Raw genomic sequence first — 72,089 nt, forward strand, 5'->3', positions numbered from 1 at the left:
GTAAAAACTAAATTTCAAACAGAACTGCAACTGCAAGAAAACCTAGGCAATGTGACCTTTAGCCAATACTTTTGGAAAAGATCGGAATGGAAGTTGAGTCAAGCCTCTCCACAGGACTGCCACAGAATTCCTCTATGAGATGGCAAAACACAAGAAATTCTCAAAATCATATGGTACTAGGGGCACCTGGGTGGAGCAGCTGGTTAAGCATCTAACTTCCGCGCACGTCATGATCTCACGGTTGGTGGGTTCGAGCCCCACTTCAGGCTCCAGAGACTCTCTTTCCCTCTCTCCATCCCTCTCTCTCTGCCCCTTGCTCACTTATGCTCTCTCTCTCTCTCAAAAATCAACCAATCAATCAATAAATCATATGGTACTAGCAAAAATGTAGAAACATAGGGCAAAGGGACAAAAACCCGAATCCAGAAAGACACTCATTAATATATGAACTTCGTTGATATGAACATACTTAGTAAAAGATAAATATGGAGGAGTGCCTCGGTGGCTCAGTCGGTAAAGCGTCCAACTTTGGCTCAGGTCATGATCTAATGGTTCATAGGTTCAGGCCCCATGTCAGGCTCTGTGCTGACAGCTCAGAGCCTGGAGCCTGCTTCAGATTCTGTGTCTCCCTCTTTCTCTGCCCCTCTCCCGCTCCTGCTCTCTCTCTCTCTGAAAAATAATTAAACATTGGGGCCCCTGGGTGGCTCAGTCGGTTAAGCATCTGACTCCGGCTCAGGTCATGCTCTCATGGTTGGTGACTTTGAGCCCCATGTCAGGCCCTGTGCTGACAGTTCAGAGCCTGGAGTCTGCTTTGGACTCTGTGTCTCCCTCTCTCTGCTTCTCTCTCTCTCTCTCTCAAAAATAAATAAACATTAAAGATTTTTTTAATAAATAAATAAATAAATAGTAAAAAAATTTTTTAAAGATAAATATGGCATTTCAAGGTGGTGGAGAAAATATAAGATATTCAATTAAATGAGAGTTGAGACAACTGGTTAATCATTTACACAACTATAAAGCTACATCCTTCTGACACCACACAGAAAGAAAAAAATCCAGATGGAGTATAAAGAGCTAAATGTTAAAAAGTAAAACTATATTGCACTACTAGGCCTTTATCCAAGCGATATTGGTGTGCTGTTTCGAAGGGAGACATGCACCCCCATGTTTATAGCAGCACTATCAACAATAGCCGAAGTATGGAAAGAGCCCAAATGTCCATCTATGGATGAATGGATAAAGAAGATGTGGTAAATATAGACAATGGAATACTACTCAGCAATGAAAAAGAATGAAATCTTGCCATTTGCAACTACGTGGATGGAACTGGAGGGTATTATGCTAAGTGAAATCAGTCAGTCAGAGAAAGACATATCACATGACTTCACTCATATGAGGACTTGAAGAGACAAAACAGATGAACATAATGGAAGGGAAACAAAATAATATAAAAACAGGGAGGGGGACAAAACAGAAGAGACTCATAAATATGGAGAACAAACTGAGGGTTACTGGAGGGGTTGTGGGAAGGGGGATGGGCTAAATGGGTAAGGGGCACTAAGGAATCCACTCCTGAAATCATTGTTGCACTATATGCTAACTAATTTGGATGTAAATTTTTTAAAAATTAAAAATTAAATTTAAAAAAAAAGAAGAAGAAAAGTAAAACTATAAAAGTGTCAGAATAAATTATAAAATAATATTTGTATTGTCTTGGAATGGAAAAGCCCTTGTGAGCAAGCTACAAACTCAGAAATCATAAAAGGATAAGAAGCCTGACACTTCTGACTCCATACCATTTAAAACTTCTACATCCCAAAGCTGACCATATTAAATTAAGATGAGCAACATCTTAATAGTTGCAATGTGCACAAGATTAATAACCAGAATGCATCAGAAGTATGTACAAATCAGATAAGAGAAGCTAAACAAGTGAAGGGAAATTTTACAAAGGATATATGGAGGCAATTCCAAAAAAAAAAATTGAAGTCAATAAATATATTAAAAGACATTCAACTTCACTAGTAGTAAGGGAATGCAAATTTTAAAAATGACACACCATATCCATCTGTAAACTGACAAAAATTCAAAAGATTGAAAATATTCAATTTTCAAGGATGTCTACTTTTACTACTCTATTAAATATTTTACTGGAGGGTTTGGCCTGTGTGACACAGCAAAAACAATGTAACATAAGAAAACTGGAAATAAAGAAATAAAACTCTCTACAAGGCAAGTCTCAAAAATTTACAAAAATGCTAATAGAATATAAGCGGGTTTAGCAAAGCTGCAAAATACAAGCTCAATATACAAAAGTCAATTTCATGTCTATAAATTAGCAGTGAAAAAATTGAAAACTGAAATCTTAAATAAAAAGTTTCCATTTAAAATAGCATCAAAAATCATAAAATATTTACGGATAGATCTAACAACACATGTGCCCAATCTGTATGCTAAAACTATAAAACGATGAGATAGATCAACAAAGACCTAAATGAATAAACATATGTACGGTTTTCATAGATGGGGAGACTCCACATTGCTAAACTATTAATTCTTTCCAATATGACCTATCAATTAAATGCAATCCCAATAAAAATTCCAGCCTACTTCTTTTTGTAGAAATTGACTAGCTGGATATTTATATTTACACAAAAAAGCAAAGGACTTAGAATAGCCAAAATAATTTTGGAGAAACAAAGCTGGAGGATTTACACTAATTTATTTCAAGACATCCTATAAAACTACAAATCAAGAGAGTATGGTGTTGGCATAATGAAAGACATATAGATTAACAGAACAAAGTCCAGAAGTAAGCTTATACGTATATGGTCAAATGATTTCTGACAAAGGTATCAAGATAATACAATGAAGAAAGGATAGTCTTTTCAATTAATGGTGATGGAACGTTTGGTTCTCCATATGTAAAAGTATAAACCTTAACATACACCATGTACAAGAAATTTACTCAAAATGTATCATACACCTAAACGTAAAACCTAAAACCATAAAACTTCTATAAGAAAACATAGAAAAAATTATTTGCAATCTTGGGTTACACAAAGATTTCTTAGGTATTACACAAAAAACACAAGCTGTATAAGGGAAAAAACAATAAACTGGACCTCATCAAAATTAAGAACTAGTGTTTGTTGAAAGACATTATTAAGTAAATGAAAACACAAACCACAAACTGGAAGAAAATATTCACAAAACGCATATGTGACAAAAGTCTTGTACTCAAAATATATAAAGAACGCTTTCAATTCAATAATGAAAAAAAAACCAATTTTTTTAAAGTGGGCAAATTGTTTAAATGGGTGCTTCACCAAAGAAGAGATACCAGTGTTAGATAAATACCCAAAATAATGCTAAACATCATTAAAAATTAGAGAACCACAAACTGAGGCCACAGTGAGATTCTACTACATACCTACTAGAAAAGCTAAGATTTAAAAAAAAGAAAAAGAAAGAAAAACACCTGACAATACCAAGTATTATTACAGATGTGGAGTAATTAGAACTCTCAAACTTTGCTGGTGATAATGCAAAATGGCATAGTCACTTTGGAAAACATTCTCACATTTCTTTTAAAGTTAACCATATATGCATACTACCCAGCAACCCCACTTCTAGATATTTAATGAAGGGAAATGAAAATATATGTCCACAGAAAGAACTATATGTGAATGTTTATATAGTAGCTTTGTCCATAATTGTCAAAAAACTAGAAACAACTTAAATGATCAGTTGATAAATGGATAAACAAATTATTCCATATCCATACAATGTAATGCTACCTTGCAATAAAAGATTGAACTACTCATGTACAACACTGATGAATCTCAAAAGCATTATGCTAAGTGAAAGAAGCCATTACCTACTATAATTTATATCACATTACAGAAAAGGCAAAACTATAAATCACATCAATGGCTGCCAGAGGCTGAGAGTTGGGGGAAGAAGTTGACTACAAAGGGACACGAAGAAACTGTTGGGAGTGATGAAAACGTTCCATATCTTGGTTGTGGTCTTGGTTACACTATTTTGTATGACTTCGACAAAGACCATTGATTGCACACCTAAAAAGGGTGAATTTACTACCTGTAAATCTGACCTAAAAAAATCTATCTGTACAATACAACTTTTTTAATTCTATGCTTTGAAAGGAAAAATTTTTTAAATATGTTTCTGTGCTCTTTTTTCCCCCCTTCCTTGTATGTGAATGTCTTCCAATTCAACAAGAGACTGAGGATTGTTTCAGCAAAAATACAAAATGAAAAAATGATTCAGTGTTAGGCAGGGGATTTATAAATGAGAAAGTTTTTGTCCATAGCAGAAAGAGAGGAAAGAAGGGAGTGAGGGAAGAGAAGGAAAGGACAAAGTCTTGAAAGCCAAAATATATTGAGAATGAATATCATTATTCCAAAGATTCCCTTATAAACCAAGGCTTGGCCAGCTGAACCTAAAAATTTCAAAATCCAAACATACAGAAAATTCAACAGTTAATACCCACCTAAGGAGGAAGTGAGAACATTTTTGACTGAGAGAAGAGGAGGAGGAGGAAAGAAGAAAAGGACACAATATCAGATGCCCTTGGGGTCAGAAGAGCGGAAGGGAGGGTCATAAGGAATTCCCAGGGAGATCCTATTTCCTTGGCTCAGCCAGGGGACTGCGAAAGCCTCAGAGGAGCCTCACATTCATCCGAACATTGCATCCAGAAGAGCCCAGAAAAAAATGGCTGAAAGCAGCCACTCTGGCTTGCAATCTGTAGAAGGGTGTGGAGAATGCAGTGTGGTGTTCCTGAACCCCCCAGAAAGGGTTATGAAAAGATTCCCCGAAAATGTAACTAGTGAGCATCAATCGGTATTTGTGGCACTTGGAGGTAACACAATGAAAAACAGACTTTCCACTTTTTACTCTATACTTCTACATTGTTTGAATGCTTTATTACAGAGAATATATGTGTGTTATCACTTGTATAATTAAAACTAAATTTTAATTTTTCTTAATTTTACATTTTAAAAGAAAATCAGTAAATACGGGAAAACATAAATGATGAGATTAAAATCATACATGATCTGGGGCGCCTGGGTGGCTCAGTCGGTTGAGCGGCCAACTTCGGCTCAGGTCATGATTTTGCGGTCCGTGAGTTCGAGCCCCACGTCGGGCTCTGTGCTGACAGCTCGGAGCCTGGAGCCTGTTTCAGATTCTGTGTCTCCCTCTCTCTGACCCTCCCCTGTTCATGCTCTGTCTCTCTCTGTCTCAAAAATAAATAAACGTTAAAAAAAAATCATACATGATCTCAGCTTCCAGAAATAATCATTGTTCACATCTGATTTTTAGTGTTCCAGTGTCATCTAGAAATATACATTTAAAAAAATTTTTTTATGTTTATTTTTATTTTTGAGAGAGAGAGAGACACAAAGTGCGAGTGGGGGATGGGCAGAGAGAGAGAAGGAGACACAGAATCTGAAGCAGGCTCCAGGCTCTGAGCTGTCAGCACAGAGCCCAACACGGGGCTCAAACTCAGGGACTGTGACATCATGACCTGAGCCAACGTTGGAGGTTTAACTGACTGAGCCACCCAGACGCCCCTAGAAATATATTTTTATATAAAATTAGAATTGTACCATAATATTGTTTTGTAACCTATTTTCCTTAACTACATAATATATCATGAACCACATAATTGGAATCATGATAATTATGAATGTCATTTTTTAGTACAAACTTGCAATAAAATCTTGAACACCCTGTACTTTTTTCATACAATGCTACAATATGAAAGCGTTTCCCCATTAAATAGCCCTTGAAATAGCTGTATTTCATATTTCACTGTATTTCTATATCATAATTTATTTAACTAACTTCCTGTTGTTATAGTTTAAGGATGTTTTTTGGGAAAATACAGCAACTAAGAGCAATGCTGAAGATAAATCCTCTCATATACCCATAACTATTTCCTATGGATAAATTCCTGTAAGTGGAATTATTCAGTTAGATAGAACCAGGAAAAATCTTAAGACGATTTGATACATACCCTCGAGTTCCTTTCCAGAAAGTTGGAACCAATTTCTACCTACATTAGTATGAAAAATCTCACTTTGCATTTTACACTGAGAATGTGAACTCAATAAACTTCTCCTGCAGGAACCAGAGAAAACACAATCCAGGCACAATGTTTTACAATATTTTAATGGATATTAGACAGGTGGCCACCTAGCCACCAGTCTAGCATGTAGTGTTTTAAAGCTGACATCGCAAGCACCTGATAAGCATCATCTCATATAATCTTCTCAATTCTATGAGATAGGTACTATTAGGACACCCTCACGACAGATGAAGGAATTTAGACATAGAAAGGATAAAAGTCTCAGGGATAGCAAGTGATGTGACCAAAGTATTTTACAGGCCCTTAAATTGTCTCTTTCAAATGACCAAACTTCTGGCACTCTTCAAATGACTGTGTACATCTGCTTGTTTCCCTGGCTGGAATGTAAGCCCCCAAGGCGATGCCCGCGTGTTCATTCTTCCACAGCTCACCTCTCCACCTTCCTTTCCCTTCACTGGCCAATGGACTTCCCTGCTGGGACCACCACAAGCAAAACCTTGGTAAGTTTTCAAGCTGACCAACGGAATCCTAACTCTTGTCATTAACTACTATAAAAGGGGCGCCTGGGTGGCGCAGTCGGTTAAGCGTCCGACTTCAGCCAGGTCACGATCTCACGGTCCGTGAGTTCGAGCCCCGCGTCGGGCTCTGGGCTGATGGCTCAGAGCCTGGAGCCTGCTTCCGATTCTGTGTCTCCCTCTCTCTCTGACCCTCCCCCGTTCATGCTCTGTCTCTCTCTGTCTCAAAAATAAATAAAAACATTAAAAAAATTAAAAAAAAAAAAAAAAAAACTACTATAAAAAAAAGAAAATTAGAAGTCACCTACTCCAACCCAGATCCTATAGCCCACTCTATCAGCAAAATGGCCGCTGACCATCAATGGGCAAATAGAGGCATACCACTTCTTTTTCACCACCCCTTTCTGTGGGCATCCTGGGTGGAGAAACCTGCCAGTTGGCACAGTTTTATATCATAGGTCCTAAGACTTTCTAAAGGGTCAGCTAGCCTCACCAGTTCCCTCTGTATCTTGGTTACACTCACCCCAAACACCAGCCTCCAGGTCAGCAGGCACTTGATACTGCCCAGTGATAGGGACAGTGATATTATTAAGTGATCGGACTTCTAAATCTGAGAAACATCACCTGGTCCTATATTACCCTGCTTTTAAAATGCAACATTAATGTGTTAAGGTCAATGCTAGGTATCCATTTACTGGCCTTTAAATTGGAAGTCTGAAAGGAAGTTACAGTTTGAAAATAAATTGAGTTGTTTTTATAGATATTTTACTCCCTTTGAGTAGAAAACAATGCAAAAAGATCATTTAAAAAAGGCCATTATTTTTTTTTCTCAAGCTTTAAAGTTTAGAAACATTTTCAGTCTGAGTCATAATTAGTAGCATTAAAATACAGGCACGATATATGGCATACATTTTATGTGAGCACCATTAGAGTTCATGGTAAGCCACCTATAAATGCTTTATCCCATCATCTCTGCAAAATTACTATGTATTGATCCATACATCATCCAGTACAGCAGGCAAACACAAGAACTAAAAGGAAAAAATACTGAGGTGGAATAATAGCACCTAATATATGTTTTTACTGATTAAACCACAAAAGTTATTTGAGCCCCTATCTCCACTGGTGTTGAATGGGAACACTTCTTCCCTACTCCTGACTCCTGCTGCATTGAGGAAGTTCAACTAGTTTATCACCCTTGGCATCTCTCCACAGCTCACTCACCCCTGAGGGGAAGTGGAGTGACACAGCTGAGCCCAAACACCTTATCTATCATTTTCTTTGGGAATGAAATGCCCACAGGGTGTGGGAATATATCCTTGTTTTCTACGACCCAAGTCTTCCCTAGAAAGTTTCTCATGGCAGGGAGGCGGGAGGGGGGGGTTGGGGGGCTCAGTCCTGCGTTGCCAGTGACTAGAGGGGTCAGTCACCTTAATTCTTTTTTTTTTTCTATTTTTTTTAGTGTTTATTGATTTTTTGAGAGAAAGACAGAGCATGAGTGGGGGAAGAGCAGAGAAAGAGGGAGACACAGAATCCAAAGCAGGCTCCAGGCTCCGAGCTGTCAGCACAGAGCCCAATACGGGGCTTGAACTCATGGACCATGAGATCATGACCTGAGCTGAAGTCAGACACTTAACTGACTGAGCCACCCAGACACCCCAGTCACCTTATTTCTTGGGATCAAATTTAGGAAATCCATTTGACTCTTAAGAAAGTCATCCTCAACCCAGTGTTTATCCTAAAAAAGATGGCATTTGACCTCTCATTTGCTACTGTTTAACTTTTATCTTAATTTGTTATAAACCCAGAAAGGAGGCTATACTTTGGTGCATTGTCAATGACCGCAACATCTCATGGGCTGGGAAATGAAAATTCCCACACTAAAAATTAAACAAAAGTATGGAGTTGGGGAAGACAAATACTCATGCAGAGAGGCTTTTGGTAGGGCCAGGAAATATAGTTGTGAGCCTTGAACTTCAGTGGGTAGGCAAGGCATTTTTATCTTCGTGGTTTGATGCAGTTTATATTAAACCAGCTTTAGCTGCTGTGGCCCAGGCCAGTGGATGGAAGGCTCTAAGCTGGAAGCATGCTTTGTTGACCTTGATGGGTGACTATTGCTTGTAGTGGCTTTGTCCACAGGCTAAAGACTGTTTCTCCAGAGGCAAATCATCTCAGATTCTGTAACGGTGTTTTAAGTACCCTTTAGCATGGCATTTCTTACAGAGCAGGGCCATGTTTGAGAAAGGTTTCATGCAGCCACAACCGTGAACTAACATAAAATACAACTTGATGCCAGTAATGCCTAGGGACTTTAAAAATGAACAAAAACATATGTGTAGTTCCATTTGTATCTAGATTACACTGATGCAAAATGCTAGTCTCCCAGTATAGCAGCCGCCAAGGATATTCAGAATGCATTCATTAAGCACCTATCATGAATCAGGCCCTCTACGAGGACCAAGGAATAAAGAGATGAGCAGTACAGAGCTCCCTGAGCTCATGGTGCAAGGCATCTTCCAAAAGTCATTACAACACAAGATGCTAAGTGCCATGATCAAAGCAGGTGTGGAGTGTTGCAAAGCATGAGAAGTTCCCCCATGCCAACTTAGCGGAGAGAGCCTGCTCAGAAAGCTTCCACAGAGAAGTGACGTGATACCTGAGTCTTCATGGATTGGAGAAAGATGTTTGGCAAAAGAATGACAGAGAAGGAAGGAATATTCAGAAAGAAGGAGTTACCTTTTCTCAGAAAAGATGAATTCAGGGTATTATAAGTAATCTAGCTAGAGGGAAGGGAAGCCCCAAAAGGTCAAGAAAGAAGGAGTTTCAAGTAGGAGAAATAAACAGAGAACAAGAACATAATGGTGAAGGATTTTAGCCAAAAAGTGACAAAATTAAACACACATTTTAGAGGACTCTTGCTGCAGAGAGAGGCAAAGTAAGAGTACCCAAAAGTACCTAGGCCAAGAGTATCTAATGGATTGGGTAAACAAAGAGGAAAGGACTGATCTGAGAACCATATTGATTTTGGAGTTGACAGAAATTGGTAGACAATTGTGGCGTACATGGGGCTTAGAAGGGGGATGGAGGAGGCAGCTGAAGGAAAAGAAAATGTTGATAATGATCCCCAAGTTTCTGATTTCAGAAACTCTGGCCTGAAAGTGCCACTATCACAGGAGCTAGAGCAGGGCCCACTGCGCCCCCTGGAGTTTAAAATACTCAGTGCATGGGGCTGGGACTAAAGAGACATTGGAGCCAACAAGCTAATAATAGTATTACTAGTAGTTCATGAAATAACTTGTATATCTAGCTGCTACAGTCTGAATGTTTGTTCCCCCCTCAAAATTCATAAGTTGAAATACCAACCCCCAAGGTGATGATATTAAGATGTGGGGCCTTTGGGACGTTAGCTCGTTAGGAATTAGCGACCACATAGAAGAGGCCCCAGAGAGATCCCTTCCACCATGTGGAAGCAAACCTTCACCAGACATTGACTCTGCCAGTGCCATAATCTCCAGATTTTCCAGGCTCCAGCACTATGAGAAAGAAATGGTTTTTGCTTATAAGCCACCCATTCGGTGGCATTTTGTTACAGCAGCCTGAACAGACAAAGACACTAACAGTTACTGAGTGTTTACTATATGCCAGGCTTTGTGCTTAGAGAAGTAAAAGAACGTGCCTAGGATTAAACAGCAAGAAATTGTAACATTGGTCCCAAACCATGTTATTCTAAACTCTTTGCTTTTAGTCATTTTGCTCTATCATGCCCAACCAGTTCTGAGGCTAGGGCACCAAAGTAAATCATTGTGCTTTGTCTTCCCTGATCAAGGCCCTCACTGAGGATGCTGGCCACTCCATCAGTCTGATTAACACTGTGGGAAGATTTACGATGAAACTGCAGCTGAGAGAGAAAAAAACAAAAACATAAAAACAACCTAAGAAGGAAGTAGTAATTTGCACTTCGCCTGAGAAACTCTTATGCTTGACCTATAAATCAACATACTCCAGCTCCAAAAATGGGACACCGTGGAGAAAAGCTTCAAAGAGAAAGGCAGAAATGAAGTTTAGTGTCTTTAGGAGGAAGGATAAAGATGTTTGCTGGTTAGGCTGCCACTCTGAATCCTTACAGAAAGGAGAAAAAGTGTTTACTCAGTGAGATTTTAACTTTAAAATGGGAAAAAGGAAACAGGAAACTTTTCATTCATGTTTTTCAATTACTGGTGAGCTCTGGCAGCCACTCTGAGAAAATCATTTTCCACCCAGGTGGCTTTATCAGCTTAAATGATCCCCTTATTAATCAGAATTTCAAAAGGCAGTAAAAGCCAGTTCAAAATAATGGGATTATCTTTGGAGTTGGTGCTAAGTGCTTAAACTGTAGCCTTCTGACGCGTCCCCCTTTTCTTTTGAATATTTACTTTGAGATGCAACTGCCAAATGTCTAAATTACGTCAGGAAATCTGATGTGACAATGTCCAGCTAGCCACAAATTGTTGAGAGCTCTGCTCTTGGTCCAAGATGGTCTCTTGATCTCTTGCCCAGATGACAGTAATCACTTCTAAATTGGTCTCCCAGCTCTCAACCATAAAGCCCTACAGTCTTTTCCCCACAAAGCAGCCTGTTCGTTCTCACTGCCGCACGGTATCCCACTGTGTGGGTTTATCTTGATTTATTTATTTCTTCTCCTGCTGATGGGCATTTGGGTGGTTGACTCATCACAACTACCCAATTCATCTTTTTGATAAGCATACAGACATAGTTTAGTTAGTGGATTCCTGGGAATGGATTTGCCGGGTCATGGGTATGTATATGTTCATTTTCGGTAGATGCTGAAAATAGTTTTCTAACGTGCTAATCAACATTGTGGTTTTGTTTTGCTTTACCTTTCTCCGTATTCTATTCAGCCTTTTACAGATCTTGTTTTCCCCTTACATTTTCTTTCAATGTTTAGCAATAAATAAAAATTTTAAAAATTCTATTCTGAAAAAGTAAAGATTCTTCATAATTGAGGATATTCAAAAGAGTATGTTCCAAACTCCTAAGGCATTTCCATGAGGCAAATTGTTCTGAGTGATGGTGCATTGCTGGCAAAATGGGCAGCCACATACCACATCATTTTGTAGCAAACACATGAAACAGTCCTGGAATGTTTATTGATACAATCAGTCATATGACAGTAATAGCTTATGAGTAATTTGAGATTATCTTTGCCATTGCTTCACCCTGTTAGCAAAAATAACTGACCATGTTCATTATCCTAAAGCATCTAAAACCTCTGTTCTCATTCATGTCCGGGTCTATTTATGTTTCAAAATGACACAGGTTTAAGTAAGATTTACTTTGATTATATGGATTTGAACCCTTTCTCTCTTTGCCCCTGCTGTCTTTGTCCTGATCAGTTTGGATCTTCCTCCTACTCTTTCCTCTTCAGTGGAGGCTTTGTCTTTGAGAGGTATTCTTATTTAATTGTTTCAAGAGTTCCTAAGTCCCAGACCCCAGACTAGCCACCATCAGACCTTCCCACAGTCTATTTACACTCATCCATGAATTAGAGCCTATGAAGTATACTTCCAGCTTGCCCTGGCAAACACTGGCATCATGAAGCAAAAGGAACTTGGGTCACTGGATGAGTCAGGGTACCAATAGGAAACGCTGGTACACTCAGAAGAGAAGAGAGTTAAAGTACAAAACAAATGAACATAGGGTGGGAAAAAAAGAGAGAAGAAAACCAAGAAACAGACCCTTAACTATATAGAACAAACTGATGGTTACCAGAGGGGAGGTGGGGGGGTGGGTGTTAAACAGGTGATGGGTACTAAGGAGGGCACTTATTGTGATGAGCACCGAGTATTGTATAGAAGTGCTGAATCACTAAATTGTACACCTGAAACAAATATTACACTGTATGTTAACTAAGTGGAATTTAAATAAAAATTAGAAAAAAAAAATAAAGGACTATAGATATGAGCAGACAAAGTTAAGGGATCTAACAAAGGATAGTGAATCCCCTGGGACTAGCAACAATGAAAAGTTGTTTTTACACTCAGGTCTGAAAGGATAGGTCAGCAAATGTGGCACTTGGTGAGAGCTGTAGTCACAGGAGTGGAGGGGGAGGGGCCACAGGAAAGGAATGAGCCATGGCTGAAAGAGCAAAGACCCTGACCTCTCTCCTTGCTGTCCAGTGACCCTGACCTCTCTCCTTGCTGTCCAGTGTCCCATTGGTGCCTCTCATTGACAGAACCCACTGGAAGCCACAGGACAAGGGAATTTGTGTGATGGAGACTATAGGAGCACAGAGCAGAGTGGGGAAGGCAGCAAATGGGTGTGCGGTGGGGCAAACATAAATTATCTAGCAGCATCTTTGAATCACCCCCTGAAAGAGGGCTGTCCAAGACAGCAGTCTGACTAATAGGACATACATTCATCTCAAATGTGTGTTAAGTATTAATTCGTTAAACCCCTGAGATTTAGGGATTGTTCGGTCCACAGTTAACCTACCCTAACTAATGTATCTGGTTTATTTGCATTTCACATTATGTCTTTTGTACTTAAATTGTTTTCCCAAAACTATCAGGGGAAATGTGTAATAATCCTCTAAAAATGTAAATGAGTAAATTTCACAAAGATTTTTTTATATAAATTGTTAATAATTCTACCTTGAGATTATGAATAACTACTCTGCCTTTAGATGTTCCGAACAGCTGCTTCCCAATGACAGCTCAAAAGGGAAGAAATTGCAGGAGGGTTAAAACACAGCATTTCTTCAAAAAATAAGACTATATGAAGGAGAAAATACCATGGGAAAATAGTAAAATGAATACCATTGAAAAATTCTTTTTAAGACTGCTCACTCCCATTTCAACTCACCTCCTTCCTCTTAGCCCTGCTTTCCCTTCTCTTCCCAGTGAAGTGCTTGTTGGTCTCAAACTGGCCCCTACCCACCAGGTTTCCCTAACAGCCTCTTTCCACCTCCTCCATCCCTGCTATGCTCCAGGCCTCCTCAGTTTACATGGAAACATCACCCCTGGGCCTTTCTAGGTTACTGGTTAACTATCTTAATAACTTTATTCATCCATCCATTCATTTAAAAAAAATCATTGGGCACCACTTAAATGCAAGTTATATTCTGTGATGTTAAGACTATAAAGATTACTTATATACATATAAGGGGTCCCTTAATAAGTTATAATGCAGCAACAGAGAAAAGATATGGAAGCAGATAACCCTAGTATGAGGCAGAGAATGGTCAATGACACAAAAGAGGCATAGATAAAGTCCTACAGGACTTTAGAAAAAAGGAAAGGGAAGGTGGCACCTACCATGCCCCACCACTAGGCTAGGGAGAATGCACACATTAGTTTATCTTTCTTGCTTATGGCTAATTCCTTCTTGTCCTTAAGGAAGGTATTCAAGTGTCACCTCCTTGACCTCCATGCTCCCACAATCACAGCTTGATCACATCATAGGATCATTGTCAGTTTATTATCTTTCATCTCAAATGACGGCAATTACCTGTACGTAGGGGACAAGCCTTGTCTTTGTGCATCTTCTATGCCTCCCTCTGAATCTGATGCACACCATCCCTTCAGGGATGGATGGATGGATGGATAGATGGATGGAGTACTATTAGCACATTAGAGGAAAAAGGAAATAAGGTAATTCTAGGAATTTCAGGCATCCAGTTGGATTGTGTTACAAGGATGTGGGTAGGAAGGTGGCAGGTGACAAACGTTGAAAATAGAAAATGGAAAACAGTTCGTAAGGTCTCAAATATTTGGCTAAGGCAGCTGGACTCATGCTGCAGAGAACTGAGGAAACACTGGGAGCTGATGAGCAGGGAAGAGCTGAGATCAGATTTGTGTTTTAAGGAAATTAATCTGGCTGTTGGAGTATCTTTCCCTTTTTGATAATATATTCACTTTCTATCAAGAATTTTCTTTGCCTTAACCCAAACAAATCAATCTTACATTGTGGGTTTGAGCAGCTCTGATAAACATTTGTTTTTCCAAAAGAGCTCAAACCTGCATATGTCTAGGTCAGCCTCTAATAAAGTGTTGTTTTCTACTTTTTTTTTCTTTCAATTAGTCTTTATGCTACTCCCCAAGCCAGCAACTGCATTATTTTGATGCAACACCCCGAAATTAATTCTGAACTATTCCCCAAGACCCAGCATGTGGGTACCAGAAAATGCTCACCCCCAGCAGGGAGCGTCACGAATGACTTCTATGTGAGATTCTCTTATGAGACAACATTTGCTGACAGAGATTCTAGTAATTTTTTTTTTTTACTAGAAATCATTTTAAAATGACACGTTTGAATGAAATCTTGCCATTTGCAACGACGTGGGTGGAACTAGAGAGTATTATGCTAAGCAAAATAAGTCAGTCAGAGAAAGATAACATACAATTTCACTCATATGTTGAATTTAAGAAACAAGGGTGCCTGGGTGGCCCAGTCAGTTGAGTGTCAGGCGCTTGATTTCGGCTCAGGTCATAATTTAATGGTTTGTGAGATTGAGCCCCCAGTCTGTGCTGACAGCATGGAGTCTGCTTGGGATTCTCTCTGGCCCTTGCTCTCTGGCCCTTCTGCACTCATGCTCGCTCTCTCTCTCTCTCTCTCTCTCTGAGTGAATGAATAAACATTAATAAAAAGAAGCAAAACGAATGATCATAGGCGGGGGCGGGAGGTGAAGAGAGAGGAAAACCAAGAAACAGACTCTTAATTATAGAGAACAAACTGACTCTTACCAGCGAGGAAGTGGGTGGGGGGATGGGTGAAATAGGTGAAGGGGATTAAGGAGTGGACTCGTTGTGATGAGCGCTGGGTGTTGGATGCCTGTGTTGAATCACTAAACTTATACACCTGAAACTAATATTACACCATATGTTAGCTAAATGTAATTTAAATTAAATGAAATAAACAACCCATTCGCCCAAGGAGAAAAATTATCTTTTAACGCAGTAAGGACCATTTTAATACTTGATAAGTAATTGAATAGATCAATATTAAAAATTAGACCATCATCTTTGACAACACATGTTATTCAATTTATCTGCCATAAGCCAGTCTTTATGACAATGTATGTGTACCAAGTCAACAAGTGATAACTTCAGGTCATTTTAGATGAAAGTTGTATCTTAAAATTATAAAATTTTACAAGTAAACATTAAAGTTAAGCATGCAAGTTCAGTTGATACTTTGTTTTAATAATATTTATTCTCTCTACTTTCCCAAACCTATTGCTGATCAGAAAAATAAATAATTGCAAGGAATACAAGTCCAATAAGACAGTATTACTGAGCCATCTGGTATGAAAGGAGATAGTGAAGTCTTCGATATTGCCCAGGTGGACTTCTGGAATTACCTTTTTAGATATATATTCAGCAGTCAACATTTCAGGAAAAATTACTTTGAGATTGAAATATTTTGAATATAAAAGTAAGGCAAATCACTAGACTTGAGTCATCTTTCAGCATTTTTTAAAATTCCAAAATGGATCACTGCGAAGACTCAAGCTGCATGCATTATTGAGCAAGAAATTGACTCGGATTCTCATTTTCATATTATTTGATACCTTGACAAACAACCCTCTCTTTTCCAAAGTCCATTCCTGGATCAAGTATAGGGACAAAGAAAGCAATCTCCCATGCGTCACGCCGTGATATAGGCTCTTCTCTCAGAGTCCTAGGGCCATGATGCAAAGCACTGTACAAGTTTTGGAAGATGGGTGGGTGAATAGATGCCGGCCCAGAAAGCACTGGGATACCATTAGCCCTCCAAGAAATGAGCTCACTTTGGGGCTTTGCTGAACCGTGGTGTAAACTTCCTATTTAAATTACAGGAAGCTTATCCTCTTCATCTGGTCTGGAATTATCTTTCTTTAAAAAGTAATAAATTCCTGACAGACCTGTCCTGCTAAACTAGTCATCATGGTTTCACTTTCTGCTCCAAAGCCTGTATGAATCTCTCTGCCTAGTTTGGCTAATTGATATTTACAAGACTTCATAACTTCTCTTGAAAAGAGAGTTTCTGATCCTACTGGTTTCCTAGAGTCAAGTATGCACACAGCTATTTGGTTTATCAGCATTTCTACAAATTCTGTTTTCCACACATTTAATTCATATGCACATAAATATATGTAGATCACTTTTAAGTTTCATAACTGGAAGAAGATTCGAAATATTTTTATAATATTTTAGTTAACTCTGGATGACCAGAGAGTAAATATCTATCATTTAATTTATTCTAAAAAATCTTGCATTCTATAGGAACTCAAATATTTTACTACTATTATCTAGGAAAATCTGGAGGAAGTAGGCCTTGCTTACCCTCTGGAAGAAACTTGTCTATTACCATTATGAATTCAAGAAGGACCTGAGCTTTGTTCACATCTCAGTTCCTCCAATATCATCTGTATGCTGCAGAGTCCTTCGAAACATAAATTCTCTTACCAAATGCCCTGCTCCAAGGGAGAGTTTATGAGCGATAATTCTTACCTCAGTTAGAGAAAAGCTATCAATAGATGCATTAACAAGATGTCTTTGTTGGTCCCCACAAGGTGACTTTGTTTAATGTAAATTTCTAGATCAGACACCCATGATATAAAAAAGAATATATTCATGAGCCAATTTTTTACCCATTATTTTAGATTACTTGTACCCTCTGCTATACACTCCTTATACGCAAGTATTGAGATGTCTGAATGTAGTGGTTTACAGTTTCAGGAGTAACAGGTATTCTAATTCATGCTCAATGGTATCTTACAGTATGAGATTTCATATCTCATGCTAGGACCATACTACCAGAGCCCAAGTCCTCAATATTTCCCCAGAGCATCAGGCAGCTGCTGCAGGAGAACCTGAGAGGGAACATTGAACCATGTCACCATTGCAGCTTTGAAAGACACGTGTAACTCACAACCCTAGTCATCCAGAACACTTGACACTGTGTTCTACTTCTACTGCTCACAGAAGCTAAAGTCAGTTGGATGCTTTTATTTATACTGGGAACTCTTCCACCAACAATTTCATCAGTATTCCTCACTGGCCTCAGCAGAATAATGAAACACTCGGGAGCAAATATACAACCCAACAAACCATAGCTGGATGCCAAGATTGCAAACATTTCCACAGCTACTTTGAACTTGCCTTTGGTGCTCAAGTAAGCAGGGACAAAAAAGATCCAGACGATGAAAAAGACCAGCATCACAAAGGTGATGCATTTTCCTTCATAGTAATTATCTGGCAACTGGAAAGCAACCAAGGTTGTAAGAAAACATAGCAAGGCCAGATAGACATCAATCCCAAACATAGAGCATAAAAATTCTATAGAACCTTCAACACATTCCAAAATGATCTTTATGTTTCGAGATTCCATGTTCTTGCACACTCTTGGAGGCTCCAGTTCTAAGTAGGTTGTGCATATGCCAATCTCAACTAGAACAGAGATTAGCACAACGATTTTTCAATAAAGGGAGTGGATGGATAGGAGTCAGGCTCTGGATTTAGAAATTCTGTAGGCTAAACACAGTGAAATAGTCTTTCCAAGAATACAAGACAGGCAAAGAGAAAATCCCACTGCTAAAGTGACATGGCGGGTCATACAGGACCAGTTGTATGGCTTGCCAATGAAAAGCCTGGAAGACAGCCGTATGATGACAAGAGAAACCTGAATAAGAAAGCGCAGATCCCTGTCATTGGCATTCACAAGTGGAGTATGCCTGCATATCACATACACAATTGTGGCTGCCATGACCACAAGCACCCCAAAGATGGAGAGAATGACAAGCAGGAATCCCAGGGCCTCATTGTAAGCAAGGAATTCCACCTCTCTCAGTATGCACTCACTCTTTTGTGCATTTGACCAATAGTCTTCACCACATTGTTCACACTCCCTTTGACCTAATGAACAAACAGAGGATTATCTGCAAGAAAATTAATTGTCCCCTTTAGCTGTGAATAGCTCGGAGCAGCCAAAGACCCAGGGCAGGACTCACTGAAATCCCTTTATACAGAATATACAAAATCTAAAAAAAAAAAAAAAAAAGAAAGAAAGAAAGAAAGAAGAAAAAAAGCAGCAATACAATGGTCTTAGAGTCTGCAACCAATATTACAAATTGAGAATTATTTTTAGTTGTGGAAATTTGGACTGCCTTCTTGGTTTCAGCCTTTCCTATATGGGCCTTTTCCAGTAAGATGCCTCTTTCCTTCTCTTCCCATTATCCCGTTGAGAAGAGAGGTGTGTATCCTCATAAACCTAAGAACAACCCACAGATGGTTTGCCAGGGATGGGAAAATTAAAGCTACTCAGGTGAAACAATCAAGAGAATTATTGTGAGAAATTTGATTAAAATACAAGTGTTTTCAGTCTTCCATTCAACATTACTGCCACCTACTGAGGGGAATCTTGTCTTTGCTCCTTCAGCTTTCTCCTCCCCACTCTCCAGATGCAGATTCCAGAGAACAGGCAGAGAAGGACTGAGAATAAGAAGGGAAACAAGGGTCCCTGGGTGTCTCACTTGGCTAAGCTTCTGACTTTGACTCAGGTCATGATCCCATGGTTTGTGGGTTTGAGTCCCATGTTGGGCTCTGTACTGACAGCTCAGAGCCTGGAGCCTGCTTCAGATTCTGTGTCTCCCTCTCTCTCTGCCGCTCTCCCTCCCCCACCCTCTCTTTCTCTTTCTCTTTCTCTTTCTCTTTCTCTTTCTCTTTCTCTTTCTCTTTCTCTTTCTCTTTCTCTTTCACACACACACACACACACACACACACACACACAAGTAAATAAGCATTAAAAAAAGTTTTTTTAAAAACAAGGGAAACAAAAACAACAGTGTTGACAAAGCTACATGGGAGTGTGTTACAACATAGGAAAAAGGTATTTGAGATGAATTTATGGTAAATTATCAAATGGATCACTTTAGTGTTCTTTGAAATGTACAGGTGATGATTGGAAATCCCTTTTAACCACTTCTCACTGTTGGATTGGACTTCTCTTGATAAAACTCTTCAGAGAATGAGTCACGTGGGCTCAGGGAGTTGTTCAGGTTACATTGTGCTTATTTTCTATTTGGGGAACTTTTACATTTTTTTAAATTCTTCTTGAAATAAATTGTTATGGAGGGCCTTTGGGCAAAGGACAAGTACAGCTTTTGAGTTATCTTTAAAGATAGAGATAAGCAGAGATAAAAGTATACCTGCTCCAACATGCTTCATAAGGCTACGCACACCAAACCCAGGTAAATTCCTGGTCATGAAGAGCAGAAATTCATCAGGTTGTAGAGAAGAATTCATGGAGCAGTAAAGAATTCATCTGTAAAATTCATCCTACAAACCTTGAGCAATTATGGCCTTAAGTCCACTGTCTTTAGGGATGGAATTCTACATCTCACAGTTCCAAACTAGAGATAATTCAGTAGAATACAGAACTGTAATTCACCTGTTTTTCCAATTATTCACTATTTCTTACATAACTGATGTTTAATGTATTTTATAAATTGAAATAATTTTAAGTACTTTTTATGATTCCATTTATTCACATTTCACATTTCATTTTTAAAATTTTTCTTCTCTTAAATTCTTTCTCTTAAATTCCCAACTGTAGCAGCTTTAGAACTGAAACCCAATATTATGGGTTTTTTTCAAACTACACAGAATATCAAACAGTTTGAAGGATTGTAATGATTTTTGTTATAAGTTGTTTACACCTATTTATAAAGATCACTCCTAAAGCCCTGTTTACCAAAGCATGATTACTCTGATTGCATTTCAGTATCAATGAAAAATATGATCATCTCTACCTGGTTCCCATGACACGTGTCCATCAGCACATGCGATGAGGTCAAAACAGCATATTGGTTCCCCCTGATGAATCCCCTTCCGGATCCCAGGACGACATAGATCAGTACACACCAAATGGAAAAGCTAGCAAAGACAAATACAATCAATGCATGTAACAAAGCCTTTTGTCTCCACTGGGGCACCAGGGGAGGACAGAAAGAGTTTACATCTGGATTTCTAGGGGGTTTGTGATATCTCAGGAAACCCAAGATAGCTAGGCATGGATGACACTCCCCCGCTCACACTCTGTCTCTCTCTCTTAAAAATAAATAAAAACATTAAAAAAATAAAATAAAATCATCGTGAACAATGAACTGATGCCTTTTTGCTCCATTTCTAAGTATCCCTTTCTGTCTTAACCCCTGTAACCTAGCTTCTAACCCACTCATCTCACTAAAATGTTTCTTGCCGTGTCTGCTAGCTTTTCCTCTAGCTAAATTCTGTGGTGTTTTTCTTCAATATTTGGTACTCTTGATCAATCCTTCCTTGAGATTCAGGTGCCCTTGGCTTCCATTGGGCCTTTTATTTACTTTGTCAGCTCTACCTCCTCCACCTTCCTCATCACTGTGGGCATTTTCTTAGGTTTGCTCCTTAATCCTCTGCTTTAATCTCTTCATATAAAGCAGCTCATTCACTCTTTTTTTTCAACCAGCAGCTCTATATAAGGACTCCCAAACCTTGATCTCTGCCAACCTATCCCACCTGACCTCTAATTCCATATCCTAAACTTCCAACGTGTCCCTACTTTTAGTTTCTACCATCACCTCCAAGTCAACATGTCAAAACTATTCCCATTAAGCCTATTCCTCCTCCCAAATTCCCCATTTCTGTCACCAACACCACCATTCTCATCCATATCTTTATCTTGCATTACTTGCATGCATATATACACCCTCTCCTTCACTCAGGCCCGTCTGCTCCCCAACCTCCAGATTCAGCTTGCCATCATGAGTTAAATCATACCTGGTACTGTCCACTAATTATTTGGGGCAGAACACTTGCAAGTCCAAGGGCTTCTAACTGTAAGACATCCAGAATGTGACTATGATGTGTCACTTCCATCACATCTATCTTAGTTCAAGCACTCGCATTATTTTGCATTATTTTATTGGTCTTCTAATTGGTTTACCTTTTTCTACTCTTGTTCCCCACCCCAGCCCACTCCTTAGGGCTATTTGCAACATGGCAGACAGATGATCCTTTAAACCCTAAGTCAGACCATTACTCTCCTCTCTCAAGACTCTTCTGTGACTCCCCTTTTCACTCAGTGTTAAAGTCAAAGTCCTGAAATACCCAATAAGGTCCTATGTGATCTACTCTCTCGCCTCTCTTTCCTCCTCTTCCACTACTCTCCTTCTCCCTTCCTCCTTGTAGCCACACTGACCTCTTTGCTGTTTCTCCAAAATGCCAACCACACCCCTGCCTCAGAGCTTAGAAGTTGCCATTCTCTCTGTCCAAAATACTCCTCCCCTAGATAATGCATGGATTCACTTCAAGTTTTGTTCAAATGTCACCCCAGTGAGGCCTTCCCTGACTATATTATGTAAAATTAAACCCCCGACTCCATCATTCCCTATCTTAATCCTTATAAATTTTTCTCTACAGCACTATCGCCCTTTAAGATAACATAATTTACCTAATTTACATAATTGCCTATTTCCTCCCACCAAAATGTTCCATTAGTCAGAGATTTGTTCTGTTTTGTACACTGATGTATTCCCGGTTCGTAAGATAGTGTCTAGCATCTATAATATTGTGCTCAACAAATATTGGCTCAATTAATTAATTGATCTCACTGTAAGTGCTGTGAAGGCAGTATTTTGGGGGGTGTGGGTGTGTGTGTGTGTGTGTGTGTGTGTGTGTGTTTGCTTTTGTTTTTTTACTTCTTTTCCTTTATTTACTAGTCTGTGAAATAACAGGTTGGTTCCAAAGAATCTTCCAAAGCTGATCAATTTTGGAAGGAGGAGAGAGACTATCATTATGAACTTATGGATTTTAAAATGTGTTTTATTTTACTGTATTTGTTTTCCTTCTTGATGCTCAAGTTGTCCAATTTTTGACCAGGGAGAACCCCTGCTTTGCTCCCGCATTCTTTTTTTCTTTTTTAAAGTATAGTTGACAATGTTATGTTAGTTTCACATGTACAACATAGTGATTCCGTAAGTCTATACGTTACCCTGTGCTCACCACAAGTATAGCTACCATCTGTCACCATACATTATTACAGTACCGTTGACTATATTCCCTATGCTCTACCTTTCATTCCCCACGACTTATTTATTCCATAACTGGAAACCTGTACCTCCCACTCCCCTTCACTCATTTTGTCCATTCCCCTCACCCCCTCTCTCTCTGGCAATCATCAATTTGTTTGCCTCTCTCTCTTATTTCACCTAGCTTAACACTTTCTAGTTCCATCTATGTTATCACAAATGGCAAGATCTCGTTTATGTCTGAGTAATATCCCATTATATACATATACACACCACTTCTTCATCTATGGATGGACACTTGTGTTGCTTCCATATCTTTGCTGTTGTAAATAATTCTGCAATAAACATAGAGGAGCATACATCTTTTTGAATTAGTGGGTTTTTTTTAATTTTCTTTGGATAAATACCCAATAGCAGAATTATTGAGTCATTTGATATTTCTATTTAATTTTTTTAGGAAAATCAGTACTATTCTCCACAGTGGCTGCACCAATTTACATTCCCACCAAGAGTACACAACAGTACACAAGTGTTCCCTTTTCTCCACATACTTGCCAACACTTATTATTTTTTATCTTTTTGATTCTAACCATTCTGACAGATATGAGGCAATATCTCACTACAGTTTGCATTTGCATTTCCCTGCTGATTAGTAATTTTGAGAATCTTTTCATGTGTCTGTTTGCCACCTGTACGTCTTTTTCTTTTGAAAAATGTCTATTTAAGTCCTTTGCCCATTTTTTTAGCTGGATTACTTGTTTTTTTTGGTGCTAAAGTTGTATAAATTATTTATATATTTTGGATCCTAGCCCCTTATCAGATATGTCATTTGCAGTATCTTCTCCCATTCAGTATGTTGCCTTTTCATTTTGTTGATGGGTTCCTTTGTTGTGCAAAAGCTTTTTTTTTTTTTTTTTTTTTGGCTTGTTTCCCTTGTCTGAGGAGACATATCCAGTAAAGTGTTGCTAACGCTGATGTCAAAGAAATTACTGCCAAAGTTTTCTTCTAGGAGTTTTATGGTTTCAGGCCTCACATTTAGGTCTTTAATCCATTTTGAGTTTATTTTTGTAGATAGTGTAAGAAAGTGGTCCAGTTTCATTCTTTTGCATGTCCAGTTGTCATAGTACCATTTATTGAAAAGACTATATTTTCTCCATTGTATATTCTTGCCTCCTTTGTCGTAGATTGACCATATAATCATGGATTTATTTCTGGGCTTTCTATTCTGTTCTATTGATTCTGTGTGTCTATTTTTGTGCTAATACCACATTCTTTTGATTCCTACAGCTTTGTAGTATATCTTGAAATCTGGAATTGTGATACCTCCAACTTCGTTCTTCTTTCTCACAATTGCTTTGACTATTCAGGATATTTTGTGGTTCCATACAAATTTTAGTATTATTTGTTTTAGTTCTAAGAAAAACGCGGCTGGTATTTAATAGGGATTGCATTGTATCTGTAGATTGCTTTGGCTATTATGGACATTTTAATAATATTATTTCTTCCCAATCCATGAACATGGAATATCTTTCCATTTGTTAAGCTGTCTTCAATTTTTTTATGAGCGTTTTATAGTTTTCAGAGTATAGGTCTTTCATGTCCTTGATCAAGTTTATTCCTCGGTATTTAATTCTTTTTGGTTCAATTATAAATGGGACTATTTTCTACATTCCTCTTTCTGCTACTTTGTTACTAGTGTATAAAAACACAACCAATTTCTGTGTATTAATTTTGTATCCTGTAATTTCAGCAAATTCATTGATTACTTCTAATAGTTTTTTTTGGTGGAGTCTTCAGAGTTTTCTGTGATTAGTATCATATAATCTGCAAATCATGACAGTTGAACTTCTTTCTTACCAATTTGGATGCTTTTACTTCTTTTTCTTTTCTGACTGTTGTGTCTAGAATTTTCACTATGTTGAATAAAAGTAGTAAGCATGGACGTCCTTGTCTTGCTCCTGATCTTAGAGGAAAAGCTGTCAGTTTTTCACCATTGAGTATGTTAGCTGAGGTTTTTTCATATATCTTTATTATATTAAGATATGCTCCCTCTAAACCAACTTTGTTGAGAGTTTTTATCATGATGAATGTTGTACTTTGACAAATGCTGTTTCTACATCTATTGAGATGATCATGATTTTTATCCTTCATTTTGTTTACATGGTGTTTCATGTTGACTGATTTGTGAATATTGACTATCCTTGCATCCCCAGAATAAATCCCACTTGATTGTGGTGAATGATCCTTTTAATGCATTGTTGACTATAGTTTGCTAATATTTTGTTGAAGATTTTTACAAGAGTTCTCCTCACCTATCTTCCTTTTTTTAAATACTTATTTTCTGGGGTGACAGGGTTGCTCAGTTGGTTAAGTGTCCAACTTCAGCTCAGGTCATGATCTCACGGTTCATGGGTTCAAGCCCAGCATCAGACTCTGTGCTGACAGCTTGGAGCCTGGAGTGTGCTTCAGATTCTGGGTCTCTCTCTCTCTCTCTCTCTCTCTCCCCCCCCCACTTACACTCTATCTCTGTCTATCTAAAATACATAAACATTTTTTTAAAAAATTTTTAATACTTTTTTTCTTTTCGCTATTTTGCTGGGGTGCTTTCCCTTACCTTATTTTCTAGATGTCTGATTCATTCTTCAGCATCTTCTAATCTACTTTTGATTCCCTTTAGTGTATTTTTCATTTCAGTTATTATATTCTTCAACTCTGGTTCTTTTTTTTTTTTTTTACATTTTCTATCTCTTTGTTGAAGCTCTCACTGAGTTCTTCTACTTTTCTCTTGGTCCCATGAACACCTTTATGGCCATTACTTTAAACTCTTCATCAGGCATATTGCTTAATTTCATTCAGTTCTTCTTCTGAGGTTTTCTCTTGATCTTTCATTTGGGGCATATTCTTGTCTCCCCATTTTGCTTGACTTTCTGTGTTTGTTTCTATAAATCAGGCAAAACAGCTACTTCTCTTACACTTGAAGGAATAGTCTTATGCATGGTTGGCCCCTGTGTGGACTGTGCCTTGCAACTTTGGCTGGCTGGCTAGAGTTGTGTCTGGTGTGGCCAGAGTATTCTGCAATGGAGCTACCCTAGTAACATGGCCAGAGCTGAAGTGGGTTCTGGGGCTGGGGTGATCCCGGGACTCTCCACAGAGAGGGTGCTTGGCAGGACAGCTGAAGCTGAAGTGAGTATAATCCAGGGTGTCCCAGGGTGCTGAGCACAGGGGTTGCCCTGGTGGGGCAGCTGGAACCAAGGTGGAGGTGGGCTGGGAGGTCCCAGGGTGCCCTGGTTGGGTGGCTAGAATTGAGGCAGGCACGGGCCAGGCATTCCCAAGCCACTCTGCACAAGGGGCACTTTGGCAGGATAGCTGGAGCTAAAGCAGGCATAGCCAGGAGGTCTCAAACAGCTCTGTATCAGGGGTGCCCTAGCAAGCCATCTGGAACTGAAGTGACTTGGGCCTGGGGTGTTCCAGGGTGCTGTGTTCCTGTGTCATCTTGGTCTGATAGCTGGAGCCATAGTGAGCACTGACTAGGGATGTCCTGGTGTGCAATGCCCTGTGACCTCCTTGGTGGGATGGGTGGAGCTGGTGTGAGCTAGGAACCCAGGAAACACTGGAGCAGCAGGCCAGTAGGGTACACAGATCCTGTTCCTGTTCACACTGCCAAGGTGGAGGGGGAACATAAACCCCGGCACTCACTAGCCCCTCTGACCCAGAGAGAGTTCCAGCAGCTCCCCACCTTTAGGCGAAGTTCTAGGGCCAGTCCCTTCATATTCTAGTTGCTCTTCAAATCTCAGCTTTTTTTTTCCTGTGCCCTTGGGCAGACAAACCTGCTCAAGGTCATCTCAGGGTACTATCCCTCCTCACTGCAGTTCCCAGTATTGGGGGTGGGGGTTCCTTTTGTTACCAAGTCTCCATCTCCCCTGTCATTCTCAGTGTGGTCGCTATCTTTTGTTGTGCAGAAGCTGTTCAACCAGCCCTCAGTTCTTCTTCAGGAGGAACTGCTCTATAAACAGGTGTACATTTGGTGTGTCCATGGAGGAGGTGAGTTCAGGGTCCTCCTATGATGCCATCTTGGACTGGAATTCAGGGCAGTGGTTTTTTGCAGTGCTTAACAAGAGGTGAACTCATAGGAGATGTTAAGTAAATGTGTATCGAATTCATTTGTACCAATTTCATTATTCAAATATAACCCCAATTTTAATAAAGAAGAAAAATAAAATTATTATGTTCTAATGAAACATTAAAATAAAAATCAACTACTACATTTTACTGTTCTTTCATCAAATTTTAGCAGAATGAGTGTTCTATGAACCTATACAAGCAGTAACATCTCTTTCTTCATGCACGATAATTATATTAAGTACCTGCTATATGCCTAGCAGTAGGACTTTGTAGTGAAAAGTCTCAGGCCTCATTGAGGGAGAGAGCTCTAGACTACAGGAGATAGTTTATACTCTAGGCCTAGGGATGTAGAAGTGTTATACGTCTAGTACAGTACTCCTAGTCACAGGTGGCTGTTGAACACTTGAAATGTGGCCAATGTGACTAAGGAACTGAATTTTTAATTTTATTTAGTTTTAATTAATTTACATTTTATAAGCTACATGTGAATAGGGGCTACTGATTTGGACAGAACAGCTCTAGGTCAAAGAAATAAAATGCAGAAGAGAGCTGTGGCCCCTCCAGTGGTACATACTGATAAGGTTTTATTTTTATATCCTGTCATAATGTTTGAGTGCTGCCTAAGGATGGGCCAAGAAAGGGAGGAACTTGTGTGTAAGTGTGTGTGCTTTTGTGAGTCTGTATGAGTTTATAAACATTTACTGCCATCCATGAAAAGCAGAGAGCAAAAAAAGAAAACAAAAGAGATGAAAAGAGATTTTAAAAAAACACAAGATCTTCTAGGTGTCTGGCATAGGACAGGATCTCAAAAATCTTAATTTCCTTGTCACTTTATTCTTAGATCTTTCCCCAGCAGGATTTGGAAGACTATTTGGGTATCTCAGATCTCAGGTCTAAAGGGCCACACAAGAAGTGGGAAGATACATGAACAAGAAACAAGATGAAAATAGACCCCACACCCCTGAAATAAGTCTGCACCATTAAAGAAAAACCACTGGCTGCATGGACTCCCACATTCCACTCTCTCACTCCTGCTAGGTCCTTCATCCTGAGATCCCCTTGGAAGATTAAATTGCCAGTGCTTTTCCTCCACCTGACCATTTTATTGTGACACAGCAGGTCACCATGTAGTAAACACTGAACTAGAATATCGAAGGCCATAGAGTCCTACTCTCCTAGAACTAATATTTCATGAAGGATAAAAAGTTCAGATATCTGGTAAGTAATGGGGTTTCTTCATAACTTCTGGTAAGTGATGAGGTTTCCCCTAACTTTCTCTGTTACTTCTCCAGGTACTCTTTACCTCATGTACTCAGAGGGGCCCAGTCTCTAGCTCACCAACCACTTCTCAGTCCTGCATATCAAAGCCCTCCTGTTGCTATAGGAGGAAGAGAAATAAAAATTATAATAATAAATAAAATAATGAGACAAATAACAATAATTCACAATCAATAAATAATAACAATAGGAAATAAAAGGAAAATAACAGATTTTATTGTGTAGTAAACAATACTTCCAAACATAACGCATTTAATCCTCAAACCTTATTTCTATTACCTCTCAAAACAATTTTGAAGGCAGTATTTTGGAAACTCATCTTTCTCTCCTATAATCTTCTCAGTAAAAGATTTATTGAATGATACATCAAAGCTTGTTGACATACATGTGCACACATATGCATACTATACGGGTAGCTAGCGTTCCCTACCCCAAATCATATTATGAATTTGTAAATCCTCCCTCCCACACTTTGGCCCTGAGAATAAATGAGAAAAAAAGGAGGAAGAAATTAAGTCCCTCTAGAACTACCACCAGAAAGAGAAAGAAGGACTTCTGGGTGGCCTGAGGATAATGGTAGCTGCTAAACTGTGACTTTCCACACATCCTATCAAAAACACCACACAAACTTTAAAAACAAAACAAAATAAAATAAAACCATACATGACAACTACTGTAGCATCATAAAGGACCTGAGAATACTATGAACTTCAAAGTACTTGTGTGTAGAGAAATGTCACTAAATTCCAGCAATGCCATCTCTAGAGTTCCTCCCTCATCTCTGGGTATGTGGAAAATGACACTTAAGAAACTATGCAGGAAAGAGTAAGGGGGAACAGAGAATCTAAGGTTGATGGAAAGCAGACGAGACATTCCTAGAAAGAAAATGTCCCAGTCTGCATTGAAACAGGTCCAAAACCATGTAGAGACAGCACCGGCTAGAGAAAGGTCTTGAAAGTGGGACTCAAGGTGCCAGTCTCAGGACGGCACCACTTGTATGGGACTAGAAGGTGTATGAAGACGGAGAAGTGCCTTTTTGAGATATGATAGAAAAGGAAAGAAGAAGGGAAAATTAAGAGTCCTACAGAAACAAGAGTGAATCATAAAACCAAGAGACACATCAAGCTTTCTCTTACCACAAAAAGTCATTATCTCAAATGTACTATTCTTTACTAACAGAAGGCAGTCTTGAAATTGAAATTCATAAAACACCAAAAACCCTTATCCTTGTCTATGAACAAAAATGGAAGAGTGCCTTGAAGTAAGTTTACTATAAGAAGAAAACAGGCAATGAAAATCAAAACATTCTAATAGAAAAAAAATATTCCAGCAGATTAAAATTCCCATCAACACATATAAACACATAATCATTAACCAGAAAAATAATGTAACAGCATTTTATTTTATTTTATTTCTTAGTTTTTTAAAGAAGTCTTCATGCCCAGTGTGGAGCCCAACATGGGGCTTGAACTCATGACCCTGAGATCAAGACTTGAGTCGAGCCAAGATCAAGAGTCAGATGCTTAACCAACTGAGCCATCCAGGTGTCCTGTGTAACATAGTATTTTAAATACATATTCTAGCACTACAATTAAATACTCTCAAAAAAGCACTTGGAGATGTGCAAAAATATGTTGATTCAGATATTTAAAAATTAAAAACCTAAATAAATATAAAACTGGAAAGAATGAAAACAATTTCATTGTTTGGTTCAGGAAAGAAACTAAAGACAAAACAATATCAGTTCAGAAATTAAGATAAAAGTTACAAGGTACTCAAAAACAAATATACCTGAGTGTAAATTTAATAAGGGACATCGAAAAGGCAGGAAAATAACCAAAAGAATAAGGAGGAAATAAAGAAAAAAAGCAAAAATGAGAGAAATAGATAAAACAGAAGACAGACCAAGGAAGTCAAACTCTTTGACTGGAGTGCTTGAAGAAGAAAAACCAAATGATAGAACTAATATTTAAAACTACAGTCCAAGAGAATGTTCCAAAAACAAAAGACTGGAATCTGTACATAGAAAAGATATGTACTATATTTGAAAAAATCGACTTGGAATAGCCATCTCTAGATGTCTGATATTCCACAGTGCCTGAAACAATATAGGTATATAATTCTCTGTGTATATAAACAAAATAAGATGTCAGAGTAACTAACCTTTGATGATTCATTGTTCCAAAATATGGTTGCATTGTTCTTTTTCATCACGAGCTCAAACTTAGAGTTTATGAATATATATTCTCCAACCTTCACAAAAGCAACCTCTCCATTATCACCTAATCGCCACTTTAGAATGTCATAGTCACACCTCCATTTTCATCAATTTCTATTCTCTCTCCATAATGGGTGGTAAACTTAAGTCCTTTCAAATAGCACATTAACTAGAAAAAGAGGAGGAAAAAAAGCAATTTGTAAATATTTGGTTGCCTAGAAAACAGGGTTTATAAAGAAAAGAATCTCAGAACTCATATCTAATTCATGTGATTGGACTTTTTCCTTTTCCCTGATACCTCTGCTATCCAATACAACAACTTCTGGCCACATGAGACAATTGCAAAGTTGAAAGTGGCTGGCCAAATTGAGATGAGCTTTAAGTATAAAATACACACTGGTTTGCAAAGACTTAGTTTAAAAATATGTAAACCATCATTAATAATTTTATATTACTTTTATTTATTACTTTATATGTATAATATTTATAATAATAAATAAATATTATTTATTACTTTATATTTATAATATTACTATTATATTATCATGATTATAACTTCATGTTAAAATACTATTCCAGATCAAATAAAACTTACTAAATTTAATTCTATCTGTTTCTTTTTATTTTTTATTTTAGTTACTAGAAAATTTTAAATTACCTGTGTGGCTCATACAGACTCATACAGATTAGGCGTAGGGGTGCCTAATAATATCTCCATATCTAGGGAATCTTCCTTCCCTCCCAGATTTCTTCCACTTATGGATACCAGTCTACCTCCCCAACCATTCCCTTTCCTACATGTCGGGTGGTAGAGACATGAAGATCAACCAGATCCACTCCCTACCTTGAAAACCTCACAATTCAGTAGAGAGGTTAAACAAATAAACAGGTACAAATAGTAACATTCAATGTGCCTCTATGTTGCTGTTGTGGAAAGTGTTGAAAAGGCATGGGAGAGGGGGTGGCTAACTAATTGTCTTAGGAAAATTTAGGAGATTTCCCCAGGAAGTGGCTATCTGAGCTGGGTTTTAAAAAATTAGTAAGAATTCACCTGACAAACATTGGTGGCAAGGAGATTCTAAGCCAAGAGAATAACATGTGGACAAAGGTCCCTCCACAAACCAGAGAGGCCAAACAACTTGGTGGAAACAGCCTGAATTATGATGTCTGATGAGCTGACATCATATTTTGGTTCTTTCAAATGTCATGGGGGGCAAGTCATATATCTTATAAGCACTAGCTTCCTGGTCTGTTAAAAGAAGGAAATTATTCCTGCCCTACCTCTGTCATAGAAATTAATATAACTTTCAGCCTTTAGTAAGTCAATATACCAAGTTAAGTATTATAATAATCACCATCCACTCTGGAGTAGGGCCACTCCAGGTCCCCTGGCCTTTTATCTCTCCTTCCTTTTACCACATGCTGTTCTCAAACGACATAAAATCTACATCAGAGTTCACAACATGGTGACTTTCACTGGCAAGTCCATTGGGAAGAGGCATTTTTTTTCCCTTTCCAATGTTCAGAAGAGTTAAGAAAGGAATGTTCAAAGAATACCAGTCCCTGACCATTCTCTAGAACAATGTTGCCATAATTCCATCTGTTTGTCACCATTGGATGGTAGGATACAGTTCCCTATCACCCAGCTATACAAAAGAATTTAGAGATATGTCCAAATAAACCACAAGAGTAAAAGGGTTTTACCAAATATACATATTCTGATCAAGTCTGCTAACGGGATAAGCTGAGAAGAATGAGTATGGAGTACATTGTCATTTTAGTTTTAAATAAATTTAAAATTTTTACTTCAATACATTTATGAAGCATTCTCAATAAGCCTCTTAACCATCTCTAGGGTAAGGTCCTGCTTTTCAGGTTTAACTTACTGACATCATATGGGGTATGTGTCAAGGAGCATGAATCCCATCATGGACTATCCCACCAACATTCACCCTGACACTATGTGGACCTTTGATCTTCACTAAAGTCTCTTCTCTGCAATTCTAATACATGTTTGTTGTTCTTTGAGCAAATTTAAATTGTAATATTGAAATATTCAAATAATGAATTAGAGGGTTGTTATTTACCATATAGTATCCTTTCTATTACAAAACAAGTACCCAAAGCATTTCTTTTAAAATAAAGGAACTGCCCTAAGACTTTAAAATATAACTTAATTTCTTATTCTGAATTTACCACAATTTCCCCAGTACCAAGGAATACACCTTGCACTCAGATCTTGCTTTACAAATTCCATTCTCCAATAACTGGAAATAGGAGTCTTTACAGAAATGGCTGACTTGACTACTGACCTGACGCAGAGAAAGTACAAGATGAGCCCAGAACATCTTGGGGTTCCAGAAAACAAGGAAGTACTTAGAGATGATAAAGATGTGTCAAAGAAAAAAGAGCTAGCTCAAAGTGGCTCCCAACAGCCAAATCTGGGAAATTTTGAGCAGCAGAATAAATAATGATAGTTGTGGATTATTCTACTCATAGGATGGAAATAAATATTCTTGCATCCATATTGATATAATTAAATCAGAGGGGGAAGAGTAGAATTCTGGTTAATAAGTGTAGAAGAAATGAAGGAAACAGAAAATGACCATTTTTTAAACAAGACAGTAATGGTTGTTTCAAGGAAAACCCATCATCAATGGATGTTAAAATTTGTGGGCAAAGGCATGATGAGAAACATTATTTTCAGATCCTCAGAATACTGTCCCCACAAGATAATTACAAAGGGAAACACACTTTACAGTAGAAAAGGTGACATCACGATTACTTAGTGATGAAAATTAAGGTCAACAATAATAATAAGACATAATGACATCATGTACCTCCTGATATGAGACATAAAAAGGATACATTAAGGTGCCTGGGTGGTTCAGTCAGTCAAACGTCTGACTCCTGGTTTCTGGTCTGGTCAAGATCTCATGGTTGGAGAGATTGAGCCCTGCATCCAGTTCTGCACTGACAGCATGGAGCCTGCTTAGGATTCTCTCTCCCTCTCTCCACCCCTCCCTACTCACATTCCCTCCCTCCCTCTCTCTCTCAAAATAAATAAACTTTAAAAAAGAAATTTTTAAAAGGATAAATCATATCAAAAAACATATGATATTTTTGCCAAAATGCATACCCTCAATGTATCCATGAGAAAAAAAATAGAAAAACGAAAATTGAAACATATTCTTTTTTTTAGTTTATTTATTTATTTTGAGAGAGAAGAGAGTATGAGCAGGGGAGGGGCAGACAGAGAGGGAGAGACAGAATCCCTAGCAGGCACTGTCAGTGCAGAGCCTCACGTGGGGCTCGATCCTACAAACCATAAGATTCATGACCTGAGCCAAACCAAGAGTGGGAAGCTTAACCGACTGAGCCACCCAGGTGCCCCTAAATTTAAGACATTTTAAAAATAACTGACTAGTACTTATAAAAAATATCAAAGTCATGAAAAACAAGGAGGAATGGAGAACTACCACATACTGGAGGAGACTAAGTAGACACAAACCGAAATGCATTGTGGGATCAATTTGAAAATAAAAATAAAGATGTGGTGGTTCAGACTACTGTGGACTCTGTTGGGAGTGACAGGCAATTTGGTGTTGCTAGAGAATAAAGTGCTGAGAGTCATGGAAAGAACGATAAAATCAAAGATACTGATAGCGCCAGACCACAGATGTCATGCTTTATCCTTTACAAGTAAGATGGGAGGGGCTGAAGGCTGTAAGCAAAGGAGCACTCTGATTAGGCATGCATCCTGCTGAGATCATTCGGGCTACTATGTCCCAACACGAATTTCTTGGACATCAGAGTTGAGACAGGAAAGAGGAGAATCATATCTTCAAGATGACCCCCATTAGTCTTCTTCTAGGGTTCATGCCTTTGCATGGCCCCTTCCACACTGCATAAAGGCTAAAGTTTCCCTCCCAGCTAGCTATGACCATGTTAACTAAATTCTGGCTAATGGCATGTAAGGAGAATTGTATGTAATTTCCAGGAAATATCCTTAAATGGAGGGATGTACACATCATTGCCCTTTCTCCTTCCTGCTGGTTACAGTATGGACATGATGGGTGAAGTCCAAGTAGACATTTGAGATTATGAAGTGAACCCACATAGTGAGAACAGTGAAACAAGGTAGAAGGAATCTGGATCCCTAAGTCAGTCTTTCAGTCCCAGAATGTTAATCTCTAAACTTCACTTACATGAAAAAAAAAAAAAAAAAAAAAAAAAAAACACCAAAACCTACTTTGCATAAGGTACTGTTTAGGGAGGATTTTCTGCCATTCAAAACAAACCTAATAAGAATTCTGTTAACAAACTAGGTGTTGTATGTAAGTGATCAATCACTGAATTCTACTCCTGAAACCAATATTGCACTGTATGTTAACTAACTAGAATTTAAATAAAAATTTGAAAGGAAAAAAATGTTAATTAAAAAATAGAAAAAATTTAAAGGCTTCAAAAATCCCACCAAATAGGAACTTAAAAATGCTCATTTAGGTCACACAAGCAAGCTCTTGTCTTAGGTAGACATGTGATACAATTATATCTATTAAATACAAAAGCAAGTCAAAGGTTTTATTTGTATGAATTCTTTTAATGTCAAACTCTGTCATGAAGTAAAAGAAACAACCCAATAACTTACCTGCCAAGGCTCAAAGCCAGGTATATATGCACAGGTGTTTCCTGGCATATATGGCCCATGTCCTTCTTCACATCTACTTAGACCATCCAAGGCATAAGTCAGAGAATATACAGCTTGTTTGACATTGTTTGTGATTCTTAGCTGAGACACATCCAGATAGGTATTTTTAAGATCTTCCAACTTCTCCTCTCCAATACAGAATTCATCAGACATGGCATGTAATCTGTCCTCCTTACCAGTCAAATTCACTCTATGGTCAATGTTGTAAGGAACACTGCTATCCAGCTAAGTACAGTTAAAAGCCATTTATCAGAATTCAACGGTCGGGACATCATTTGGATCCTTGCCAGGATGTACATCATAAAGAAATTCTTTGAGTCCTGGTATATCAGCTCTTGGAATCGCAAATCCAATACTTCCACCAAAATATGGGAAATATTCAGGCTTTGCAATGAGGGCAGAGGTAATCCAGGCTTCACTGGCTATCCATGTTCTGTCAGTTATGTTATGGTGAACCATTTCCAGCACAAAAGGACTGAGGTCAGTATCAGATGCTTAAAGCACAACTCTGGCAGTGGAACTCAACCGCATCAACAGTTTTCTGCATTTTCTCATTGGAAGAGGCTTTGGGAATAATTTCAGAGAATGCAATACAGGTTGTACTGTTGGCACTCAATGTTGCAATACAGGTTGGCATTCTCCATTCTTTCCTTAAAATTTTTCACTCCATATTTCCCATAATCATCATCAGTTGCTATTGTGCCTATCCAGATCCAATCAACGTGGAGGATAAGTCATACCATGGCTTCTGACTGGATCTTATCACTGCCTACCATGTGAAGGTAAGATGGAAACTGGTGTTTGTCACTTAGAATCAAGCAGGTAGAGGTGTAACTCACCTACAATTGAAAATGTGCTTGGGGGCGCCTGGGTGGCGCAGTCGGTTAAGCGTCCAACTTCAGCCAGGTCACGATCTCGCGGTCTGTGAGTTCGAGCAGCGCGTCGGGCTCTGGGCTGATGGCTCGGAGCCTGGAGCCTGTTTCCGATTCTGTGTCTCCCTCTCTCTCTGCCCCTCCCCCGTTCATGCTCTGTCTCTCTCTGTCCCAAAAATAAATAAACGTTGAAAAAAAAAATTAAAAAAAAAAAAAAGAAAATGTGCTTGCAGTTATTAGACAGCAATAGAAAAATTTCAAATTACACAACCTCTGAATATTTTTATTGGAGAAAGAAGGCACTGATCAGTTCTCCCTTCATTCTCACATCCTTCCACGATAAAACCTTGTACTCCGCTCCCTATCTCATGGGTGGGGACCATGCAAGGGAACACTGGCCTCCCTGTGCACCCTTTCCTCACTCCACCCCAAGGGAGTCAGAAAAGCCAATTATCAAGATAATGACATTCAATGCACCACTTTTCAGAGCTGGGGTCACAACACTGAAAAACAGGTCACCTGACATTTCATCTATGTTCTCGTGACACTGGGTGTGAGGGTCAAGATCCTTCCTCAGCTCTGCTTTCTCATCCGCACAGATGATGGAGTGAGAGGACTCACAGTCTATTTGGAAGGCTCAGTTCTCTCTTGTTCTTCCTCCTTCCCTCTGCCCCTCTTGTGTGTGTGTAAGTGTGTGTGTGTGTGTGTGTGTGTGTGTGTGGGTGTGTGTGTGTGTCTTTCTATCACCACTCCTTTCCCTCTTTCTCTTCTCTTATGTTGTTTTTCTCTGCCAGGACTTGTGAGCATTTAGGTTCTGAGACTTACTGGAGGAAGGTTGTAGGAAGCTCCACAGCACCTGCAGGTCTAGCTACATTCTCCAACAAAGTTCTAGAAGGCCTCATTTTATAGGTACTTGTCCAGATAAATTAAACAGTACTTTTTTTTTTTCATTTTGCCAATGATCCTCGTGTATATTTCCATCAGTACCATGAATTCCTGACAATCTTACATGCATTTCTGCTGTACCTTAACCCCAGCCTCACTGACTCTGCAATGAGGAACATACGCTACATTCTTGTCCAACCCATCTCTTGTTATTAATATGTCACCTTCAGTAGGACCTCCTATATTATAATTCCATAGCTCCATGACTGTCAATGCCTTTGTGAGTGACAAAATATTCCTATTTTCTCTTTTCTATACCATTTGTCCTATTCTTATACTCTTAGCTAAAGTTTACATTCTTCTTTGGAAATTCATTAGCAGCAGCATCATGGAAGTCATATGTAGAAAAGAATCTCATTTAAGAAGCAGAGACACCTGATTTTTAATTCTAGCTACATAATTAGTGTAAGACTGCGGACAATTTACTTAAACCCTCTGAACCTCGGTTTCCTCATGAACAAAATCAGGGTAATGGTATCTACATCTTAAGTACATTAAGTACACCTAATATATACTCAGTATAATATAATGAATAACATACATTTCATACATGTTAATATATAATATAAAAATTTTAATATGATCAGTATATTAAATGAAACAGCCAATGTGAAAGTGTCATATAGAAGATTACTTTTACCTTCTTTGCATATTTACTACAAAGATTTAAACAAGAAAATCAATCTAGAGGTTTCTAGCCAGTGCCTGGACCGCAGCTGGGTTTTGGTAGAAAATAGAGTTCACAGTAACCGTTCAACTGAGCTACATGAAGCCCACGGCTAAGGCGTTAGCTGTGTCACCCACCCACCACCCACCCACTTGGCCTGTTTCTCGTTATTTTTCTGTTCCTCCTTCATTTTTATTTGTAACTTTATAAGAAATACCATGTAAATGTTATTTTTTATGATTATTTCAAATTTCCCATTACTTTAGTAACACAAATAGGCTTAATCATCATTCACATTAATAAATCCTGACTATACTTGAATCACCCATCCTTAGAAATAATTAGAGTTTTATTTATATTTTCTTAATAATCCATTCTCCCTTATGTCATCTTATTCTTAAGTAGAAACATATCATCTGTCTCTGAATTTAAAATAATCTAATGGTTACCAGAGGGGAGGTGGGTGGGGGGATATATAAAATAGGTGATGGGGATTAAGGATCACACTCTGTGATCAGGACAGAGTGATGCGTGGAACTGTTAAATTACTCTATTATACACCTGGAACTAAGGTAACACTATTACATTAACTAACTGGAATTAAAATAAAAACTTAAAGTAAAAAAATTTTTTAAGTCAAAAATAAAATAATCCATAAAATTAGCATCCCAAAACTCTAGCTATCTTATGAAATTCCCAGGCTCGTTTCACTATGTTAGTGTATGAAACAAAAAGAGCCATGAATATTTAATATAGGCAAGAAACAAAATGAATTCCTTATACCATCTAGCAAACAAGCAACCAATTAGTATTTCTCCATCGCCTACTCTGTGCCTCTGTGTTGTGCCTAGTGAGATGTTAACTTAGAAATCAATAATTCACAGCCTCAAGCCAAAAATTAAAGTAGTATCCTGAAGGATATAGAAGAGTCTGAAATCACCTCTACATGGTCACCAAGTCATACCTGCTGAGGCTAGACTGGACAGAGTAATTAGGGGCAGTAACTTCACCATCATCCCTGTTTGTCTCCACAATTTACCTCGGCCTCATCTGAGTGCCTTACTATTTACTGCAGTTTCCACAAACACAGCTTGTGTTTGCTTATAAATTAGTACCCAGCACAGTATTCTGAGCTAACTGAGTATTACCTGTGGTAAATAATACAACCCTAGAATTCTTGACACAGCAGATGATAAGGACGATCCGCATACTCCAACAATTCCTGCCAGAAATGCTCCGGTACTGTTTCTAAAATTGGGCTTGTTTTCTTCCCGCCCTGTAAGGAATCCCAATGCTTCTTCTGCAGATTTGGAGGTGGTGAGACAGGTATCAAAAATCTGATAGCCCAAAGTGATGTTGGGCAAAATATCTTTCCTCTTGTTAATCTCCTTGATTGTGTGGATCATGGTTTTCATCCAGCGGAATCCCCAAAAGTTAAACCTGAAAAAGAAACAGGTTTTGTAAAGCTTTAGTCAGTGGGTGGAACTTCAGGGTCCGGGAGAGCAACCTTTAGCTGAGGGTGGTACCGAGAGCATTTTGCCAGAATATCAGCAGGCACCTCACTTGCGTGAGCATGTGCATATGGCATGAATGATAGAGCAAAGTTCAAGGGTTCACATATGAATTGTATTCACTGTTGATCGGTTTGGGCTGAGAAGTACCTTTTTGGGACATTTTCTAGCTCTATAGATCTTTCATATGATATAATCTCCCCAAACTGCTGATTATGTCTTTTCACAAAAATATCTTCATATTCTCAATTCTCTCCACCACACAGGGCACTAAATAACCCCTCAATACATTTTCGCCATTCATTGGAAGTCCTTGATGCCATATGACTCTCCTTTCCCTCCTCTTTACTTTCCTATTAATTATAATAAAAATGATGTAAATATATGAAAATGTGATAAAAGTATATCAAAGAAGAATATAAAGTTTATGTACACCATATATCCTGTGACTCCAATTTAATCATTTTTTTCTGCCATGATTTGATGGTTAATGCTGAAATTTTTTTTAATTGAAAACTGTCTCCTTCCCACCATTCTCACATAAAACCATAATTAAGATATTTCCCCCTTCATCCCCCAGCCACTAAAGGGAAAAATATTTCTCTTATAATCCATCACCACATTTTTTTTCAGGGTCTTCTCCACTGAAAAATATCTATTCTATTCCCAACTCTTGTTCTCCCCAGTTTTAGCTAAACTTTAACCTATTTAAAAGCATCTCAAGAATTTTTATCTTAATATCTTCTCACCTATATAGTACCTAACTCTGTATCTTCTACTCAATAAATGTTTTTGATTAAACGTCTAATAGCAAATAGCCCTGCTAGCAGATTAGTATTTCTTTAGTTGGTTTTTTAGTTAAGGCTAACTTTGTTTTTTATTTGTTTAATAAATAGTTACTGGGTGTTCCACCGGTGCTAGACCTTATAGGTATAACAGAGAACCAGATAGGAACTGCAATGCACAGGTGAAGACACAGAAAAATAGCGAACTCATGCACCAAATTATAAAAATAGCGACAGGGATACACATAGGGGCCCTAAGGATGGACACCTCACCCTGGAGGACATAATGGCCAAGATGAGGCTTGAAGAATGACATAAAAATGGGGATGAAAGCTGCAGACGGAGGGAATGGTGTGTGTGAAAGCATGTTCTCAAGAAGAGAACCTAATACGTTCTAGGGATGGAAAGATCAGTACATTCGAAGGATAAAAGTGGGAGTGGGTATGGCACAGGGAAATGGAAACTGGACAACCAGAGGTGCCAGAACATGAAAGTCTTCATCATCGTAAGATAGTTGGCTTCCAAATCTACATGGGAGCAATATAAGTTGGCATATCTTTCTTTAATAGTTATTCAATTTGAGAGACAGAGAACAAGAGAATGGGGGAGGGGCAGAAAAACAGGGAGAGAGAGAATCCCAAGCAGGCTCCATACTGTCATCGCGGAGCCCGATGCGGGGCTCAATCCCATGAACCACGAGATCGTGACCTGAGCCAAAATCAAGAGTCAGACACTTAACTGACTGAGCCACCCAGTATCTGTAGCAATATCTTCTTTAAGGGAACAGAGCAATTTATTTCAAGAGCTAGGAAAACGTTTACCTAGTTTGAATCAATAATTCTACCCCTGAGAAGTTTTCTGAACAAATTGTTCTTCCCGAAGGAAAAAGCTACGTATACCCCCAAAGTATTCATTACTGAATTATCTATAATATTGAAATACCAGAACTTACATGTTCACTGATAAGAAATTATGGTATAGTGACTTGATGGGAATATTTTCCATCATTAAAAAACTATAATTAGATTACACAGTAGCATGTATATAATATTAAGTGAAACAGGCCATATGCAATGTTATTTCCATACTATAATTAAAACATACATACAAATTATGTGAACATTTGGTTAAGTATCAACAGAGAAATTTTTAATTTTTTTTAATGCTTATTTATTTTTGAGAGAGAGAGAGAGAGATAGAGTGTGAGCAAGGGAGGGGCAGGGAGAGGGAGACATAGAATCCGAAGCAGGCTCCAGGCTCTGAGCTGTCAGCACAGAGCCTGATACAGGGCTCAAATTCACAAACAGTGAGATCATGACCTGAGCTGAAATCGGACGCTTAACCAACTGAGCCACCCAGATGCTCCTCAACAGGGAAATATTTTAAATGAGCACAGGATAATTACTGGAACGATGAGATTTGGGATGATTTTTCTTTCATTCTCTGATTTCCATTATGATATTCAAATACTGTTGTGCAACATATACCTTCCCCCCCCCCAGAAAATTTCTCTAAATCCTAACCTCATTTAGATCAACCAAAACAAGAATTAAAATACACTTTCACCTCGCATTTCACTGCCTTTGTCTTCCCTGAACGACATTTTCAAAGTAACAGAAAAATCTTCCTCTTCTGTATGCCTAAGCTGATGGCCAAGCAAAACTAGTATCTTGGTAACATTAGAGCATGAGACTTCTCCAAACCGCAACTTGAATTTCTAGATCAGGTATAGGTGGGTTGATGATGCTAAAATCAAAATACTACCAGATTAGGCCTGGCTTGGCCCCTGAGCACGTCCCAGGCCAGGCCAGTCTCAATGCGACTGTCCCACTGAAAGGGAAAATTGCATCACAAGAAGGAGTGTTAAGAGTCTCAGAGAACACTGGTGTTGGACGGAGATTGGAAGAAACTGCTGGTGGTGTGGGTGAAAATGAATTATAATCTTGAAGAACATATGTCAATTTTAAAAATATGGAATTTTGGTATCCAAAATATATAGGTATTTTCAAGATGGACTAAGGTGCTAAGGAAAGTTTTAGCTTTGTATAGCATAAAGATGAGCAATATGGGTTTCAGTCAAATGAGACTGGGAGACCAGCTGAACACTCATAACGATGCCTTGCATTGCTGAGTCACATTTAGGATGAGAAACTGTCTTTTTAGAGGCCCTGCACTGCATGAAAGAAGCTTCACACACAATGTCATGAATCAAAGTGTCACAGACTTCTCAGTAGCAACACTGAGAGTCAGAAAATGACTGAAGAAATCCTTTCAGAGACTCCTCAGGTTTGAGTTAAAGAGGGAATAAATACACACCTTATCTCTCCCACTGATTACAATTAAAACTGCTGGACAGAACATATAAAGCAACTATTACACTACTCTGAAACTTACATAAGAACAGGAAGGGGGAGTGCCTGGGTGGCTCAGTCAGTTAAGCATCCGACTTCAGCTCAGATCATGATCTCACAGTTTGTGCCCCGCATTGGGCTTTCTGCTGTCATCGCAGAGCCCACTTTGGATCCTCTGTCCTCTCTCTCGACCCCACCCCCCCAAAAAAAATAAACACTTAAAAAAAATCAGAACACGTGCACTACATAGGAAAATCAAAATATCCCTGACATAGTGAATTACTTTGTAAATGGGACATACTTCTCACCACTGTTTCAACCACATTGGACATGCCAAATTATTTTTTTAATGAAAGGGGTAGATTTTTACTAAAAACTTCTATATTGGCTTTTTTTCTAGTTAGCCTTGCTAGGAAGATAACCCTCAAAAATTCTGATGAAAGGTGAGGAACAAATTAAGTGATTTCATTTACAAAATATTAGTGTATGAACTCTGGTTTTCATTTTATATTTTAGGGATTGAACGTGTAAACTTCCATGATAAATAATGAACTGACTCTACAACAATGTAGCTGCCAGCAAAAGTCCTTCTCATCCCTCTTTCCTTTGCCTAGCTGTAAGTCTGGAAAAGAATTAGAAGGTCTGGGAAAGAGATAAGAAGGGATGGATTGCAATCCTTTCCTTTGCCAATAACATTACTGTTTATCTACTCCTCTAATGATATTTCAAATATGTAGCATGAAATAAGATCAAAGGAAAAGAGTTGTGATCATGAAAGATTTAATTGTATAAGAAGTTGCTAAAATTTTTATAGCATTCATTTATAATTGAAATTACCATCCAGCCTCATAGAAATGCTTACTGTATAATGAATTGTGGTCATGCTATCGTCACAACTATGCAAAAATTATAGTTGCATTTGTATAAAAGGGTTGAGAAAGAATATAGGAAAAGGACTGCTTTGTTATGGTAGTAATATAGTGGATAGTTGTTTTCCTTTGTTTCAATTTCTGGCACTTTTCATAACTAAAATGTGTGTTTGTATGTGCGTGCTCACATGCATGCATGCAAATCTAAGCCCTGTTTGCCTTTCTTACAAAGCATTATTAGTAAATTCAGATTATCCGTCACGGGTCCCAATTCCTGACATGGCAATTTCGGCATGAGGAGAGAAAGGCAGAAACCTTCCAGGGGAAGGAATTTTACTATGAATTTTAGCTCCGATATAAAATCGGCATCCCCACACTGTGTATTTTCACTTGAGGAGAATTTAGTCTAATTAACAATTCACATGAAAGCTATAACACTGCATAACTCTGCATCAGTGCTTCCCAAACTTTACCGTACATGAATCACCGGGAAGCCTTATCAAAATGCTGATTCTGATTCAGCAGATGTGGGATGCAGCCTGAGATTCCACATTTTTAACGAGCTTTTAGGTGCTGCTGCTGGTCCACAGACCACCCTCTGAAAAGCAACGTTTTACATTACACAAAACCTGTTGTTGTCTTTTCTGCGGTACGGAAGTGGGAAAGGACCCACTTGAGACCAAGCTTTTCTTGTTTCTAAGCAATCCTAGAGTGTCCACCCTGGAGAAACTGAGGCGCAGAAACAGATAGTACCTATCCTGTATCAAATAAATAGTGTTGGAGTCAGGGCTGGTTTCATGGTGCCAGCTCCAGACCCTGACTTCCACCCTCACTCCCCACATTCCTTCATCCCCACCCACCACTGTGCTTGATGTAAAAAGAAGACAAGAAAAGCAGCTTACCCTTCACATTTTGCTGATACTGGCTCCAAAACAGACTCATTTGATAGGATGGCCCTGTAATGAATAGGAAACAGTCCTCTAATGACAGGTGAATGGTTTTTGGCATCTTACCTACCCATCCAGATCAAACTTGCCCAGCAAACGATAGGTGTGTTCTTCCTTTCTCTTCTTTGCCTTCAATGCCTAATTCAGCCCATAAAAAAGCAAGAAATCCTAGAACCAAGCATTTCTTTCTGCTGTCCATTTTAATAAAGTGAGTTTGGGAGAAATGACCAGTGTTAGAAGCTTTAAGGAGGCACCTTAATAGAGTGTTTCAGTGAGTGTGTGCATGCTATGTCCCAGTGGGCTCGGCTTACCACTACTTGCTACATAATCGTCAGGCCTCAATCAATCACTGGGCCTTATACTCACCTGCAATTTATCAATCTGGACTAGACACTGAGTAATCCCTTTGAAATGAGCCTCATAAAAATCTCTTCTATGCTTAGCAATAATATATAATGACAAAACAGTGGGTTTTGAGTTTGAAAGAGTGATTTCATTTTGTAAAAATTGTCCCTTTCTTGTTTGTCATGTGTCAGCCTCATTCACTCTCACTTCAGCCACCCGTGTGGGAGCAGCTCTTGCCCCAAAGGTGAGGAAGGGCATTCTGCTTCATCACCAAGTATTTTAAAAAAGGTGAGGGGCGCCTGGGTGGCGCAGTCGGTTAAGCGTCCGACTTCAGCCAGGTCACGATCTCGCGGTCCGGGAGTTCGAGCCCCGCGTCGGGCTCTGGGCTGATGGCTCAGAGCCTGGAGCCTGTTTCCGATTCTGTGTCTCCCTCTCTCTCTGCCCCTCCCCCGTTCATGCTCTGTCTCTCTCTGTCCCAAAAATAAATAAACGTTGAAAAAAGAAAAATTAAAAAAAAAAAAAAAAAAAAAAAGAAAACCATGGTGGGATTGGAAGGCATTGTTTTGAATCTGCATTCTGCCACTTGCATTAGTGTGATGTGGGAGAGTCGCCTAACTTCTGGGCCTCGGGTCCTCCTCAGTGACTCCTGGTAAGCTACCCTAGAACAATTTTGTAAAGCCCATAAGAGTTCAAGGAAGCGGTCATTTTTCACATACATCATTTTCTTGAACCCCCTCTTAAAGGTGAAGTAAGGCCCTCAGTGCACTTTGCTGACTCTGTCACTGGTTCAGACACAAATGCCTGAGAATATCAGCGTTCTTTCATGCGAAACTCCTCTCCTACTTTCTTGCTAGGCCCCTCTGAGAGATGTCTCCCAATTTCTTCTTTCTTCAGGTCAACTCATCATAGATCCCCAGCCTCCACCTTTGATGCTTCTCAAACATCTCCTTTTGGAGTGTAAATTCATAGAATATTTTCAGAGAAAAACCCAATAAAATGTATCAGGAGCATAAAAAATGTGTATTCCCTTTGATAATGTGATTTTACGTTGAAACAGTTATCTCAGGGAAGTAGTAGAGACCCACACGAACATTGTGTATAAGGAGATTAAGTAAAGTTTTATTTATAAAAGATGAAACTATATATATACAACAGAGAATTTCTAAGATCAGTTATAATCTATATTTGCATAATGAAATACAAAGGAGCTATTTAAATCATATTTAAAAAAAATATTTACTCAGAAGGGAAAAGCTCACAATATGCTAAAAGTGAAGGTAACAGAGAACAAAGCAGTTCTATACAGTATAGAGTATACAGTTCTATACAGAAATATACAGTTACATCCTAAATTTATAATTTTTTTAAATATTTCTTTGTTTCCTAGAGAGAGAGACAGAGTGCAAGCTGGGGAAGTGCAGAGAGAAGGGAAACACAGAATCTGAAGCAGGCTCCAGGCTCTGAGCGGTCAGCACAGAGCCTGATGTGGGGCTCGAACCCACAAACTGCGAGATCATAACCTGACCCAAAGTCGGACGTTTAACCGACTGAGCCACCCAGGAGCCCACATTCTAAATTTGTAAAATTTACCAATATATTATAGTTCTTTTTCACCCATATATTCCCATTAAAAACACTAGGAAAAAAAAAAAAAAAACACTGCAAACTGAAATCAAAAAAAGGAAAAAGGACAAAAAAATCCCTTTCCTCATTGTTTTAACAAACCAATAGTTGTCATATTTTCGTGTGCATTTCCAGTCCATATCGACATCCATATAGAACTTTTAATTACTTTTTGGTGGCAGATTGTGGGTGATTTTAATTTTCTTCTTTATATTTTTCTATATTTTCCCATATGTCCAACAATACTCTTATATTTCTTTTATAAACAAAGAAATAATACCTAAAAAAACCCACATCTTTTTAAAAGATTTTTTTATGTTTGTTTATTTTTGAGAGAGAGAGAGAGACAAAGTACAGTCACAGGAGGGGCAGAGAGAGGGAGACACAGAATCCGAAGCAGGGCCCAGGATCTGAGCTGTCAGCACAGAGCTCGATGTGGGGCTCAAACCCACAAATTGTGAGATCATGACCTGAGACGAAGTCAGACGCTTAACCGACTGAACCACCCAAACGCCCCTCCCACATCTTTTTTATAACTCCTCCACACATGCACATTCAACTCTAATACCATCCCTGCCACACACACACACCCACCCCACCCTCGTATCATTATCAGTCACATGGGTCCCGCCAACTTCCACACAGAAGTCATTTCCTTCACCTCAACCCACTGAAGGATTTTCAGCACATATTTGTTGGTTAAGTGTAATCTCTACCCTACCCAAGGAATCCCAAAAGAGAGTTTCTCCTATTATTACTTCCCATGCCTCAGTCTCCCCACAGCCTCACAAGTGAGCATACCCCTGGCCTTTGAGTGACATCTGCTGAATGTCTGACTAGTCTCAGCTTTCTAAAATGTGGATGGTCCACGGGTGCTACCCTCTTTCAAAAGGATACTGAAAAGACTTAAGGAAAAAGACACATTTCCAGAGGACTCTCTTCCCTGATAGGCTTCAGAGTCTGGCTTCGTCCAAACAAATTGGCCCCCTGGGTGACAGACCACTCCTCACCAATAGTCTGAGAATACCCCTCTTGAGCCGTAAAGGTTTAGTCCATGGCCTTTCTGGGAACTATTTGGAAGTGTTCCTCACTCCTTTTTGCTCTTTCTCTCTCTTACCAGATAGAAGGCAGCTGTTTCTAAGCAATTACCCCTCTTGTTGCCAAGGGCTACCCCTTGCACAAAGATATGTTTATCACCAAAGCTGATTTGTCTTAATCCTCTGGGCAAAAGCTGTGCTAGGGACCGCTAAAAAAAAAACAAAAAAAAAATCACTAAAATAGATTAATTTACATTAATAACAAAAACTAGCATTTTTATAGCATGTTACATTTTGCAGATTGTTTCCACATACATTATTCTTCCTCTAGGTCAGGAACAAGATTTAATGTTGATGAGGCTTCTGATTTGTGCAGCAGCATCTGGTCTCCAATGTTTTTATAATTCCCAGGGTGATAGTATATTTTACCAGGGCCACAATGACTACATTCTCCAAATGCGGTAGAATTCATCAAAGATGAGGCAAAGACTAGGAAAACAACATCAGTGCTCTGGCACAGAGCCTTTTTATTAAATGCAGTGATGGACGCTCAACACCTCATTTTTTCCTTATAACATCCTACTTGACTGGTTTTCTTTTGTTCATTTTACAAACGGAGAAACGTGAGTTCTCACAGCTAGTACATGATGACATGCAGATAGCAAAGCCCTTGTGGTAGAGAGGACACAGACCAAGTCCAAAAGGGTGGGTCCTAGATCCAGCTTCTTCACTATCCAGCCCTCCCTTCATCTCTTTGGACTACCAGCCTCATCCTAAAACAGGGGGGCTTTAGACTCAATGGCGTTTTTCAGAGTCCATGAGTTGTAAGGAGTCAGTGATGTTCTAGTTCTGGGTGAGTCTTTCCAAGGCTCATATTCAATGAGAGCTTAACAATATGCTGCCAGAGCAAGAAGTAGCAAGTTGTTTTGTTAACTGTCAAGATGAGATTGTTCCTTCACAATACTTTGAACCTAAGTACCATTTCCATAGGACTCTGATTTCAAGAACTCTCCATCAAAGCAAAAGACACCAGATGAATGTTTGTGCAAATGGCCATGTGTCCACACCCAGACTCCTAAATCTAAGTCTGTATGTTTTTACCGCCCACCCCTGGACTTGTTTGATTCTAGCTGTTCTCCAAGGGCACTGGTGAAGGTCAGGCTCCCTTCCAGGAATAATAACACATTCTGTCCAGACTTGTCTCTGGCTTCAAGCAAAGGAAAACACCTGAGCCTCTAAAGTTTATGAGAACCATCTTATTAAAAAGGCTAAAAGAGTATTTAAAGGCTGTTATGAGATTTACAGGAAAAGCTCAAATTCCAAACCAACTGCAGATGACACTTCTGCGTGCCTCTGAAAAGCCCAAGCATTATAACAATCAGTGAACTCACAGCTGGATTACAGGCACTTGGTCAGATACAGTTTGTCAGATAATATTTGGCTTTTATATTCCTCTCTGCCTTTCCCTTAGCTTTATAATCATTTAGAATCCTAGGTAATATCCATGCCATACCTTCAGATGAATGGATATTCATGATGAATGAATCCTACTTCATTTTCTTATATCTCATCCAGAGTTGTCCTTCTGAACAGTCAAGAAATGAACACTATTTGTTTAAATTGCTGTTTTTGCTTTGTGAAATATATACTAGTGTTTTTTAATGTAAAAAAATACAGTTAAAAAATTACTACTTGTATTGAATTTTGTGACATTAGGAAATTATGGTTTGCCTGTATTTTTATCATGAGAAGAAAGGAAGACTAAAAATAAATTAGTTTTCATAAGTGTATTATTATGTGAAGTGCTAGTTATCGATGAGTGGCCTTGGGGTACATAAAAAGCAGGCTTCGGGATTTTTTTTTAAATATGCCAATACTAAGTACTTGTTACAGAGAGCCTCCTGTACATCTAAATAGAGAAAGCCCTCAATTATAGTCAAGGAGAGAGACACTCAGATACTGCAGGCATAAAAAATTTTAAACAGCTGCCTTGCTGAATTGAGAAAGCCACAGGTTACTATCTCTTCTGCTGCATCTATTTCCAGGGAAACAATTTGACAGCCTGATTAATCCCCTGCCTCTAAATCAGCTGACTCGCTAAGCAGCAAACTCTTACCATATAAAACCTAAAGCATCCTTTCTCCTTGGATGCATCACATGTGACATAGCTACGGTGTGCTGTAGCTATAACAAAGATTATGTGATGACGGTAAGCAATTGACTAGAGCTGGGAAACTGTTATAATCACAGTCTTCTAGAGAATAAGCATCTATTTTTAATAAAATGTGAAATTAAAACAGCATGGCCAGCTGTAACTCGCACCTGAAAATTTTAACATGCCTGCCTGCCTCCAATCCTGTCCTCCTTCTAATCCATTCCCACACTGATGGAAATTGACTATGTCAATCCCCAGTATGTTCTTAAAAAGTATATATATCTTTATTGAGATATAATTTACATACCATAAAATTCACCTACTTAGAGTGTGCAATTCAAGTTTTTAGCATATTTACAGACTTGTGCAACCATCACCACAATCTAATTTTAGAACATTTTCATCACCCCAAAAAGAAGCCCATAACCATTAGCAATTATTCCCCACTTTCCCCAACCTCTGCTCTCAAACCTAATATAATCAATCACTGATCTATGTTTCTATTGCTAAAGGTTTCCCTACTCTGGATATTTATATAAATGGAATCATGCACTATGTGATCATTCTTACTGGGTTCTTTCATATAGCATGTTTTCAAGGTTCATCCATTTTTAGCACGTATCAGTACTTACTCTTTTTATTATTTCCTTTTTGTTACTCATAACATTCCATTGTATCGATACACCACATCTTATTTATCCATTCATCAATTGATAGACATTTGGGGTCTTTCCACTCTTTGGCTGCTATGGACAATGCTGCTGGAAACATTGCTGTACTAGGCTTTGTGTGGACATATGTTTTTAATTCTCTTGGGTAGATACCTAAGTGGAATTGCTGAGTCATATGGTTAAACTGTATGTTTAACATTTTGAGAAAGTGCCACACTCTTTACTAAAGTGCCTGAACCATGCCCGCAGCAATGTATGACAGTCCCAACATCACATCTTTGCCACTACTTGTTACTATTAGCCTTCTTTTATCATAGCCACTAGTGGGTGTTATAACGTGGATATGAAGTGGTAACTCATTGTGGTTTTGATTTGTGTGTCCCTAATAGCTAATGACTCAAAGAAAACTATACATTTTCTTCTAGATATTTTCAAATTTTAACTCTTAAATTTAGGTTTACGACACATTTTGGGTTGACTTTTATGTATGATATAGAGTCAGGCCTAAGTTCATGCTGTCATTGTTTAAATTTTAAATAACCAATTATCCCAACACCATTAGGTTATTTACTTGCCCATTGAATTATCTTGGCTCCCTTGTCAAAACTCAATTGACTGTGAATGCAAGGACTTTTATTCCATTGGTCTCTATGTCTAGCTATCCTGATGCCACTGTTGTGCGATTTCATTACTCTGCTTTTGACATAAGTTCTAAAATCAGGAACTTTAAATCCTCCAAACTTTTTGTTTTTTTTCAAGATTGTTTTAACAATTCTGAGCCCTTTCCATTTCATTTTAGAATCATCAGCTCGTTAATTTTTAGGAAAAAAAAAAAAGGAGGAATCTTGATAGGGATTGTGTTAAGTCGATAGATCAATGTGGAAGGGTGTGTGGCTGGCTCAGTTGGTAGAGTATGTAACTCTTGATCTCAAGATCATGAGTTCAGGCCCCACGTTGGGCATAGAGCTAACTTAAAAAGAGAGCGAGGCTAATATGGATCAGTGCGGGGAGTGTTGCCATATTAGCAATATTAAGTTCATGTATTAGAAGATCCAGGTCATTTTCAAGGGTTCTGTAGTTGCCTTAAGATAAAATCCATACACAACAGGCCCATCTTGATCCAGCTCCTAGTTAACTAACCAGCTTCCTCTTTTACAGCATCCTCCTCCCACTGCCAACTCAAAATATACTACTAGCCCATAATCCTGCCATCAATTCCTGAAACACAGGACCCTCTCCCATCTCCAGGTCTTTTCTCACTCACATATGCACCACATTCCCCATGTCAGGACCTTTCTTCCTTAGGCCACATCACCTGATCCACTTCTTTTCCTTCATATCTCTGCTTAGTTTTCACTTCCTCTGAGACTCATATGTGAGATGCACAACCCCCCACACTCTACCTTATTTTGTCTTCACATGATGGACTTTGGGGAATTTGTGGGAAACAGACTGGTCAAGACCTCAAACTGGTTGAAATGTCTTGGTTAAAATGGACACCACTGATCCCTATTTTAGGCAGTATTAGAAATTTTGCAAGGCTTATGACCGCTCATATGTCTTTAAACATTGTTAATCACTTTTCATAAAATTTTCAGAGTGATTTTTCCTATAATTTTCCCCAGACTATTTTACCTGCTCACATTGTTTATAATGTTTGTCTTTAGTTGGCTGAATAATGGCCTCTCAAGATGTGCATATTTTAATTCCCCAAACCTAGGAATATGTTACATTATATCATAAAAGGGACTTTGCAGATGTGATTAAGGATCTTGAGATGGGGAGAGTAGCCTGCATTATCCAGGTAGGCCCAAGGATGTAATCACAAGTGTCCTCATAAGAGAAAAATAGGGGGAGATACCACACCAAAGAGAAGGCAATGTGACAAAAGCAGAGATTAGAATTCTGGCAGCCTCCAGAAGCTGGAAAAGGCAAGGAAATGAATTGTCCACTCACAGCCTCCAGGAGGAACCAGGTCTGCTGGCATCTTGACTTTAGCCCAATGAAACTGACCCAGATTTCTGATCTCCAGAACTGTAAGAGAGTAAGTTTGTGTTGTGTTAAGCTACTAAGTTTGTAGTGATATGTTACAGCAGCAATAAGTAATACAAGAGAATAGTAATGAGTTGGAAAAAAAATCTAATAGCCAACAAAAGGGACCACATGGAAACAATCTGGATATCCAATAAGAGAGTTAACTGGAAACAACCTAAATGTAAACAACCTAAATGTCCACAGGATGGAATTGGTTGTATAGCCTCTGATAATTTTTGAAAGAATAGGTGTGGTTTGATCGTTTTAAAAAATGAATTAACAATTATCTGGAAGGCTATCTATCAAGTTATTAAAGTGTATAGAATAATTATTATTCATTATGCTTATCCTTTTGTTTTTGTTTTATCTGCAGTGAGCCTAAGGCTGCATCAGTTTTGTAAAGATAAGGGAGAAAAGGCAATAAAATAAGCTTAAAAAATGAAAGAAATGAGAAAATAAAGGAAAAAGATTTGGAATTTTTAAAAGCTTGATTGGATTGGATTTCTTAATTTCTAATTTCTATGCATCCAGCTTTTCCTGTATTATTTGTTTGGCATTGCTCTCAAGAACTTTACTGTCTTGTAAATTGGTTGAAAATGAGTATTTCTGATCTCCAGTTCACACTTTTTATAGCTTTTGTAAGTACTATACATATCATCTTAAAACCCCTACTATTTATGCACCATAAGACATAGTGCCTGCCTAGAAACGATCATTTAGATGGAAAGAATCAACAAAACTAGGTAAAATAGAAAATGAGGCAATATGCGATAACATGTTAAGGTATACAGCTTGGATTTTAAAAGAATGATGTTGTGATGCTTCACAAAACCGTACACGTAGCTTTGCATGTGCTTATTTTATACATATAAGGTCCTCCAATTGTTAGCTCAAAATATATCAATTAATAACAGTAATGGCAATAATAGTATTAATAATGATAGCGTTATATTCCATAGTATATTTGTCTCAGTGTTCATCAACCCTTACAAAAACGATACACAGAAAATGTTATTTTACTATCATTTCCACTTTATACATACAGAGTCTAAAGCTCAGAAAGGTTAAGCAATATTCTCAAGGTCACAAAAGTCCTGAGTGGCTTGGATGAATTTTCTAGCCAATGACCTGCCCATGAGAGTACACATATCCCGGCTGCCCATCTGTCTGTAAAGACAAAAAGTAGGAGGCATCACCAGTTGGTCTCCCACTCCACTGATTTCCAGTGAAGAGGAAAATGTAGCCAGAAACTGCCCACTGACATCTGCTCAAAGCTCAAGGAATTTCTTGTGCCGAAGGGGTCATGCTGGTCAGTTTGTTTTTAAAAGAAGTTACTGCTCACCTGGTCTCATCTTGCACCAGCTTGCTCTGGCTCTATTTCTGCTGATAGCCATTGACGTAGAGTTGGAAGAGGACTGGGGAGGAACTCCAACTCTTCAGTGGCCATGATACAGGCCATGGGGAATACGGACACTATTTCAGGCCAGTCCATAAAAGCACCTCTCTCCGACATTACTTTTTTTTTAAGTTTATTTATTTATTGAGAGAGAGAGAGAGAGAGCATGCATGAGCAGGGGAGGGGCAGAGAGAGAGGAAAAGAGAGAGTCCCAAGCAGGTTCCACACTGTCGATGCAAAGACTGACATGGGGCTCAATCTCAACAACCCTGAGATCATGACCTGAGCTGAAATCAAGAGTCAGGCACATACCCAACTGAGCTGCCTAGGGACTCCTCCCTGACATTACTTCTAAACTGAGCCCATGCCATGGCGTTGTGTTGAACAAGGTGCCATAACAAACTCAAGGCTTCCCTCAACAACATATAGTCTCCCCAGCCTGGATACCCTCTGACAGCCCCAAACCTGTTTAGATGCTTAACCACACCCACCCCTGTTCAGCCCTGAGGATATGGAGAGCCAAGAAACTTGTCTGGTTCTCCTTTCTCAGCTCCTTTCTTCTGACAGCACCAGAAGGATTTTCTACCTAACTTTCCCTTCTGGAAGGAATTCTATGTCATAGCCTCCTTCTTACTTATCCAATGAGCTTTTCCTTTTTTTCTCATTAATCAAAATTTTTTATTGAAGTATAATTAACATACAATGTTATATTAGTTTCAGGTGTACAACATATTTATTTGACAATTCTCTAATACATGACTCAACCCATGAGCTTCTTTTCTACAGACGGATGGATATTTTTTCCTTTCCTTAGCAGAAAAAGCCTTATGATCTGACCCTAATGGTGGAAGGACTACAGAAAAGAAAAATTTCATAACCAAAAGACAAGGACATGAAGAATTATTTCAAAATATTCATTTCTTTACAACAGCAATGGTAAAGTATGAGGCTCTGTCTCCAGGATTTGGAGCCTTACAGCTATACTGCTTACCAACTGCATGGCCTTGGGCAAGTCATTTAACTATTCTATACTTCAGTTTTCTGATACATAAAAAATAGAGACAATACTAACCTTGTGATGAGGATCAAGAATGACTATGAAATAGCAGGTATAGCACTCAACATAGTCACTGGCACACGATGAAGTACCTAGCTAGCATTAGAAACTAAGTGGTTTCTTTGTCCCTTAACTACTAAAGTAGTCATTGACTTAACTTATTGAATTTCATACGCAGAAAGGGAACACTGAATGAAGGATATCCATTATTTTCTTTTCCTACAACAACAATAAAACTCTACCGTCAGTGTTTTAGATCTCCTCGCAAAGGGTCATTGCTGAGATGCCTGACTAACCGTGGATGGCAATGTTGCTTTGAGTAGAATTTAAGACCTTGGAAAATGTGTTCTGGATTTCAGAGTAAGGGCATAGTTCAAACCAACAAAAATCTTGACAAAAATCTTAGGTGAAAATCTAGGGTCTATCACACACATGCACATTAAAACCAGCCAGCAGATATATCTAAAAAGGGTACATGCACATTTCAAGTGATCTGTTTAATACCATATGTTTTATTAGCATTGAAAACGTCTCCATACTATTTAGTAAGTGCTATTATCAGTATACAGTTTTCCATGTACAATTATTAAGTGTTCAGGAAGATCTGATTACTGTGGCTTTATTGCCCAAGTCACTTCTCAGTGGATGAGAAGCACTTTGAAACCTGGCTGAAACAATTTGTCTCATTGTACAAATGCAGTTCAATGAAACAAGCTAATAAATTTACTTGGCTCACAGTCATGCACTCAATCAAAGTTGCTTGAATAGCAAAAGATTATCATACAACTGCCCTGAACCAAATGCAATTCTTTAGAAATCACCATGATGGAAATATTTGGGGTATAAAAGAAATTTTATTTAATTTATTGAGATACATATAATAAATCAGGCAATGATATTTCTTTGTTCAATTGGTTCATTCACTCAACTGTGGTTGAGAGAGATCTTCAAAATGAGCCAGATTTGCAATTTCAATAACCCATACTAGAATGCACAATTTTTCCATTTTCCTCTTAGAACCTAGCAGTCTAAATAATAAATTAGTGTTTAATTTAACTAAATATCTTAATGATACTTCTTAGATGCCTGGGATATAGTTGTGTTATAAATCACACACACCCCAGACACTACCAGAATCTTATTTATAGCATTAATTTTCACCATCTATGAAGAAAGGGTTTGCAAAGCAAACCTCAGACTCGTCCCTCCGGAATTTAAACTATGTGGAGCTTGAACTAAGGAGACTTTACAGCATTTAGAACCAGAGGCAAGCTGTTCCCCTAGAGGATATCTGTCTTCAGAAGTAATCCACTTCTTTGGCTTAGCAGAGTCTACATTTAAGAAAGTGTGAATAGAAAGTGTGAATAGAAAGTATTCTAATAAACAAAAGTTTTCTGAAATTTTTCAGAAATTTGGTCTTTCAAGCAAAAGAGAGGACTTAGAAAAGACTTTACTGCCCCACCCTGAGGGGCAGTACCTCCTCCCTCTACCAGGACATGTGGATACTGTCCCTGGGAAGCAAACAGGGAAAGAATCTGACTGATGCCACCTCCAATGTGTCCTTCTTACGCTAAGTTTCCAAAAGCAAATGGCTCTTGTCTACAGACTGCAAATGAATTTTGTCAGGTAGAGGTGCAAATCGATGTCTTTCTCTCGCCAAGAAGCCAGTTTTACATTTATTAAGCAAATTCATTTCAACATTCCTAGTTGTCTATATACATGCCTGCTCTTTGAATTCTCTTGAACTGGTTCTACATCTCACTGGTTCTACCTTAGTGAATCAAATAAAATCACTGCCATTCTTCATTTTACATTTGTATGAGAATCATGATTTTTAGCATTTTATTAAAATAATCTTTTAGGGGCGCCTGGGTGGCGCAGTCGGTTAAGTGTCCGACTTCAGCCAGGTCACGATCTCGCGGTCCGTGAGTTCGAGCCCCGCGTCGGGCTCTGGGCTGATGCCTCAGAGCCTGGAGCCTGCTTCTGATTCTGTGTCTCCCTCTCTCTCTGCCCCTCCCCCGCTCATGTTCTGTCTCTCTCTGTCCCAAAAATAAATAAATGTTGAAAAAAAAAATTTTTTAATAATCTTTTAAACAGATCCAAGACATCCACACCATGCTCTTCCCAAAGGGAATTTCAAATTTCCCTTCCAAAAAAAAAGGAAATATTAATTCTAAAATTATACCTCAGAGAGCATCACCAGCGACAAATCACACATTCCACCATCACTGCCATTTTAACATTGTTTCATTTTTGTTTTTAACAACTTAAATAAAAAATAAATTAACCCATAAAATTTAAATAATATATAAGTGTAGAGAGCAAAGTTTGATGACTTCGTCTGAAACCCTTACGGATCAGTTCCCAGAAGTAACCAGTGTTAATAGTTTACCTCTCCCGTTTTTATCTAGATAAAATAAAGTTTAAAATGAAGACTATGTATTTAGATGCAGACTACATAGAGAAGAATCATAGGAAGGTAATAGGGAGGAAGAAGGGATAATTTGGCGTTGGGGTTGGAGAGAAAATCTGGTCACTGGATTTAAAGTCAGGAAATGGGAATCCTGCCTGGCTTTTGTGGACTCTCACACTACCCATGTACAGACCCGTGCCCGATGAGAAGCTGCACTCTGTCTCTGGAAGTGCTTCAGGCCCACACCCCGTTCATTCACCCTGCCTGACAGGCTCCGCTCCTTGGTGTCTATCAGGTGGTTCCCCCTTTTGTTTGTGAACTTTAATTCTTATTCTTTATACAACCTCCAAAACCCAGTTAGGGACAGTCTGCCCTAGTGCTCAGCCCTGGCACGCCCTAGAATATGACTTCCTTCTTTGCCTTCTGGGAAAGGGGGTGAATAAATATACCCCAAACCAGGTGAGAAAACAGCTCTGCTGGCAGCTAGGCCGTGATGCTCCCAATTGAATATAAGCCACACTCACAGAGTAGGAACAATGTCTAACCAAGGCTACTCCTTTACCATATTTGGAAGGGGACAAAGATAAGGCCACTCCTGAACCACAAAAATGATGAAATATCCCCCTCTTCTGTCTAACAGAGTGATTGCTGCTCCTCTGCTTTACCAAGAACACCCACCCCACTGCAGTTCTCCTGTGTGATCAATAAACATTGTTAAGATACACAATCATAAAATTGTTCCTACTTCCGGAAACATCCAATCCAGAATTGGCCTTCACTCTCTTCAACCCACCTTGAATCATCCAACACACACCCACAGCCTCTAAGAAGCTTCTCTCGGGGCACCTGGGTGGCTCAGTCGGTTAAGTGGCCAAGTCTTAATTTTGGCTCAGGTCATCATCTCAAGGTTCATGAGTTCAACCCCCTCCTCGGGCTCTGTACTGACAGCATGGAGCCTGCTTGGGATTCTCTCTCTCTCCCTCTCTCTCTCTGCCCTCCCCCCTCTTACTCTCAAAATAAATAAATAAACTTAAAAAGAAAGAAAAGAAAGAAAGAAAGAAAGAAAGAAAGAAAGAAAGAAAGAAAGAAAGAAAAAGAAAGTTAACTCATTCCATTTAAGCTATCTTCTCAGAGGCACTTTCTCTGGTGATTGCACACAGGGGCTATGTCTCATCTCCCTAACTAGATTTTTAGTTCCTGACGACTAGGACTGTGCTTTCTATCCATTGTACATTTCTCTTAGAATGCCAGAGGAGAGGCTGGCATTTAATGAGCATCTACTATGTGCTGAGCACAAACAGACCTCACTTAATTGGTTTCAGTAACTCCAATTATCAACTTTCATATAATTTTAAGTAAACTGAGCCCCAGAAATTGAGGACACTTACCCAAGATCACAAGGGAAGTTAATGGAAAACTTAATGCTTAAGCTATTATGTGAATCTGGGGTACACCTACTATATAGTACTGTACTATCCACCATACCATACCATACTTACCACACCTCACGATATAGTACCGCACCACACCATGCCACATCATACAATAAATACCATATCACATTATACTATGCCTCACTCAAGCACAGCATGAAGGCAGGTGATATTTACTAAAACCTAGCAGTGAAGCTTACAGCTGACTGAAAATTTAAGTCAATGATAAGACACCCATATTTCTTCTTCCTATTTCCAAGAAGATCAACTCTCTACTAGTTTGAAAGGCATGCAGCAAATTGACAAGAGAATGGCAACTTGATTTCCAGCATTTATTTGCCTGACAGAACTATGATCAGATCAGTCCAATACCCACAGTACAAATCTCATCACCAGAGGAAGAGGACAACCTAGCAATTACCTGGTTAGAGTTAGAGCCACATACTGACACCTACGTTCAGAAAACACTCAGTGAATGAATGAATGAACGAATGAATGACTCAGAACTAAGGGAAAAAATCTTGCTATGTTAAACATTGTGAAGTCACTTCATTTACTCCTAAACTAGAAACATTAACACTAAGCATAAGATATTGAAAGGAGAGAGGCACAAGATATACTAATTCAACTGTTCACAAAAATCGCACCCTGTGAGTGTGGTGTCCCTGAGGCTGGGGAGGTGAGGCACGACATTTAAGCACATGCTGCTTTGCAGCCAAGTTGGAAAAGTTCAGCAATTGTTCTTGGACCCTGGGGTTCTAAGCCTGCAGTGCTTTATTACAATCTGGCTGAATTTCTCAGCTTTAAAACCCGAACTAGTAAAAAGTATTTGGAAATCCAAATGGTAAAGGAGAGTGAAAAAGCCAATAAATCCAGCCTGCCGGGAGGCTCTCTGCCGAGAAGACAGACAAGCTCTACCTCCCCATCCTGCATGTGTGTTCTCTCTAAATACCACAGTTGCTGCAAAACCTTAATATGGGAAAGGCCAGTAGGGGCTCCCCAGACTCTGTGAATGAAAGGTGACTCTTTAGAGACCCAGATTTGGGCTTATCATTAACGCAGCTCCTTGGAGGGTGATTCACACACCTTGCCAGATCTGCACAGAGAAGATTAATGTAAAAACAGGCAGAAAATGAAGGAAGAGGGCAAAGGGGCCTTGTAAAATCCAACCAACATCTGCTACTTCAAACCCAGCAGCATTAAGGTAGTTTAACGCGCAGGAATTTTCCCTCTGGTTCCTATAAAGGCGCTGCTTAGGCAAAAGTGGTATAGGTCATCTGGCAGTTACGTGCCGGAGGACTTTACTGGGTGGAAATAAATGAACACAGCGGGAAGACCACAGATGTATGCCTGGGTAACAGGAAAGAGCAGCAACAGCAGAGTTGCTACTGTTGCTACTGAGTCTACTGTGCATGGCCCCAGTAGAGTTTGGCCATGGAGCTGCTCAAGTCAGACCAAACCATGCAATTCATTCCATACCTGCAAGTTAAAAAAAAAAAAAAAAAAAAAAAAAAAAAGATTAAGAGGTTATCTTAGAACAAAATTTAAAAAATGGAAAATTTTTCTTGACTTTTTTTACATCTTTAGGTTTACAGAACTGAATGGATCATATTCCTCAGGTCATAGTATGCTACCATTGGTGGCACCTGCAAGGCTATTCTATTCTATTTTGATTTGTCTTATTTTGATTCTCTTTACATCCAATCCCAATCTCTCCCCAGGTATAGACACCCACTCTAGTGTATTTAGAGTCTGATATAGACACCCACTCTAGTATATTTAGAGTCTGATCTTTCACACCATCTTTCATATATATTCACTTACAAATATGTGTATCTGTATTGTGACATGTGAATCTTATTTACAACAAGCTTCTGCCAGCTGCATAGTCTTCCATTAAAATGCATTACCACATTCTACTTCTACATTTCCCTGAAGATGGACACCTATGTTATTTCCGACCTTCTGTCTGTTAGAACATGTAACATTGCCATGAACATTCTCATATGTCTTTCGGAGGTCTTTTTTTGTTTTTTATTTTTCCAAAACTCTATGCAAGTGATTCTCTGGATGTTGAAATTTCTCCAGGCAAGGAATTTCTAGGCGTAGTATATGTGTATTCTTAATTTCACCCCTACTGCCAAGACAGCTCACTGGAATAGCAGTTTATAGTTTCACCAGCAACATATGAGGAATCTCATGTCCCCCGATCTTTGGCCATCATTCGGTGTTACATGACCTAATAATTTTTGCCAACTGGATTGTTGCAAGATGGAGTCATTTTATTATAAATTGCATTTTTCTGGTTATATTCAGAAATTGAAGAAGAATCCTTAATTTTGATTAAAAATAAATTTTTAATGTATAGTGTTGACTATCTGGACTCTTGTTTAAGAATCTATCCTCGGGGGGTGCCTGGGTGGCTCAGTCAGTTGAGTGTCTGACTTCGGCTCAAGTCACAATCTCACGGCTCGTGAGTTCAAGCCCCACGTCAGGCTCTGTGCTGACAGCTCGGAGCCTGGAGCCTGCTTCATATTCTGGGTCTCCCTCTCTCTCTCTCTGCCCTCTCCTGCTCTCGCTTTCTCTCTCTGTCTCTCAAAAATAAATAAAATAAACATTAAAAAAAATAAAAAACAAAAAAAGAATCTATCCTCGGGGCGCCGGGGTGGCTCAGTCGTTTAAGCATCCAACTTCAGCTCAGGTGATGATCTCACAGTGCATGGGTGGAGCTCAGGTCATGATTTCACAGTGCATGGGTTCGAGCACCATGCCAGGCTCTGTGCTGACAGCCCAGAGTCTAGAGCCTGCTTTGGATTCTGTGTCTCCCTCTTTCTCTGCTCCTCCCCCACTCACACTCTCTGTCTCTGTCTCTCTCTCGCTCTCTCTCAAAAAATAAAAATTTTTTGAAAAAACAAAAAAGAATCTATCCTCAAACAGCATGACAAAGAGGGTGTCCTATATTTTCTTCCACAGACTTCAAAGTTTTATTTTTCATATTAACGTGTTTAATCCATCCAGATTCCAAATAGAAAGCTGGAGATTCATGTTGCTTCCCAAGGGGGCAACAGCAATGCTGCAGCCAATTTTGCCAAACAGGGATGTTGGCAAAAGTTAACAAAACCTTACTATTTTTCATGAGAAGCCAGAAACCTGGATTCTTTCAATGTAACATCTTTTTTTTTTTTTTTTTTTTTTTAATTTTAGATGGGAGGCAGGGGCAGAGGGAGAGAGAGAATCTTAAGCAGGCTCTATGCTCAGCGTGGAGCCTGATTAAGGCTCGATCTCGTGACCATTAGATTATGACTGAAGCCAAAATCAAGAGTTGGACGCTTAACTGACTGAGCCACCCAGGCTCCCCAACATCTCCTGATATTTAAAACATTGTGTTGCCCAAACAAAAGGTATATATGGCCCAGATTTATCCTGCGAGCTGCCAGCTTATGGTCTTTGAATCACAAAGTATCTCTTTAATATTTTCACCTGACTTCTGAAGCTTTGTACTCTAGCTATTGCTAGAACAAGTACTTCCTGCACTTTTTTCTGCCCATTTATTAGTTTACCTATCCTTAATGCGTTCCTAATCCTGCCCATTTACTAATTTTATCCCCATCTCTGAACAGATGGAATAGCTGACCATCACTCCATCAGCATATTTCCTTATTATTACACAGATGTATCTTGGCAATGGGGTAGCCACATGCTTCTCAAGAACCAAAATCTGATGTGGCATAAAAGAGGAGTCATTTTTCTACCATCTGTCTCCCAATGCAGATTCCAGGAACAAGGTTTACACCAAGGACTTGCTGGAGAGCACTGTTTTGTAAGCACCTCAAATGCAAGTGCCTGTTTTCAGCCCCACCTGATGCCCAAGAGTGCCTCACAAAAGTATTTACCTGATGAATTCCTTTGTTCCCTCATCCTCTAGCAAAGGAATGTAAAAGAATTCAGCCTCAAAGGAAGCATGGAGGTGGCCAGTAACAACTGCCCAGTCCTGCAACATAGATAAGAGAATTCTACACAGGGGCACCTGGGTGGCTCAGTGGGTTAAGCGTCCAGCTTCAGCTCAGGTCATGATCTCGTGGTGCGTGAGTTCTAGCCCCGCATCAGACTCTGTGCTGACAGTTCAGAGACAGGAGCCTGCTTCGGATTCAGTGTCTCTCTCTTTCTCTGCCCCTCTCCTGCTCATGCTCGCTCACTCTCTCTCAAAAAATAAACGTTAAAAAAAATTTTTTTCATGGAAATCTACCCCCAAAACCAAGAGCACACTGTATACACCATATGTTAGCCAACAAGACAATAAATTATATTTAAAAAAAATTTTTTTTAAAAAGAGAGAATTCTACACCAACCATTCCCTTACTCCTGGGGAAAAGTTGGTAGAAGCTATATAGTAAATTGTATTAACATTCAAAACATCTATACCCCTCTCTGTAGAAAGGTTATACACATCCCATCACACTGATGTCATGCTTGGCCATGTGACTTATAGCACCCTTTCCTGGAACCCACCTTACTGAACACAAGAGCACCCAGATGACTTTCTTTGAGCAAAGAAAGGTGAACAGAGGGGCTGTGTGGCTCTCTTGAGCAAAATCTTCTCTCTTCCTTTGACTGGCATGTCCCAGAGAGCACCCTCTCCCTCAAACTGCGTTGAAGAACACGGCATGGTGCAAAGGCTCAGCTGACCTTCAGTGGATTTGTAGCAAGAGTGAAAATAGGCCTGTGTTGTCATAAGCCACTGAGATCCTGGGTATATTTGCTACCACAGCACAAGTTAGCCTAAGCTGACAGATAAAATTTACCACAATAAATTCAGGTTACTTGCATCTTGGACACTTTCCTTCCAAACTATTCATGGAGCATTATGTTCTCTTGTGAATTCTCTTCGAAGTACCGGGTGATTTTATTTTGTTTTGTTTTGAAACGATCTGTTAATAAATACAATTACTGTCATGGCATCTGTCCCCTAACACCGAGTACTCTTTTCACCAGACTACTAAGCACACTGCTTACTTAATGTCCTTGAAAAGTGCTTTGAGAACTTAGGAGTGAGTTCAACTTAAAAGGGTTTTTTTTTGTTTGTTTGTTTTTAATTTTAAGAGTTCTTTGATGTACCAACTTCCAGTTTCCAGTCTCATATGTAAGGTGCTTAGAAGTTGCCATTTTGTCCGAACCAGCAAGTAAAAAACTGGGCCAACAGAAAAAATCAACAACTCCTTTTAGGTATGTCAGAAAAGAGAGGTCACAGGGCAAACTGCTACCCTCAAAATTGTAGATAGGCAGATACAAGGAATCACAACTTACCAGAGCAGAAGCCTCCATGGAAACCAGTACAGGGGTAGAAAAACCTAAACTGTAACTGCTGAATTGTTGGGAGGTTCAGGGTGGACAAATATGAGAGTTAAAAATCCCAGGGAAGAGGGACATAGTTTTATGCTTCACCTCCTGGAGCTGAGCCTACTTCTCACAGTGAATACCAGAGAAAAAGCCCCTCAGGCTTCCAGCAGTGGGAGAAGAAAAGGAACCATTTTGAAATATACCAGAACATTCTTTCTTAACAAGACCTGCCCTCAAGAGAAACTATTTTGTGAGGGCCTAACCTACTAGGGAAAGGGAAATAGCCAACCTTGGCCACACTAGACATCCTATCCCAGCTAAGCCAGCCATCCTGTCCCAGCAGTAGATCTGAAACTAGGAAGCACTTGAGACATTCACAGCCCAGGGCCAGAGACTCACTACACTTCCAATCACAGGACTGTAGGACACTTCCCTTACCCCCACACCTCATATCTCCTCACCATCATATCACTAAAGGCTTATTTGTTGGCATTCCTTTCATTCAGTTCATCATGTCTGGCTTTCAACAAAATTACGAGGTATACCCAAAGGCAAACAACACAATTTGAAAATACAGACCGTCAGAACCAGACTCGGATATGGCAAGGATGTTCAAATTATCAGACCATGAATTTAAAACAAATGTGACTAATATGCTGAGGGCTCTAATGGAAAAAGTAGACAACATGCAAGAACAGATGGGTAAAGTAAGCACAGAGATGGAAATTCCAAAAAAAGAATCAAAAAGAAATGCTGAACACCAAACATAGTAACAAAATGAAGAAGAAGTCTTTGATAGGCTTGTTAGTAGACTAGACACGCCTGAGGAAAAAACCTGCTGAGCTTCAAGATATGGCAAGGGTTCTATTATTTAGGGCTTTAAATATAAAAATGTAAATTTTAAAAAACATAGAAACATCTCTATTTGGAATCTTTGAGTTTCAAAGCGTTAGCTTTAAAGGACAGCTTCCCTTTGGGCATCATTCAAAATGATGAGATGGAAGAATATGAAAAATAAATAAATAACCAATTACAGCTGTGAACACTCCAACATCTTTACCTGCCAGAAGAGAGGTGAGGTTTCCCTTTGCTATTGGATTTGTCACCTTCTAGGGTAAAGTAGGGGAGCCAGCAGCCCAGTGAAAGTGAAGCAGTGAAACACCAGTAAAGTATCTTACAATACTATCCCCAACATCCATTTAGTCCTGAAGCTCTGAGGACAGCCCTGCCAATTAAAGAAGGTTGGGTTTCTCTTAGACAGTAGAGAAATTCAGGGCATACACAAGGGAAGTTCATGTAAATATCTAGAGGTTTCTTTCTTCTATTTTTATTTCTGAAAACTCTTCCTTACTTTCCATCTGGTTTCCTAGGGAGAAAGGAAATCCTATGTGCATCCAGTTGTTATAATAAGTATTTTAGCATTCCCTAGCTATTTTATCAGGATACCGGGTCATGTCCACATTTTGACATGGACATTTCTAAGGTATATAATATTCTACATTTGTGCTGAAAGTGGACTAAGACTTTGGGATCACAGCCTAGAATATCATTCAACAGTAAATAGCACCTGGTTATTTAAAAACTTGTAAGCAAATTTTTTCTAACTCTTAACTTAAAAGATCTTATCATCTGAATATTTCTTTTTTTTTATTTTTTTTTAAATTTTTTTTTTTAACGTTTTATTTATGAGACAGGGAGAGACAGAGCATGAACGGGGGAGGGTCAGAGAGAGAGGGAGACACAGAATCGGAAACAAGCCCCAGGCTCCGAGCTGTCAGCCCAGAGCCCGACGCGGGGCTCGAACTCACGGACTGTGAGATCGTGACCTGGCTGAAGTCGGACGCTTAACGACTGCGCCACCCAGGCGCCCCCATCTGAATATTTCTAAAAAGGATTTGAGTTTGGGTAATACTGGCCCATTGGCTGCATCACCAAGCCATCTTCATAGCACCTAAGAATTATAGCTATGTGACCTATCAACACATAGATATTAGCAACACAGATATCTAACCAAGAATCAATAGCAAGAATTAGTAAAGAACTCCTACAAACCAATAAAAAAGGATGCAGCAAAAAAATGTGCAAAAGACATAAGCAGGCATTCAAGGAAGAGGAAGAATCGTGAATATAAATACAGAAAGATGTTCAATCTTCTCAAGAAAACAAAGTAAAATCACATCAAGACACCATTGTATACCCCCTGCTTTGACTGACAATAGCAAGTATTGAGAAGGAAGTAGAAAAATGGAAAATTCTATACCCCTATATGCATATGGGTAAATATACTACATATGCCCCTATACACTATGTGAAATTATAAATTGATACCAAAAACTATAGAAGGTAACTTGACATTATCTTGTAAAGATAAACGTGTGTATCTTACAAACCAGCAATTACACCCCTTGGTATATATACCCAAGAGAATTTCTTACACATGTGTACTAGGAGACTTGTACAACTACTTTTCATATAACTAGTGTTAATGATAGAAAAAACTAGAAACACCCAAAGAACCACTGACAAAAGAATGGATAAGTAAACTGTGTATTTATATAATGGCATACTATACAGCAATGAAAGTGAGTTATGATTCAAGCAACACGGATGAATCTTAAACATAAAGTTGACTGAAAAAAGCATGTTTTAAAAGAATAAATGTAGTACAAAAACAATATGTGATCTAGTGATACATATACAATAAAACTACTTTTTTAAAAAAGCAAGAGAGTAATAAATCTAAAATATAGGATAATGTCTCCCTCTGAAGGGAAAGGCAGAGGGCTAGAATAGAGGAGTTTAAATGGCATGTTAAAGCTCTAGCTCTCACAGTAGCTTGTGGATTCATCAGTGTTCTTTTTATTATTATGCCTTACAACTTGCATCTATGTTGTACATGTTTGTATATAAATAAAATGTTAAATAGTTTTTTAAATACAATTTTAGACTATGAAACTGATTTCTGATTGGCAGTAGCCTTAAGTTCTAGAAGATCTGAATGAAGCATGGCAGCTCCTTAGTCTTTCATCATATAAGACTCTCTAACAGTCTTAACATGTCCTGAGAGTCTTAACTGTTAAATGTCTTATACAAGAAATGTTATATACTACCTATAATCTAAATTTTGATTTCTGAGGCTAAGTTCTACTGCTAGAGCAAGAAGTTCTAATTTTTTTCTTTGAAAATTCTATTTCGATTAATCAGATTTTCATGGATACAGGGTGACTTTTGTCAACATTTTCCCTTTTCTGTCTTCAGAGGATTTTGATATGTCTACTTTATATAGCACTGTAGCCTATCACACGTGTGCTACTGGTTTGAGAATATATTGCTTGATTAGCAGCTCAGTCTGGTTTTTGCTTTTTCCACTAGAAGAACAGTTCTTAAAATATGGTTTAAATATTGCTGGGAGGACCAAGACCCTTTCAAGAATTTCATGAGGTTGAGGAGCCTGGGTGGCTCAGACGGTTAATCTTCCGACTTCAGCTCAGGTCATGATCTCACGGTTCATGGGTTCGAGCCCATGGTTTGTGGGTTCAAGCCCCGCACCTGGCTCTGTGCTGACAGCTCAGAGCCTGGAGCCTGCTTTGGATTCTCTCCCTCTCTGCCCCTCCCCGACTTGCATCCTCTCTCTCAAAAATAAACATTTAAAGAAATTAAAAAAAAAAAAAGAATTTCATGAGGTCGAAACTAGTTTCATGATAACATAAAACACTGTTGGCACTTTTTTGAAGTGTGTTAACATTTGCAATGCTGATGCAAAAACCACGGTAAATAAAACTGTTGGGTCTTTAGCATGAATCAGGATAGCGGCACCAAACTACACTAGTAGTCATTGCATTCCTCACTAGCAACAGGTGAAGGCTTGCAGGGAGGAACCAGGTCCAACTACAAATATCCTCGGGGAAGGAGTTAGATACCATTACATTTTATAGTATCTCATTTCTTGAGTAATAGTCTCTTACCTATCCTTTGGCATAGAGGTCTTCTGTGTCATACCCAAGTTTGATAGTTGTCTCAAGGGAAATCACTTATGCATCAGTTTGATTTGCAAGGTGAACTGCTTTTCACATGGAATACCATTTTTTCTTTGAAAGAATAGCTGATAGATAAAGTAGGTTTTTCTGATTTGGGATTGGTAGACATTTTCTCAAAAATGAACAGTGAGCCTGTCACTTCAAGACAAACAACTGGCAATATGTGTTGCTAATAATAAAATTCAAGTTTCAAAGATGAAATTTGGACTTTTGAAAACTTGTGATCACCACCATGAACTTGACAGTTTCTTAATCCCAAAGACTTTTCTGATGAGATCAGTGGTGATATTAACAAATGTGACTTTCTTTTATGATATAATGAAATATGCCACATTTGGAAGATCTACATAAGAACAATCCAATAGTTTCCAAATGACCCATGTAGGAGCTTATAAAATTACGCATGGAGAAAAGCTCAATTAAAATTGCAAAACAGATGAATTAACTGTTTAAACAGATTAGGAAAATTAATAATCTTGAGAATACTATCAAATTAACTCTTACCAAATCAGATTATTTTAATAACTTTAACAAAAAGTTATTTCTCCCTCTTAACTGCAAGAGAGAAAAACATTTGCTGCTTCTCTTTTTTTTAACTGAAAAAGTTATTTGGTTAACAATAAAGGCTATTTTTTTGTTTTCTGTTTTTTTAGGATCTTAGCACTTACAAACTAAAACAAGGCCTGTATAAAACTATAATGACAAAAAGCAGATCAGTGGTTGCCTGGCCCTGGGGTTGGAGGATAGGGATCGATTGTGAAGGGTCAGGAGGAAACTTCTTAGATTAAGGATCTGTTCTATATCTAGATTGCGCTGATGGTTACATGATTTCATAAAATTACTAAAATTCATCAAAATAATACCTTAAACAATAAGAGGGGGGAACCTGGCCTATAGATTTCAGTTTTACTGGCAGAAATGGAGAAAGTGATAAACAGATTTCACTTAATAAAAACTAAATGAGCAGCAGGGAGCATTTTTATTTCCTGGGCCCAGTGGTCCATCCTGGAAGTACTATACACATAATGGCTACAAGTTCAGATGCTGGAGATGCAGTCCTAAGCCTGAAACCTGGCATTGCCACACACCATCTGTGTGACCTTGGGCAGGTCACTTATTCTTAGCTTCACTTTCTTCATCTGTGAAATGAGGATCAACATAGCACCTATCTCATTATTTTAAGAAGGTAACATGCATAATGTGCCCAGCCCATACGAATGCTCAATAACATTAGTAATTACTTTATTGAACCATTTAGACACCTGATTGCTTCACACATATTCCCTTAGATACTGTTTTGGGTTGAAATATGTCCCTCTCAAAAAGATGTTGAAGTCCTAACTCTCAGAATGTGACCTAATTTGGAAAAAGAGTCTTTACAGAGGTAATCAAGTTAATAGGAGGTCATCCTAGAGGTAGGCATTATGACTGATATCTTTATAAAAAGGGTAAATTTAGACACAGATATGGACACAGACACAAGGAGAATGCCATGTGAACAGAAAGGCAGAGATCAGGATGATGTTTCTACAAGTTAAGGAACACAAAGATGGCCAGCAAAACACCAGAAGCTGGGGGAGAGGCCTAGAACAGCTTCTTCCTCACGGCCTCAAAAGGAACCCACCCTGTCGACACCTTGATCTTAGACTTCGAGGCTCCTTAACGGTGAGACCACAAATGTCTCTCATTTAAGCCACTCAGTTTGTGGCACTTTGTTACAGGAGCCCTAACAAAGTAATAAAGATGCTAACTGTGTAAAGATCAACCTTTATCAACTCAGGTCACCAAATAACTGAAAGAAACTATTCAACATGAACAAAAATGAGTCACTGCAAGCAAAGAAGAAACAAAAGGAGAGGCACAGAGAGAAGGAAGAGGAAAGGAAAGGGTAAGGGTAAAGAAAACAGAAACAATGGTTGGGACTCCAAAGGTGAAAGAGAAATGCTGAGAAGAACGGTTTGCATTAACAACAGGAAAAAGCACAGGGGCATCTGGCTGGCTCAGCAGTAGAGCTTCTGACTCTTGATCTTGGGGTCCTGAGTTCAAGCCCCACACTGGGCATAGACCTCACTAAAAAACAAGCAAACAGGGACACCTGCGTGGCTCAGTCGGTTAAGCATCGAACTTCAGCTCAGATCATGATCTCATGGTTTTTGAGTTGGAGCTCTGCGTCGGGCTCTGTGCTGACAACACAAAGCCTGCTTGGAATTCTCTTTCTCTCTCTCCCTCCCTCTAAATAAATAAATAAATAAATAAATAAATAAATAAATAAACAAACAAACAAACAAACAAAACTTTATTGAAAAAAAGGAACAAATGAACAAAATTTTAAAAAGAGAAAAAAGCACAGAACCCTGCAAGCATGTCTCTCAACACTCAGATGCCCATCCACCATTTATCACTACATAATAATTTCAAATCTGCACAACACATAGCCTGCATAATAATGACTGTCATCTAAAGATTTCTTATAAGAAATATTTCTTATTTATTTTTGCTTTAAATTGCCCAGCACCTTGAATTCAAAGTCGGTTGAGCATCCGACTTTGGCTCTGGTTCATCATCTCATGGTTTGTTAGTTTGAGTCCCACATCAGGCTCTCTGCTGTCAGTGTGGAGCCTGCTTTGGAACCTGTTGTCCCCCTCTCTGTGCCCCTCCCCCGGCTTGCATGCACAAACTCTCTCTCTCGAAAATAAATAAACATTTAAAAAATGAGTACTCTGGGAGTGCCTGGGTGGCTCAGTCAGTTAAACATCCGACTTCGGCTCAGGTCATGATCTCGTGGTTTGGGGGTTTGACCCCCCATGTCGGGCTCTGTGCTGACAGCTCAGAGCCTGGAGCCTGCTTCGGATTCTGTGTCTCCCTCTCTCTCTCTGCCCCTCCCCTGCTTGCACTCTGTCTCTCTCTCAAAAAATAACCATTAAAAATTTTTTTAATTAAAAAAATAAATAAGTATGTGGAGTGTGAGAAACTTAACAGAAGACCATGGAGGAAGGGAAGGGGAAAAATAGTTTCAAACACAGAGGGAGGCAAACCATAAGGGATTTGTAAATATAGAAAACAAATTGGGGGTTGATGAGGGTGAGGAGGGGAAAATGGCTCATGGGCATTGAGGAGGGCACTTGTTGGCATGAGCACTGAGTTTTATGCAAGTGATGAATCATGGGAATCTACTCCTGAAGCCAAGAGCACACTGCATACACTGTATGTTAGCTAACTTGACAATAAATTATATTTTTAAAAAATGAGTAATTTGGGGCGCCTGGGTGGCTCAGTCGGTTAAGCGTCTGACTTCGGCTCAGGTCATGATCTCACAGTCTGTGAGTTCGAGCCCCACGTCGGGCTCTGTGCTGACAGCTCAGAGCCTGGAGCCTGTTTCTGATTCTGTGTCTCCCTCTCTCTCTGACCCTCCCCCATTCATGCTCTGTCTCTCTCTGTCTCAAAAATAAATAAAACGTTAAAAAAAATTTTAAAAATGAGTAATTTGAGGGAACCAGCGTATCTACTTACATGATTTTCTTTAAAAATGTCCAGGGGAAAGGGTTTTTTAAGATAATCTGAGTTAATTCAACCACCAAATATTTAAATTCTGGTCAAGAACACAAAGAATAATCGAACCAGGACTCATGTATTAAATTCTTGACTTGTAGTACAGTGCTTTTTCCTGTATATCATTCACTCCCTGTAACTTTATAACAAAAATAGTTTCACAATTAAGTAAGCACAATCTGGATGCTGAGTTTGCCCTTCTAAACAGAGTGTAGACTCCTTCCTTTTACAAGAACAGCTAGTTCTAAGTATACCTTAGCCTGTGATATGGAAAGTAGGAAGCAAATGCTTGACAGATGTTTATACAGATGTTGGCAGCTATCTGTTCCTTTCTGTTGTAAGAACTCTGAAGGCCAAGTCCCTGTGTCTCAGGGTGCCAGTGCAATTACAGGATGCACAGACCAGTGACAGGGCTCAAAAACGCCTGTGCCATACACTGTCCTCAGGGTCGAGTAAAGAAGTAGGTCAAGGAGGAACCAGATGAAGAAATATATACACACACATGCACACACACACCCCATATATATTTGTACAACACAATCACAAACCCACCTAACACACGATGTGGATCAGTTTCATATTCCCTTCCAGATTTGGTCTATAAGCACCCACATTTTTATCAAAGCATGATGATAGGGAAAATATAATTTTGAAATGTGTTGTTCTAATTTAATGCTAAATTTTGTAATTTTCCCAACTACAGAATTATACAGCATCATGAAGAACAGCTTTGAATAACAAAGGGTGTCCTTTCAAAGCATCCACTCATTTTGGGTGGCTATCAATGGGATTCCACACCTAGTATGAAAAAACTGAGGCAGAAAGTAATAGGTCTACTGGGCTGGGCTAAGTAGGGCTGATTATGGGATGAATGATCTCCTCCACATTTCCACACCTCAGAGATCACTGTAGATCCTAAGATTCCGTAATTATTTCCTTGAGCTCTACCCTATGGACCCTGGAACACCTCAGTGGGAATCTAAGTGCTCCCTAGAGGCAAAGATAATCTGAGAATCTTTTCTTCTGTCTCAGAAAACAGCACACACACACACAC

The 72,089-nt window shown here is 38.9% G+C and overlaps 1 pseudogene; it reads right to left on the reverse strand.

Annotated features, from left to right (window-relative positions):
- Window positions 1–10,375: 10,375 nt before the first annotated feature.
- LOC123610381 lies at window positions 10,376–44,147 on the reverse strand (annotated as a pseudogene).
- Window positions 44,148–72,089: the final 27,942 nt, after the last annotated feature.

This window comes from Leopardus geoffroyi, chromosome C2 (genome assembly GCF_018350155.1).
Source record: "Leopardus geoffroyi isolate Oge1 chromosome C2, O.geoffroyi_Oge1_pat1.0, whole genome shotgun sequence".
Classification (NCBI taxonomy): domain Eukaryota; kingdom Metazoa; phylum Chordata; class Mammalia; order Carnivora; family Felidae; genus Leopardus; species Leopardus geoffroyi.